General features: G+C 39.2%; 6 protein-coding genes across 6 annotated transcripts; 5 read left to right on the top strand and 1 right to left on the bottom strand.

The window, feature by feature from the left end:
* Window positions 1-7235: 7235 nt before the first annotated feature.
* Window positions 7236-8183, top strand: LOC100625491 (olfactory receptor 5V1-like). Its single transcript, XM_084970527.1, has one exon. It carries the CDS (start codon window positions 7236-7238, stop codon window positions 8181-8183), a length of 948 nt encoding a protein of 315 aa, XP_084826653.1.
* Window positions 8184-16106: 7923 nt separating this feature from the next.
* LOC146401449 (olfactory receptor 12D3-like) lies at window positions 16107-17057 on the top strand. Its single transcript, XM_084970392.1, has one exon. The coding sequence runs from the start codon at window positions 16107-16109 to the stop codon at window positions 17055-17057; it is 951 nt and encodes a 316-aa protein (XP_084826518.1).
* A 3984-nt stretch (window positions 17058-21041) lies between these two features.
* LOC110258114 (olfactory receptor 12D3-like) lies at window positions 21042-26227 on the top strand. The gene has a single exon (XM_084970391.1). The coding sequence runs from the start codon at window positions 23922-23924 to the stop codon at window positions 24858-24860; it is 939 nt and encodes a 312-aa protein (XP_084826517.1). The 5' UTR covers window positions 21042-23921; the 3' UTR covers window positions 24861-26227.
* Window positions 26228-31287: 5060 nt separating this feature from the next.
* On the top strand, window positions 31288-32259 carry LOC110258642 (olfactory receptor 5V1-like). Its single transcript, XM_021081933.2, has one exon. It carries the CDS (start codon window positions 31303-31305, stop codon window positions 32257-32259), a length of 957 nt encoding a protein of 318 aa, XP_020937592.2. The 5' UTR covers window positions 31288-31302.
* A 10142-nt stretch (window positions 32260-42401) lies between these two features.
* Window positions 42402-43355, top strand: LOC110258934 (olfactory receptor 5V1-like). The gene is given in 1 exon segment (XM_021082219.2): window positions 42402-43355. A coding segment is annotated over 1 exon segment (954 nt).
* A 23610-nt stretch (window positions 43356-66965) lies between these two features.
* Window positions 66966-67956, bottom strand: LOC146401448 (olfactory receptor 14J1-like). Its single transcript, XM_084970526.1, has one exon. It carries the CDS (start codon window positions 67926-67928, stop codon window positions 66966-66968), a length of 963 nt encoding a protein of 320 aa, XP_084826652.1. The 5' UTR covers window positions 67929-67956.
* Between the last annotated feature and the right edge of the window lie 4133 nt (window positions 67957-72089).

Raw genomic sequence — 72089 nt, 5'->3', positions numbered from 1 at the left:
AAGTTTCTTTATTTACAGATGACATGACCTTATATATAGAAAACTCTAAAGACTCGATTAAAACCTGTTGAAACCAATAAACAAATTCAGGAAAGTTTCAGGATATAGTAGCAACCTATAAAAATCAGTTGCATTTATATATACTAATAACAAACTACCTGAAAAATAAATTAAGAAAACAATTCCCAGAGTTCCCATCATGGCTCAGTGGAAACGAATTTGATTAGCGTCCATGAGGATGTGCATTTGATCCCTGGCCTTGATTAGTGGGTTAAGGATCTGTTGTTGCCACGAGCTATGGTGAAGGTTGCAGCTGTGCCTCGGATCTGGCATGTTGCTGTGGCTCTGGCATAGGCTGTTAGCTACAGCTCTGATTCAGCCTCTGGCCTAGGAATCTCCATATGCCATGGGTGAGGCCCTCAAAAGACAAAAAAAAAAAAAAAAAAAAGAAAAAAAAAAAAAGAAAAGAAAGAAGGAAAACAATTCCCTTTTGCATAGCAAAATAAAGAATCAGTAAAATGAAAAGGGAACCTGAGGAATGGGAGGAAATATCTGCCAGCTGTAGGGTATAGACCCTGTCCTGAGTTGTTTCGTACCTAGTCCAAACAAGTGGTTGGGGTATGAGCTAATGGTCTCTGGAGTGTGAGACCCCATAAAAAAGCAGTTGCAGTATGTGCAGTGTGAATAGTGGGGTTCCATAGGCCAAGTGGCTGAGGTGAGAGTTTTTAGCCATGACTTGAAAATTGGGTCAAGACAGCACATATTCATTATAGCATTTGCTCTTTTCCTCTTTGTTTTTCTTGACCTCCTTTTCCACTCCACTGGAGCCCTAGTGCCGTCTTGGACCATGAAGATAAAGAACGTGCTGTGTGAATTTGTAGTTAATTACTGGAAAGAGCACCGATGCCCTACAACCTTGTGAAACAGAGAAGGTTGCTGAACTCAGCATAGACTGCTATCTCCAGAATCTCTTAAAAGAAAAATACACTTCTGTCTTACCTAAAATTACTTTTAATTCAGGTCTGTTACACTTGAAACAACCTGATATAGCCACCATTTTAACAGCAAATTGAATTAAGGGTAAGACACAAATATTGTACATTGAAAATTATGTTTTTCTTAGATAAATTTAAAGTTTCTAGCCTCTTCTTTAAATTAAATTTGTTGGTTTTGGTTCATTATTATTTGACAGTTAAAGATCAGAGAGTAAAAGCAGAGTAAATTCATTTCCAAGATAAGTGTGTCACTTAGAAGTCAGTTTTGTTGTCTATATGGCTTTTGTCTTAGCCTGCAAGTTTTAGTTATCTTTATTTCTCTTTTTCATATCCTGAATTTTGGCATTAAAAAAAATTTGGTTTTTGGCTCTTTGCTTTTATATTTCATGCTATGTAGTCTTCTTTAGTTCTGTCAATCAAACATTACTTTCATTCCAAATAATATGCATGTGTGGAGGATAATGTGAGAAAATGTGTGTGTGTGTGTATGTGTGTGTCTGGGTCACTTTGCTGCACAGCAGAAATTTACGACATTGTGATTCAACTTTTATAACAGAAAAAATAAAAATCTTTTTTTCTTTTTTTAAATTTTAAGTGATTTTTATTTTTTTTCCATCATAGCTGGTTTACAGTGTTCTGTCAGTTTTCTACTGTACAGCATGGTGACCCAGTCACACATACATATACCATTCTTTTTTCTCACATTATCATGCTCCATCATAATTCACTAGATATAGTTCCCAGTGCTATACAGCAAAAAATAAAAATCTTAAAAAAAAACAAATAACATGTATTTGTAAAAAGATTACTTAACTCTTGAGTACCAGTTTAATATTAAAATATTCTTTGGCAGTTCTGCTTGAAAAATAATTATTAATAGTAATAGCTTGCATTTGTTCAGCACTCTTTCTATGATAATCACTGTACTCATGTCTTGCATACTTTTTTTTTTTGCATTTTTGGACTGCAGGTGTGACATATGGAAGAATCTCTTAAAATAAAAATGCACTTCTGTCTTACCTAAAGTTATTAGGGGTTGAATCGGAGCTACAGCTGCTGGCCTATGTCTTAGCCACAGCAACAGCAGATCCAAGCCACATCTGCAAACTATACCACAACTCAGGACAACTCCGGATCTTTACTCCACTGAGCAGGGCCAGGGATCGAACCCGCATCCTTCTGGATACTAGTCAATTTCATTACCACTGACCCACAGCAGGAACTGGCATATGCTTTTTTATTTTTTTGTTTGTTTTTTTCTTTTTTGTTATTATTATTTTTTAAGTAGTTATTTCCCCAATACAATTTTTTTTCTTACTGTACAGCATGGTAACCCAGTTACACATACATGTACACATTCTATTTTTGCACATTATCATGCTCCATCATAAGTGACTAGACATAGTTCCCAGTGCTACACAGCAGGATCTCATTGCTAATCCATTCCAAAAGCAATAGGTTGCATCTATTAACCCCAAGCTCCCCCACCACCCCACTCCCTCCCCCCTGGCAACCACAAGTCTGTTCTCCAAGTCCATGATTTTCTTTTCTGAATGAAAGGTTCATTTTTTGCCATATATGAGATTCCAGATATAAGTGATAGCATATGGTATTTGTCTTTCTCTTTCTGACTTACTTCACTCAGGGTGAGAGTCTCTAGTTCCATCCATGTTGTTGCAAATGGCATTATGTCGTTCTTCTTTTATGGCTGAGTAGTATTCCATTGTATGTATATACCACGTCTTCCTAATCTAATCGTCTGTCAATGGATATTTGGATTGTTTCCATGTCTTGGCTATTGTGAATAGTGCTGCAATGAACATGCAGGTGCATATGTCTCTTTTAAGGAAAATTTTGTCCGGGTATATGCCCAAGAGTGGGATTGCTGGGTCATATGGTAGTTCTATGTATAGTTTTCTAAGGTACCTCCATAGTGGTTGTCCATAGTGGTTTTACCAGCTTACATTCCCACCAACAGTGCAGGAGGGTTCCCTTTTCTCCACACTCCCTTCAGCATTTGTTATTTGTGGACTTATTAATGATGGCCATTCTGACAGGTGTGAGGTGGTATCTCATGGTAGTTGTGATTTGCATTTCTTTAATTTAATCTCAGTCCTCTGATAAAACCTCAAAGCTTGACTCATTTAAAATTCTTTTCGTAGCCAAAATAAACTTTTTCTTTGGGCGTCTTTTTTAGTCAATGTCTTTACTGTTCTTCGAACTTCTTCACCCAAGATTTAACCTTCAGTTCTTTTAAATTTTTCTTTTGCCTATGGCTAAAAAATAAATATGACCCCAAAACTTATCTATTTTTTTTCTTCACAATGATTTTGATTTTTATCCTTTCCTTTTCAATATCATCCCTTCTCTCCCATTAAGTTTCCTAGCTTCATGACAATATCTTTATTTATTTTTAATTATAGTTGATTTTCAATGCTGTGCCAGTTTCTGCTGTACAGCAAAGTGACCAGTCATGCATATATATATATTCTTTTGCTCATATTATCTTCCATCATGGTCTATTCCAAGAGATTGGATATAGTTCCTTGTGCAATATAGTAGCTCATTGCTTATACATTCTAAATGTAATAGTTTGCATCTACTAACCTCTGATGCCCATTGCTTAGAAAATAAACCATAACCTAACCTTAAATCTTATCATCCATGATCTGTATTCATGCAAAGATTAATGAGTATTTACCAGCTAAAGTGAGGATGATATTTCTAATTTGGAGATGAGATACCTGAGTGAGAGTGAAGAGTCCTGGACTTTCATTCCTTGTGACCCTGGAAATGTTCAAAACTTAGGGGGACCTCAGTTTGTTTTCATTGGCAGTTGGATGGTGGTACCAAATTAACATGAATGGAACTGGAATGTCTGAAGACTTAAAGGTCTCTCAAGTCAGTCTCCTTTTGCGGAGAGATTTTATGAAGACTTTTCTATTTTAACAGAAAAGTTTTCCAGAGACTTTTCTGTTTTAACTCCTGAAAGGAGCACGTTCTGCTTCTCTAACTCTCAGAACATTGGCACTCCATTAGGGATGCCTGGGCTCTCATTAAGTATTCCTAATGGTGTAGAAACTCCAGGGGAAATGACTCTGCCATTCGGAGTCCATAAAAGCAGCTCACTGCAGGCTCTGGGAATTTGAATTTCAGCATGTTCTCTTTGCTACCACAGGCAAGTATTTCCTTCTTTCCTTCCTTCCTTCCTTCCTTCCTTCTTTCTTTTTCTTTCTTTCTTTCTTTCTTTCTTTCTTTCTTTCTTTCTTTCTTTCTTTCTTTCTTTCTTTCTTTCTTTCTTTCTTTCTTTCTTTCTTTCTTTCCTTCCTTCTTTCCTTTTTTTTGTTTTCTTCTTCCCATTCTTTCCTTCTTCTGAAGTTCCCCTACTTATTTTAGCTGGTCTCTTAAATTTATGGTTTTCTTAACCGTACTCTTTGGAAAATAGTAGGGAAGTAGTTGGGAAGAAAGGAAGTCAAAGATCTCATGGAGCTCTATTTAAGGGAGGCAATCAACATGTCCATCCTGCCTCTGGGTGTGTGTGGGGAGGCAGCCTAAATATATGTCAACTGTGTAGCTTCCTACCTCATGTAATTTTTTAGCTATAAGAAAGGTGTTTGGCTTTCCCAAGTGTTTGATTCACTTGTTCTCCCAATAATTTGAATTCTTTTAATGAGACAATCCTTTAGTCCATGACAGTGAAAAGATAAAAATCCTACTAGATGATAAAACATATCAGCATGATTTGGTATAAATGCCTGTTGTCAAATCCATATTATGTGAGAAATAGAAATGAGATGGATTTGTTTAGTCCAGAGTCAAAGTTTCATGTAGTAAAATCTTTCATGTAGAAGAGAGAGCAAACTTTACCTGTTATTTTTGGAGGCTAAATATGTCAAATAACAATGATTATGTCTACCATTTCCTGTTATTTTATGACTACAAGCTATATTAAATACCAAAGGCTTTACTTCATTTAGTGCTCACAATTTTCAAATGAGAAAGATATTTTTATTTTCACTTAGGGAGGAAGAGTTTTATATCTTGTTGGTGGTCACACAGCTAGTAAGTGGGTGGAAAAGCTGAATTTTTTAGTATTCATGCAGCTAGTAGGTGAACTTAACCATCCTCCCAGTTATAAAAATTACAGCACATTATGACCAAGCATTTTTCTAATGCTTGGATTTGTTTAAAGATGGAACAGTCTCTCTTTACAGCTTTTGATATCTCCCATCAACACAGTGTTTGATCTTTAGCTGGATTATCACCTAGCAAACAACTGTACAGGGTATTTCAGTGGCTAGACTGGATGACTTTTAAAGGATTCTTCCAACTTGGAGCTACAGATGCCCCATTCTGTACATTCCATAACAGATGGTTGAAGATATATTGTTGAATTTTATGCACCAAGCACCATGCCCTAGACTCAGTAATGCTTACTGATTATATTAACAGCTATGGTTAGCATGGATTTAGTTAGACTTCCGTGTGGGAGAGAGAGCTGGATGATGGTAGTACAGCAGATGAAAGCTTAGAGAACAGGATTTCTCAAGATTTCGCCTTCTTTATGATTTTTCAGTTGACATGTATGATGTTTTCAGTTCTAGAGAATTCTTTGATTAATGGAAGCACTCTATTGTAGAGTTTTTCCTTTGCTTATTCACTTAAACACTATGAAAATACCCATTCAGGGTCAAATAACACTGAACAAACCGCTCTTCAAAATGGAAATTTTCCAAAGTGAGAGTTTCTTATTTGTATATGGGACAAAGCAGTCAGATGATGCACAAGAAAGTTTTTTGTGTAAATGCATTCAGATTAAATCCCTCATTTTAATATTGATAGAAATTCTTAAAGCCAGTTTATATTTTTCCTTAGCTCTAGGCCTGAAATTTCGGGCTTACTATTTTCTTGTCTTCCATTCAATTCTCCACTGAGATGGAATTCAGCCAAGTGCTGCCCCCAGTAGACTAACTCATGAGGGATTTTCTTCATGGAAAGCATATTTTTTTCATGACACTCAAATGATTCATGGCTTCCAGGAAGTTAAGTAGAAATAAAATGATTTATATTGATTAAATGGATTTTTAACTATCCCACAATTTAAAAAAATAAGACTCTCAGTCTTAATTTCTATTCTTTACCTGGCCCATAGTATAAATTTCTATTTATCTAGTACTTTGTGGTGGAAGGGGGGTTGCTTTGTTTTGCTTTGAGTCAAAGATAGCATCACATAGTTTTATAAATACTGTTCTGGGTAGCCACTACGCTTTGATCAGAAGTGACATTCACGATGAAACTTACTTTCCATTCTAGATATTGGGAAGAATACAGGCTGCAGAAGGCTGTTTGAGGCTAAAATGAGACAAAGTATTTGACATGTTTTACTCACCAAACCTGGGACATAAACAATGTCCCTTTTTCTATTCTTAGGTTTTCTCTTCACTGGGGAGTGGTTTCAACAACCAGTACAAGTGATAGCATTCTCATCTTCAAGTCTTAAAGCCATGGTTTATAAGAGTCTGTTCCAGGACTTGCTAGCTAGTCTCAGCTATTATTTATTTTATGGATTTTATCAAAGTACATGGTATCATATTCTGGTACCATATCGTTTTGTGAATTTTCTGTTCCACTTTCATTATCTTAAAATTAACATATTAAAACTATAAAAAGCAGTCCCCAAGAGTGCAAGGAAGACTAGGAGACGTCACAAGGAGAGATTCAAATAGCCCCACAAGTCTTAAACAAGTTGTCTGATGAATTTGTCACCAACCATCTCCAAGACACAACAAGGTGTGAGAGAAGGGCTTGCCACTATCCATCTACATAAATAGCCCTTAGACTGGAGTTCCCTGGTGGCCTAGCTGGTTAAGAATTCAATTGAACTGTGGCACGAGTTCAATCCCTGGCTCAGGAAGTTCTGTATGCCATGGGCGTGACAAAAGAAAAAATAGCCCTTAGACTGCATATAAACTTAAAATATTTCATGTAAAGGTGCTGCCAATGTTCTGTAAGAGATGTAGCCTATAGGAAATATTTAAATGTGTGGGTTTTCAAAATGTGATGATGGTAACACACCACTGTGATGTCATGGATTCTAAATGCCCTAGTGTTTTTCCTCATGTGGATAATGGCTCTTTTCTCTATAAACCTATATTTTCTTGTTTTATAGATGATTGCTATTGTCACACGTGAATACTGCCATTTGTACTGCTTTTTTCTCAGTTCCCAAGAAAAAACATCATGGAAAGAGAAAACAAAACTCTGTCTGAATTTATCATTTTAGGATTCTCTGACTTAAATGATTTGCAGTTTTTACTCTTTACCATATTTCTTATGATCTATCTCTGTACCTTGGGAGGAAATACCTTTATTATTTTGGTAACATTGGCTGATATACGACTAAATACCCCCATGTATTTTTTTCTGAGGAATTTGGCCTTTCTTGACATCTGTTATACCACCACCAACGTCCCGCAGATGATGGCGCATCTCCTATCAGAGAAGAAAAGCATTTCCTATGGGGGCTGTGTGACTCAACTTTTTGCATTCCTTTTCTTTGTGGGAGTAGAGTGTCTTTTGCTGGCAGCAATGGCATATGATCGTTACATTGCGATCTGTAAGCCCTTAAGGTATTCAGTTATTATGAACAAGGCTCTGTATAGCCAGTTAGCAGCCTCATGCTGGGTTAGTGGTTTCCTCAATTCAGCAGTGCACACAGTACTGACCTTCCACCTGCCCTTCTGTGGCAACAACCAGATTAATTATTTCTTCTGTGACATCCCCCCGTTGTTGATTTTGTCTTGTGGGGACACTTCTGTCAATGAGTTGGTGTTACTCTTCATCGGGGTCTTCATTGGATGGGCTCCTTTTCTGGGTATCATCCTTTCCTACCTCTATATTATCTCTACCATCTTGAGGATCCGCTCCTCAGAGGGGAGACAAAAGGCCTTTTCCACCTGTGCCTCCCACCTGGTCATTGTCCTTCTCTATTATGGCAGTTCCATCTTCACATACGTACGGCCCATCTCATCTTACTCACTGACGAAAGACCGGCTGATCTCAGTACTGTACAGTGTTGTCACCCCCATGCTAAACCCCATAATTTACACTTTGAGGAATAAGGACATCAGAAAGGCTCTGAGAGCTGTGGTAGTAAAAGTTGTGGTCTTCAAATGCCATTTTCCTTGAAGTATAGTGTTCATTTTTCTATGATAAATATTAGAAAATTACCTGTCTTGCTGATGCAATCTGGTTTTGTTTCATCATTGTTGTTTTGCCAGCATTAACAGTTTCAATGATAAATGGGCAAAATGTTAACAGTAGATTAATCTGGGAAAACGGTTATTGGATTTTTGGGGAACTCGTTTTATTCCTGAAACACTTCTCTGTGTTCTGTATCTTTGAAATTATTTCTAAATAAAAAGTTAAAAAGTTAATTTGAAGCTTATGAGCATACATGAAAATACGATGTGCTTGTCTCTACATGGTGCATGTTTTTTTGGTTTGTTTTTTAACATCCATGTCAAATATATTCTTCAGTTACTCTGCTGTTCTTTAATTTTGCTTTGTCATATGATAAACTATCTATTAACTTATGTTTCTGTTACTTTCAACGTTTGCCTAAAGGTTTTCCTCCCTTGTCACTTTCCTTCATACATTTACTGTCCTTTCAAAATCGTGAGACTGTTTCCCCCCACAGAATTCAGAAATCCTTCTCCTTGTTTTCAAACACTGACAGTATATATATTTTTTCTATTGAGACTGCCAGAATAATGTTTAGGTTAGTCTACCTTAATTTAGATTCCCTAAAATGATCAGTTCTTTTCCATTTTGGACAGAATTGTAACAAATATTTGAAAGTCCACATTATGCCTGAGGAATATGGACTTCCACAGAAATGACCAAAGGTAAAATGAGTTATCTCAGTGTCAGCTCTGAAGACATTTCAGATTTTTCCAGTAAATAAATGCATAGAACAAATTCAGATACGTTTTTGTCTGGAAAAGGCCATGTCATAATCTCTGCACTCTCTGTTGTGTTCCTCACTTCTTTACATATGTGGCAAAGATCCATCTTTGAGGAGTCTTCTGCTTAACTTTACTTCACAAGTCATGAAGCTTCCGTGCTTCTTAATTCACGCTTTTACAAAAACAGCCTTGAATACACAGTGAAATTCAGAGGGAGGAAAACATCTCAATTTTTCAAGAGATATAAAATATTCAGTTTGCATTCTATTCAAATTTAGAACAAGGAACACAAAGTGCATTTATAAAGAAAGATAAGTACATGGTATTTAATTCTATGCCCACTTTCAGGTTGAAAAAGTAGTGAAATTAATAAGACAAGGAGATTTTTTTGTGGCCCAGTGGTAACAAACCCAACTAGTATCCAGGAGGAAGCGGGTTCAATGCCTGGCCTTACTTAGCAGGTTAAGGATCTGATGTTGTGGTGAGCTGTGGTGCAGACTGAGGATGCGGCTCACATCCCATGTTGTTTGTAGCTGTGACTGTGGGCAGCAGCTCCAATTGGACCCCTAACCTGGGAACCTCTTATGCCAAGGGTGCTACCCTAAAAAGCAAATAAAAAGAAGACAAACAGGAATGGTAAAAGGTAAGAGGGAAAGAGTGTGAGGAGAGGAGAGAAAAAAGAAAGGAGAGGACAAGAGGGCAAGATAAATTCAAGACAGGAAAAAGGACCTGGCGGGAATAGTCCTATAGTTATCCAAAAAGAGAGATAAAGACAGAGGGGGAAAGGCTGACTGTATTGACACAGAAAACAGGAAATATATCATTTCTCTATGTTCAAAAAGGATATTTATTGTAGCAGCACAAATAATAACTTTAGATTCTTTGCAGTATTTCAACAGACCTCCTACATAAAAGGGTGTTTTACTTACTTCTGCCACAGGTCTCCATAAAACACTCAGTACTTCAATGTAAATTAAACAAATTTATTCCCACTGTTCATTCTCTCCTTCCCCCCCCTCAAATCCTTCCCTTTTCTTTATCTGTAAAACCCAGTTTATAATTCATCATTTTTAGTTTTCACTATATTGCTTTAAGTGATATCACCCCCTTTTTTTTTCCTGTATTTACTAGGTGTTAGGCTTTTCAAAGATAAGAGCTATAGGCCTTATCTTTCTTTCATATTCTCATCATTCCCTTTTTCTCATGACCAACAAAGGCTCTACTTCAAATTTATTATTAAAATAATTAATCTAGGAGTCCCTGCTGTGGCACGGTGGCTTAATGATCTGGCTTGTCTCTGTGGAGGCACCAGTTTGATCCCTGGCCTGGTACAGTGGGTTAAGGATCAGGTGGTGCTGCAGCTGGTGGCATAGGTCACAGCTCTGACTCAGATTCCATCTCTGGCTCAGGAACTTCCATATGCTTCGGGCGAGGCCAAAAAAGACAGAAAAAAAAAAAAGTAATCTAGTGGCTTCACTAGCACCCCAAAGAAAGGATAAAGTGACACTTACAGAAGAGAAATATGGGGAGAATAAGTCTTTGGAGAGAAAATCCCAAGACATTAATGCCCAAGATGCCACTGGGGAGGTTTATACAGCATTCAGTCTGTTCTCTGGCCTTAAGAGATGAATTCGCTGAGATTCAGTCTTACACCCAGGTATAAGCTGTTTGCAATAAAATGGGTGTAAGAAGTTTGAACAGCTAGAATTATCTCTCCATTCAAGGAGACAGTAAACACATCTGATCTCTGATTTTTGGATATCCTTTTTAAACCAAAAGTTTATTACAAACTATATAAAGACATGAGGGCAGGGCAAATTGGCTCAGAGTAAGAAAAAAGTGGGCTTAGATTAGACGAAGAATTTTCTAAAGAAAAGGGGATAAGACATCCCAGGCGGGGAACTTCTTTGAATCCAGGCTGTGAAAATGACCAAGTGCAACAGCGGGCAGGCGTGTTAACTAGTAAAGCTTTGAATTTCTTAATCTATTTGTGTGCACATTTTTGCTTTTTTTTTTTTTCTGGTTTTTGTTTGTTTGAATAGACTCTCATTGCAGTCAAGTATAGGTGTCTGTTTTAATTAATGTCTGAGTGCCTACGTCTGTTTTGTGGTGTGTGTGTGTGTAACAAAGAGATAGAGAAAATACAAAGAGAAGAAGAAAGTGAAGGAGAGAGAAAAAACTAGGTGAGTAATCGTTTAATGTATATCAAAATTGGTCATCATAAAAAGGCAAGCTCTAGTTCTAGTGTTTAACAGTATGTTAGTTTGCACCTAGCGTTGCATAATTACATAACTCTGCAGTAGTAGTATTTTTAGTGGAAGAGGGACGATGCTATTATCCAGGAAAAAATAATTTTCAAAACTGTACTGTGAAGTATTTACTTATGTAAATCCCCAAACCCTGATGTGTGCATTGGTCACAATGTCCTTCAACTAATGATTCTTGAGATTAATCCTCTTCCCTCCGTTATCAATAATTCCATTTAGAATATTTCTTCTATATCCGTATTCATGGAATGCAGCTCCTAGACTCTTTTTTTTTGTCTTCTTCCTAGACTTTTTTTTTTGTCTTTTTAGGACCATACCCTTGGCATATGGATGTTCCCAGGTTAGGGGTTGAATAGGAGCTATAGCTGCCGGCCTACATCACAGCCACAGCAGCTCAGGATCTGAGCTGTGTCTGTGACCTACACCACAGCTCACAGCAATGCTGGATCCTTAACCCACTGAGCAAAGCTAGGTATCGAACCCATGTACTCATGGATACTAGTTGGGTTCGTTAACTGTTGAGCCAAGATGGGAACTCCTAGACTTTTGTATTCTTTCACTGATTCTATAATTACTTAAATTTTAAGTACTCTTTATTGATGGTAATTGTAAGAATCACTGGTATCTCTGAAAGCAGTCTATGACAAAAATTAATTGCTAAAGCAACTGGCCCTTTATGGCTAAAAACTGTCTATTTAATCACAAATGTTCATTGCTTCCTTTTGCTGTTGCCATGTCCTCTGGTAAAGTGGAGGAGTGTTTTGTGAATTTAGCATCACATTCAGGGGAATGTTGTGGATAGTTTGTGGGTTAGAGTGCTTAAAAAAAAGATGAGTCTAACCTCTTGAGGGTAGTTTTTGTAGTTGACAAACATTGAACAGGTAATCATTATTCATTAGTTAATTCATTAAAAATAACATAAAAAATATTCCAGATGCCATTTTAGCGCTGGGTTGCAGTAGTGAACAAAATAGACAATGGGTTTTGGTTTTTGTTTGTTTGTTTATTTATTTATTTATTTTTGAGACTGCATTTAAGTAAAAAAAAAAAAAAGATGACATGTATAACAAGGAGTCCCTTCGTGGTTCAGTGGTTTAAGAACCCAACTAGGATACACCAGGATGCAGGTTCAATCCCTGGCCTCACTCAGTGGGTTAAGGATCCAGCGTTGCTGTGAAGTGTGGTGTAGGTCACAGAGGAGGCTTGGATCCCGCATTGCTGTGGCTGTGGTGTAGGCTGGCAGCTGCAGCTCCAATTCAACCCCTTGCCTGCGAACCTCCATATGCCGCTAGTATGGCCCTAAAAAAAAGGCAAAAAAAAAAAAAATGTGTAACAAAATCCAATATACCAGATTGTGTCGTTGATAACAACATAGCAAGAAAGGATAGCACAGGATGCCTTTTTTGTTTTTTGGTTGTTTTTTTTTTTTTTTTTTTTTGTAATTTAACATAAGGCAATCAAATAAATCCACACTGTGGGAGTAGCTTTAGGGTAAAGATCTGGAAGAGATGCGGGAATCAGTCATGTAATTTATCAAGTGTAAGACTGCTTCATATAAGTGGCAAGATGGTGCACAGACCTTGAGATGAGAGTGTAATTAGTATATTCTAGGAATAGCAGAGATCAGTGTGGCTGAGTAATCAAGGCGTAGAGTGGAAGTGGAAGCCTAAAGCATTAGGCTTGTATTTAACAGAATAATCCTGGATGCTGTCTTGAGAATAGTGTGGAAATAAGATCATTCCAATAATCCAAATGAGGAATGATGGTGGTTTGCACAAACAGAATCACATAGGAATTAGTAAGAAAGGGATTTGGGGAGTTCCCATCGTGGTGCAGTGGTTAACGAATCTACTAGGAACCATGAGGTTGTGGGTTCGGTCCCCGCCCTTGCTCAGTGTGTTAAGGATCCGGCGTTGCCGTGAGCTGTGGTGTAGGTTGCAGACGCGGCTCAGATCTTGTGTTGCTGTGGCTCTGGTAGGCCGGCGGCTGCAGCTCCGATTAGACTCCTAGCCTGGGAACCTCCATATGCCACAGGAGCGGCCCAAGAAATAGCAAAAAGACAAAAAAAAAAAAAAAAAAAAAGAAGAAAGGGATTTTGCACCTATATGCCTGAAACAGATTAGTGTGCAACTTTCCTTTCTGTGAAGTCCTGTTGCAGGTGTTGATATCAAGATTGTGCTAACCTTATAAAGGAAGTTGAGAAATATTCTCTTTTTCTTTGTTTAGAAGAATTTGTGTAAGTTACTGTTAGTTCTTTCTTAACTAATTGATAGACTTCACCGGTGAAATCTGGATTTGGTGTTTCCTTTTGGGGATGATTTTAAATAGCAGCTCTAATTTCTTATATAGCTATCAAACTATTCAAATTTTCTTTCCTTTACTGTCAGTTTTAGAAATTTATTTTGGTTTGAAGTAACTGGTAAATTTCATCTAAATTGTTAAATTAATTGGCATAAAGTTGTTCATAATAACCTTCTATCATTTTTAACATTGGTAACATCTATAGTGATAAGACCTTTCAAATTGATAATTTGAGTTCTCTCTCTCCTTAACAGTCTTGCTGGAGTGTATCAGTTTCACCAATATTTTCAAATAACTGAGTTTTGATGTTATTGATTTTTATTTATTGCACTTTCATTTTCTATTTTTCTTTCTTTTGGCCACACCCTCGCATGAAGAAATTCCTGGGCCAAGGATTGAACCCATGCCATGGCACTGAGGGGAGCTGCTGCAGTGACAAAGCTGAATGCTTAACCCACTGTGCCACCAGAGAACTTCCTGGATTTCTCCTTTTATACATGAATTATTTAGATGTGTCTTGCTTCATTTCAAGCATTTAGTGTGTTTCTGGATGTCTTTTTCTTATTGTTTTCTAATTTTACCATAGTCAAATAATATTTTTTGAATAACTCAGGCTTTTGAAATGTTTGCATCTTTCTAAAATTTTTTTGAAGTTTTTTAAAAAAGACAACCTATACTTGATTTTGTAAATGTTCAATGTGTACTTAAAAATAGGAATTCTTTTCTTTTTTCCCATTGACGCATTCTATTCTACATAGTCCTAACATCCACCAATCGTAATCATTATTGCCTCGTAGAGTCATTTTTCACCTTTTTAAAGCATTTTTCCTTGCACATACACAGACACATCCATTCTGGTGGTCTTTGTTTCTTTCTGCAGTTCCATTCTTCTGCTCAGAATCTTTTCCTACTGACTAAAGAACTTCCTTTAGTGTATATTTTTATGTAGTGATAAATTATCTCAATTTGTATGTTCTCTTTTTGTGGGTGTGACTTCTTATTGGATTAAGTGTTTATATATGTAAATCAAATTTGTAAGTTCATATTTTAAAATTCTTAGTAACCTTTTTTGGCTTTTTCTTCTATTAGGCATAGAGAGATGTGTTAAAAATTGCTACTGCGATTGTGGATTTGAATATTTCTTCGTTATTGTTATCAACTCTTGAAGCCATTTTATTGGGAGCTTACATTGGACCATGATATTCTGGACCAATCATTAGCACAGGAATCTTAGCGTGTTCGGGGGCAGGGGGGGGCGGTTATTAGGTAGTTTTTTCAGTTCCTCTGTTCAAGGGCTCCCTCTTCTGTTACTAAGGCGGTGATTATTTTCTTTTACAAATAGCTGGGCTTTGTTCTTCCTACATTTATTATACCTTTTTCTTTCTGTTTTCCTCAATGCTTATGCCTTGTTTTGTTCTAATTCCTCTCTTCCCTCCCCCATGTAGAAGTTTCCATAAAATGTGGGACACTGTTTTCTGGGACTGAAAATTGGGGGAGGTGTTTAAAAAATTCTTCTCCTGTTAGGACTTTTCACCATGTCAAGTTTTTCACAACTATACACACAGCTCCACCACTATGCTGCAATATTGTGACTACTGATCTTAATTACATTGTTTTTACTCCCTCTACTTACACAATATTTGGAGTTTCTGGGTTTTTATGTTTCTTAGTTTTACTGAAGGTTTAGGTTTTTAGGAGGGATATGTTAATTACCTAAGGTTTTAATACCTCTTAGGAGAAAAGAAGAAATCCTCACTAGGCTACATCTATGTTACTGCCAGAAGCTAGAATCATAAGCTGAACGATGAGTAATCTCTTCATGTTTTATTTATTTATTTATTTTTGTCTTTTTGCCTTTTCTAGGGCCGCTCCCGTGGCATATGAAGGTTCCCAGGCTAGGGGTCTAATTAGAGCTGTAGCTGCCGGCCTACACCATAGCCACGCCAGATCTAAGCCGCGTCTGCAACCTACACCACAGCTCATGGCAACACCGGATCCTTAACCCACTGAGCAAGGCCAGGGACTGAACCCTCAACGTCATGGTTCCTAGTCAGATTCGTTAACCACTGAGCCACAATGGGAACTCCTCTTCATGTGTTTTAAATTTGTCTGACCTCTAATTCCTGTAAGTAAGTAATCATCTCCTAAGTAAGATTATAATCATGCTTTAAATGTATACTTTTAAAAAGTGTCCTTTATTGGAGTTCCCTTGTGGTGCAGTGGGTTAAAAAATCCAGCATTGTCACTGCAGTAGCTTGGGTTGGCCCAGGAACTTCTGAATGCTGTGGGTTCAGCCAAAAAACGTGTCCCTTATCTATATCTGATTTGTTCATAATATGCTGCTTTTATTAGTCTAATGTCTTTTGACTGCTTCAGAATTTATTTGATACTGTCTTAGTTTTCATTAATTTTCTGGCAAGTAAATTTAGCTTTACCACTCCTAAATATTCTTCACATTGTAGCTAACTTTTAGACTCTTCCAAATAGCAAACTTGCTTTACTTACCCCCCACAGTGTAAAATTAAAAATTCAAAAAAATTAACTCCTCGTTATTGTTGTATTTGCTCCCCAAAGCAATGGAGAATGTCACCACAGGGAATGAGTTTCTTCTACTTGGCCTGACTGGTGTTCAGATGCTGCGGCCTTTCTTCTTTGTGATTTTCTTGATGGTTTACTTGATAAACTTGGTTGGAAATGGAGCTATATTAGTGATTGCTATTTTGGAACCTAAACTTCATTCTCCTATGTATTTTTTCCTGGGAAACCTTTCCTGTCTGGATATATGCTACTCTTCAGTGACACTGCCCAAAGTCCTTGTAAACCTCCTCTCCACTCACAGGGCCATATCCTTCCTAGGCTGTATCACTCAGCTCCACTTTTTCCACTTTCTGGGCAGCACAGAGGCCATCTTACTGGCCATCATGGCTTTTGATCGTTTTGTGGCCATCTGCAACCCGCTTCGCTACACTGTCATCATGAACCCCCAAATGTGTATTCTCTTGGCAGTGGTGGCCTGGATCACCAGCTTCTTTTATGCACTGATGCATTCTCTCATGACTGCACGCCTGAACTTTTGCCACTCGCACAAACTCAATCACTTCTTCTGCGATGTCAAGCCGCTTTTGGAACTGGCCTGTAATAACACACTGCTCAATCAAAGGCTTCTTTCTGTTGTCACAGGCAGCATATCTATGGGAGCTTTCTTCCTGACTCTTCTCTCCTACTTCTATATTATCTGCTCCCTTCTGTTCAAGAACAAGTCCTGCAGAATCCTCCACAAAGCTTTGTCCACTTGTGCCTCCCATTTCATGGTCGTTTGTCTTTTCTATGGACCCGTAGGCTTCACATACACTCGTCCTGCCTCAGCCACCTCCATGAGTCAGGACCGCATGGTGGCCATCATATACAGTGCAGTCACTCCAGTGCTGAATCCACTGATTTACACTCTTAGGAATAAAGAAGTGATGTTGGCGCTGAAGAAAACCTTTGGGAGCAAGTTGTTTGAATACTGCCAGCAGCACCACTGAGATTAAGAGACTTAAATCTGATTTCCATCAAGATTTTTATCTCTTCACTGTAATAAAAGATTTACTTGATTTCTACTTTTCCTTCAGGAATTTGCAGCACCTATAAATACAGTCTGCACTCAATTGTGCATAATGATTATGTGTTCAGTTTTTATTCATCTAGTCATTTATCGAAGACATAGTCATTGAACATATGTCATGCAGCACAGTAGGTGCAAGAAACACAGGAGTGAGCAAAAAAAAATTCATGATCTCAAGTTCCCTGGTGGTAAGCAGATTAAGGAGCTGGCATTGTCACTGCTGTGGCTTGGGTCACTACTGTAGTATGGGTTTGATCCCTCATCTGGGAACTTCCGCACGCTGGCCTGGGAACTTCCACATGCTGCAGGCATGGCCAAAAAAAGAGAAGAAAAGAAATTTCACAATTTCCTAAAAGTTAAAGTTTAGTGTGATAGGGGACACACAATAAACAAGTTCATAAGTACATTTGTAAGGTTAATTAAGTGCTCTGACGAATAAAAGGAGATCAGAAGGATAGGTAGGGATGAGGGCAGGCACCCACGCTGTAATAAATACCTTATCTGTTCTTTGCCCTGGGTTTGGGGAGTCAAGATTCTAAAATTCTTGGCACTTCCAAAGCTATAGAAGTGTATTTGTTATTCATGAACCACTTGGATTACATCTGAGTTTATGCTCATAAGGTGACTCGTGGTGGGCTCCAGGGTAGCTTCAGGATGGGGCTGGTCATGTTAGAAAAGACCAACCGTATGATCAGAGGTTTGGGATTGCGTTTTGGAGATATCAGCCTGACTCCCAGAGAGAAGGAAGGCTGGGCATTGGATGATACCCCCCAACACTGGTGAAGATGATCTGTCTACTCAGTCTATAGATTCTAATGCTGTCTTTCAGAAACACCCTCACAGACACACCCAGAGAGAAAATTTTATCATCTATCTGAGCATTCCTTGTCCCAGGCAAGCTGATTTAAAATGAACCATCACAGAGTTGCTGTTGTGGCTCAGCAGGTTAAGAACCCAACTAGTATCCATGAGGATGCAGGTTTGATCCCTGTCCTTGCTCAGTGGGTTAAGGATCCAGCATTGCCGTGAGCTATGGTGTAGGTTGCAGACATGGCTCAGATCTCATGTTGCTGTGGCTGTGGCATAGGGCAGCAACTGTAGCTCCGATTCAACCCCTAGCCTGGGAACTTCCACCTGCCCCAGGCATGGCCCTAAAAAAGCAAAAAAAAAAAAAAAAAAAAAAAAAAATTCTGAGACTGATAGTACATGTCTCAGTTGCATCTAGATGCAGGACAATAGGAAGCCAGACTCTCAGGCAGCATCTTTTAATGTCTGCCTATAGACTTCCTCAGGGGAAGTCTGTGAGATAGATGTTTCAGTCTGCTCCTCTTTCACTAAGCCCTGGAGTGGTAGACAGTTAAGAACAGTTTCTTTGCTTGTAACTGTCTGGTAAGACCCTGGCACAAGGCCCTCGGGCCATTAGTGTGTCCTCTGGGGGTCAGCAACAAAAGCCAGGGCACCAGCAGGGTACATGCATTTCTTTCTTAGAAACCAGAGATTTAGGGGAGGGCAGACGTGTAGCATGAAGCTTACATCTGTTGGCCTCCCTGAGCTCTGCAGAGGATTGCAATTGGCCCCTAGGTGTGTGCTAAATTAGAAGCCTGCTTCTCAGGCTGTAGCCTTTAAGAAAAGCAACTAAGGCCCTTTTCTCAGAAAGACTGGTATTTCTGTTTGATGTGTCTGTGCTCTGCCATGGGGGCTAGCCAATTAAGACTGTTTCTTACAGTCTTATGGGACCTATAAATATGAGCCCTGCAGGTCACCAGAGCATGACAATGAAGGAATGTTCCCTGGATGGTGGGATATGCTGGCGAACTGAATGAAGTGGAGAGAGAACCCAAAGATAGTGTCTGCCAGGCCCCCCATCTATGGAGAGTGTGGCATTTGGTCCCTAGATGTGTATTAAATTAGAAGACTGCCATTTAGGAGTTCTCTTGAGGTGCAGGGGATTGAGGATCTGGTGTTCTCACTCTGGCGGCTCAGAGTCACTGCTGTGGCGAGGGTATGATCCCTTGCCCAGGAAATTCCACATGCTGCAGGCATGGCCAAAAAAAAAAAAAAAGAAAAGGACTTCCCGTCAGTCAAACTTTTAAAATAAGCAAATATGCCTCTTTTAGGTAAAGACTGGACATGTAGAGTTCCTGTTGTGTCTCAGTGGGTTAAGAACCTGACATAGCCTCTGCGAGGCTTTGGGTTCAATCCCTGGCCTTACTCAGGGGATTAAGAACTTCCATATGTTGCAGGTGCAGCCCTAAAAAACAAAAACAAAAAACAAAACAAAAAAACAACTGGAGACATTTCAGTCTGCTGTCTGTGCTGAGCCCTCTTTGGGGAGGGGTCAATAGCCACAGTGAGTTCATATGAGCCTTTTAAGAGAACTGACTCTTACTTCTTTATAGCCTTGTGGGTCTCATGGATGCAAGCCCTGTTGGTTTTCAAAGCTAAATGTTTGGGGGCCTGCTCCTCAAGGGGAACTCTTTAGAACTGGGTGCCAGATGTGGCATCCAAACTCTTCACTCCTCAGTGAGGGGCTGAGAGTGGTGAGTCCCCTCCTGCTTGTGAGTTGCCATCCTGAGGAGGTGGAGTGTCTGGCCAGACTGTGTCTCAGCCTCTCTACCTGATTCAATGTGGGATTGGCCTCATTCATCTGATGTGTAGGAGCTGTTCAGCTAGTTCCTGGGTTTCTTTTTCTTTTTCTTTTTCTTTTTCAAGAAGAGCAGATAATTATGAGGTGGGCTTCTTGCTTCTGACTGCTGTGTAGGACAGAAGAGGGGAGAAGAGGGGCCAGGAAAGGACTGTGGGAGTCGACAGGGTCCGTCTGATGTGTGGCACTGGCTTGGCATTGGGTCTCAAGGCATTCCTGAGGGAGGCTGAGCTGGGCAGAGGGTGGGCAGCTGCCATCAGCAATTGCAGGTCTTCAGGCCATGTGATGATCAAAGGGAGGCGAGTCCATCCTTAGAGGAGGTACCTGTGTGAGGCGAGCAGCTGGGGTTGGGGCACCTGGAGAGAGTGTGATGCCTTTGATGCCCAAGGAGCCTGGCTCCATTCATGGCCAGCTTTCTGCTGGGAAAATAATCTGGTTTTCATTTTTCTTTTTATGAAAGTATAGTTGATTTACAGTGTTGTGCCAATTTCTGCTGTACAGTGGAATACTACTTGGCCATAAAATAAGAATGAAATAACCTGGCTTTCTTTTAGAGGGAATTTTTCCCTCTGTAGCTATAGATTAGGTGTGTCCACGGCAGGAAGTGAGTTGAGGACCCTCCAACTTTGCCATCTTGAACCAGATCTTCCCCTATTTGTTTTTTGTTAATTTAGAATCAGCTTGTCAATATCCACGAGAGAAAACATATTTTGAATTTGATAAAAAGTAATCTTTTTGCAAGTGTCATCTGCAATAGAGCTGGAAAAATTCTAGATATGGGACTGAGGTTTCCAGACCATGATTCTTTTTTTCTTTTTACTTTTTAGGGCCACACCTGTGGCACATTTAAGTTTCCAGGCTAGGGGTGGAATCAGGGCTGCAGTTGCTGGCCTATGTAGCACCACAGCAAAGCGGGATCTGAGCCATGCCTGCAGATTACACCACAGCTCACAGCAACGCTGGATCCCCAACCCATTGAGCGAGGCCAGGAATCAAACCCATATCCCCAAGGATATTAGTCAGATTCGTTTCCTCTGTGCCAAAACAGGAACTCCACAGACCATGATTCTCAACATCGCAAGCTTTCTGCTTCTTGCAAAAGGGCTTCATAACCCTTATTCAGAATTCTTTTTAGCCATGATTATCTGTGTGTGTAATCAGTCAGTAAGATTGCTTTCATCATTGTCATCTGTTTACAGATGAGGAAAATTGGGGCCCAGAAAGGATAAGTAACATAACCAAAGTCACACTGCTAGCAGAGCCGGGATTCAAACTCCAGGGGATCTTACTCCAGAGTCTGTGAGTTTCATTGTTTGCATCTATAAACGAATAATTATAAAGAACTTTTTGGCTAAGGCAGATTTTAAGAAAACTCTCTGTCAATTTTTCCTCCATTCACAGCCAGGATCTATTTTGAGTCCAAGAAGATAATGCATCTTTCATTTTTGGTAGATATAAAGCTCCTATTTTATGGTGGTTTTCTTTTTGTATGACATTTCTCAAGTTAAATAATTTACCTTCTTTTGCCAAAATGTTTCAGTTTAAACTTTATCATTTTTTAATTCTTCTTTAAATGATATTTATTTTTTCCATTATCTCTGGTCTACAGTGTTCTGTCAGTTTTCTACAGTACAGCAAAGAGACCCAGTCACACATAACTATATACATGCTTTTTCTCACATTATTCTACATCATGCTCCGTTAGAAGTGACTGAATATAGTTCCTAGTGCTATACAGCAGGATTTCATTGTTTATCCTTAATATATATTTCTCTAGATAATGACATCTATTGTATTCACACACTGTTAAGAGTTTCCACTGGTAGAGTTTCCAACTGTATCTTTTTAAAATTACTATACTTATTATTTTCTTCAGTCTTTTAGTGAAAAACTGGCTCTGAATACTACTTTTCTCCCTCGTTGAAGGTAAAAAAAAAGTTCTCAAAAGGACACCAATTGATCAGATGATTAATTACTAAAAGAGACAAATAGAGAGAATAACCTTTTGAGACGAGATCCCAAGACATCTATGCTGAGAACATCTCCAGGGAGAGTCAGAGGGGATTCATCTTGTTTATTTGTGGTGGGAATGGGGGTGAAGGCCAAGTGTTCTGTGGTTCCTTCCTACACTTAGGTGTACGATGTTTGTCATATAAGACTCTGAGCAGCTAAAAGCTTTCTGTTCATTTTATTCAAATCCTCACAGCTCTGATTTTTGGATTTCCTCATGCACCAAAACCATGTATTTATTCCGGGTAGGTACACAAAGGAGTGAAGGATAGGATGAATGGGCACAGACAGTAGGTAGAACAGATGACTTTCCATTCGATGGAGAAGCATTCTTGTTGTTGTTGTTTTGTTTTTTTGTTTTGTTTTTTTACAGAAGGGGATTGAGTCCATTGGAAGGGCTGAGTGAGAGTAACTGGGGAATCTGAATTTAAGCTGTGGAAATGACAGGATCTGGGGGCAGTGGACTTCTGGCCCAAGTTCTTAGCTGGAAAGCTCTGATTTAATCTGTTGAGTCATGGAACTTTTGTTTAAAGTCGATATGAACGCATGTATGCATTTTTACATGTATCCTTTGGAGTGTTTTTTGTTTGTTTGTTTGATTGCAAGTGACCAAATGCCCTATGTAAAGAGTTGCCTTGTTTCTTTTACTGCTTCTTCTGCAATGAAAATTATTTAACTAGTCCAATATGGTCATTGAGTTTGTTTGCCATCTCTGGTATGGCAATGCTTCAATAAATACCATGGCAAATCCATGATTTTTGACATTTGCCAACACATCTGAATGGCAGTCTAGGAAGTAGAATGGCTAACATAGAGTCTTTGAGATGTTTGTAATTGAGAGTCAGTGCTACATGTCTGTTAGAGGTTAAATCAACCGACACCCCCGTCTGTGTGTGTTTTTGCATCTTCGATAGATACATTGTCTTAAATGTTTTGATCTTTGTCAGAATAACAGATTGTATTTTACTTTGAATTTGGATTTCTGTTTTGGATATTAGTGTATTTTTCTCAATAAAAATTATGTTACAGTTTTTGTTGCTTCAGGTGGGAATGTTGCACGGCAGTTTTTCTGTTTCACTCCAAATATTTTTTCAAGTGAGCTATAGCCGCTTGAGAAATCATGAGAAATCAGGATTTTCTATTTTTCTGTTTTTTTTTTTTTAATTCTGCTTTCATGTGGATGCAGACTTTTTTCCTATTTATTGTTTGTCTATGAATAAGTTGCATTTGGGGGGCACCTTATTAGTAGGATGTTTATATGGGAAGGGGATAGGACGTTTTTCCCCAGATTTTTGGCTCATTGGTCCCCTCCTCTGTTGCAACAGTTTTACTCTCTCTCAGTGTGAGGCACTCTCTTTCTAGGACTGATTATTTTCTCCTGTTTCCAAAATTCTCTTGTTACTGAAACTTCTTAGCATTGGGGGTGGGGGTGGGGGTGGGGTGGGGGTTTTCGTTCTGCATAAATAGCCCTGCTGCTGTGGTGCCCTCTTGTGACTGCAGACACCAATTCTGCTGATTAGTGTTCCCTCTGCCTACACATTATAGGAAGTTTGTGGATTTTAAGAAATGTCTTCTAGTTTCCTGGAGAAGTTCAGGCTGTAGGGAAGGTACTCTGTTTTTTGGTTGTTTTTTTGTTTTTGGTTTTTGGTTTGTTTTTTTTTTTAGAGGCGATTTAGGACTATTGCTGAGCTTCTACCCGTACCCAGAAAGGGGAACATTGCCTATCACATCCATTTATAAATGTTTAAATGTTTACAAATACATCTGACACGACTCTTCTTAGCTACATTAGTTTTAGTGCTACGATGGGGCTAAAATGGAGTCCTGTTCTCTTACTGTATTCACTGCCTATCTGCTTTCTTCTATGTGATCTGCTTTATAGGTTTAACTCAGCATTCTATGTATGCTTCTTAGTTCTATGCAGCGTATAGATCACAGGGTCTCTGAACTGATCCCATATTCTGGTTCCTAAATGACGTTGCAAGTGAATTTAACTCGAGCATTTCCAACCCCTTTGCTCAGCATGGATCACCCTCCTGTATTTCCTGGTGAGGAACTTGCTGCATTTAGCCTGTACAGTCTACTGGAACAGGTTTACTAATCGTCACCGTCGTTAGCCTTCTCAAAGCAATGGAGAATGTCACCACAGTGGATGAGTTTCTTCTGCTGGAACTGACTTCCAATCAGGAGCTGCAACCGATCATCTTCATGACCCTCTTGGTTGTGTACATTATAGATCTGTTTGGAAATGGGTCCATATTAGTGGTCGTCACCTCAGAGCCAAGACTCTACTCTCCCATGTATTTTTTCCTGGGAAATCTTTCTTGTCTGGATATCTGCTATTCTTCAGTGACACTGCCCAGGCTAATGGCAAACCTCTTCTCCACTCACAAGGCCATATCCTTCCTAGGCTGCATCAGTCAGCTCCACTTCTTCCACTTTCTGGGCTGCACTGAGGCCCTTTTGCTGGCCGTGATGGGCTTTGACCGATTCGTGGCCATCTGCTACCCGCTTCGCTACACTGTGATCATGAACCTCCGGGTGTGTATTCTCTTGGCAGCTGTGGCCTGGATCACCAGCTTCTTTTATGCTCTGATGCATTCCGTCATGACCGCACGCCTGAACTTTTGCCACTCTCTGAAACTCAGCTACTTCTTCTGTGATGTGAAGCCCCTCTTAGAGTTGGCCTGTGGTGACATTCGGCTCAATCGATGGCTCATTTTTATTGTCACGGGCAGCTTATCTATGGCAGCGTGTTTTCTCACTCTCCTCTCCTACTTCTACATCATCACCTTTCTTCTCCTCAAGCACCGGTCCTGCCACATGCTCCACAAGGCTCTGTCCACTTGTGCCTCCCATTTCATGGTGGTGTCTCTCTTCTATGGAACTGTGGGGCTCACATACATCCCCCCTGCCTCTGCCACCTCTGTGATTCAAGAGAAGTACGTGGCTGTCATACACACCACTGTGACTTCGGTGCTGAATCCACTGATATACACCCTTAGGAATAAGGAAGTGAAGTTGGCTCTGAGGAGAGTCTTTGGGAGGAAATGGAAGCTGTCTTTCTAAAGAAAATCACTGGCAACACCAGAGGAAATGAGAACTGTGTGCTCTCTTGATGACATTTATTTTCTCATCTAGACTAACTTGGATCCATTTCTTGAATTCTGTTTTCATTTCAGAAATTTGTGCCATGTGTAGGCGTGGTCTTCACACACACGATTCCAATTATCCTTTAGTCATTCACGCAGAGTATTTTTTCAACAGGGAATGTTCACTTTGCAGTGGAAACGATCCCTACGTTTATGACATGAGGACATGGATCTTTTTTCAGCTGAGAAGCTGGGCAAAGAAAAGCTGAAGAAGTAACTGCGTGTCTCTTTCCGAAAGTAAAATGCATGGAGTAAAAGGCAGAATCAGCATGCCCTGGTGGGCACTCTTTTGCAGGGTTGGGTCAATGAAAGCCTGTTTCATAAACACCACTTGACAGAACGTGGAAGGAAATAGTGGAGTGAGTCATGCTGGTATGTGATAGTTTATCTTGATGCAGAAATGACAGTGAATGGAGGAACAATGGTGTAGAGTGTTGGTCTTTTACGGGAGGAATACAGCGTGTCCCACGTGCCTGGAACTCAGTGGGTAGTGAAGAGAGGGGCAGGAGATGAGGGCAGAAAAGCGATGGTAGTCAGGTCTTGGCATCCAGTTGGTCAGCTGAAGGTTCTCCGCACTTACTCTGGGTAATGAGCCTGATAACGGGGCCCTTGAGCAAGGAAGTGACTTCCTACAACTTCTGTGGTGAAAGAATCACAGTGTTACTCTCTTGAGAACAGAGAATAGAGGAACCAAGATGGAATTAGTTAGGATCCCTTATCATCCTTTGGATGAGAATCGAGGGCAGCCTAGATCAGGGTAATGGTGGTGGCGACTGGAGGAGCATCGAGATTCTGGATGTATTTCGAACACTCAACTTTCAATATTTGCCGATAGCTTCGATGTGCAGTAGGAAGATGAGAGGTATCCCAGATGATGATTAATTTTCAATGTCTATGTTAGTGCCCAGAAATGCCTGAAGTACAGTGAGTTTAGGCGATGAACAGAGCAAGGTGTGAAGTAGGTTTTGATTTGCTTTTCTCATAATAGAAATGTTTTGACTTGAGTTCTCCTTCCTACTAATTAATCCTCTTTATGCAAAGTACAGTGTATTTTGAAAACTTAATCTTAAAGACAAAGATAAATGCCATATGATATTATTTATGTGTGGAATCTGAACTATGACACAAGTGGACTATGAAGGAAAAGAATAGGAAAAAGCACACACACACACACACACACACACATATATATATGTATAACTGAATCACTTTGTTGTAGAGCAGAAATTAACACAACTTTGTAAATCAACTATACGTCAATAAAGTTAATTAAAAAGATAAAAATCTGAAGTTGCCTTGTGGCTCAGTGAGTTAAGGATCTGGTGTTGTCACTGCTGTGGCTCTGGTTACTCTAGTGGTGCAGGTTCAATCCTGGCCCAGAACTTCTGCATGCTATAGACATGTCTACAACAAGATAAAAAATAAAAAATAAGTAAAAACATAATCTTAAGATCAGAATGAAAGTTTTACTATCAAAGACAACTTCATATATGACAATTTTTTCTCTCTAGGAATTATTTAATTCAATTTTTCTGGTAATAAAAGCAGTAAGAAATGGAACATAGGTTCAGTGTTAGAGCATTTATACATTGCTAAGAGGAATTAGGTATGTATTTAAACAACCAAATAATGCAGAATATGGCAGCTGAAGAAGACATTCTAAAGGGAATTGGCTTACTGGTACTGCTGTGGTGTGGGTTTGATCCCTGGTCCAGGAACCTTTGCATGCCTGGGATGCGGCGAAGGCAGGGTGTGGGGCAAGTTTAACTGTAGGTAAAAGCTAGGATGAGTAGAAAGTATATGTGTAATAAAGTAGAAGCCATATTTTATTTGATATATGATAAAGTTACCACAAAGTTGTAACAGTTTGTGTGTTGGTTCATAAGATATTAGTGATGTAAAAATAATCATTAATGTTAGGATAAGTGAAAAATTCTCAAAAATTTTCTTTTGATTTCTTTTCCAAAGATGCCAATACAGGTATACCTCAGAGATATTGTGGGCTTGTTTTCAGACCACTGCCATAAATTGGATAGAACAAAAAAGTGAGTCACAAGAATACTTGGTTTTCCAGCGCATAGAAAAGATGTTTATACTCTACTTAATCTCTTAAGTGTACAATAGCACTGTGTCTAAAAAACAATGTATACACCTTAATTAAACATATTTTCTTGCTGAAAAATGCAAACCATCACCTGAGCCTTCAGTGAGTTGTAGTAGTAGCATCAAAGATCACTGATCACAGATCACCATAACCAGTATCATAATACTGAAAAAGTTTGAGGTTTTGGGAGACTACCAAAATGTGACATGAGATTCAAAGTGGCCAAAAGCTGTTAGGAAATTGGCGCTGATAGGCTTGCTCGATGCAGGACTGCCACAGAGCTTCAATGTGTAAAAATCACAGTATCTGTGGAGGGCAGTAAAGTGAAACATCATAAATCAAGGTATGCCTTACCCCAAGGAGAAAAAGGGTGAAAAGTGCTGGACTCTCCATTCTATACTGCTCTCCTCTTCCAGACCTTGGTCCTACAAAAATCCTCACTGCCTTGTTAGCTCTCTGATGCCTTCAAAAAGATTTTTCCAGAGTTACCATCGTGGTGCAGTGGTTAACGAATCCGACTAGGAACCATGAGGTTGCAGGGTTCGATCCCTGCCCTTGCTCAGTGGGTTGACAATCTGGTGTTGCCGTGATCTGTGGTGTAGGTTGCAGACGCAGCTCGGATCCTGCGTTGCTGTGGCTCAGGCGTAGGCTGGCAGCTACAGCTCCAATTCAACCCCTAGTCTGGGAACCTCCATATGCCTCAGAAGTGGCCCAAGAAATGGCAAAAAGACAAAAAAAAAAAGATTTTTCCTTTTCTGATTTACCTCTGACCCTTTGACCCAGACTTAAAGGGCCCACCTGGAAAAGTTCCCCTATTTTATGGTCAACTGATTTGAGGATCTCATTACATCTGCAATACATATATATACACACACACATCTGTATAATATAATAATATAGTTATGGGAGTGATATCTCATTATGTTCATATATTCTGCCAAAACTCAAAAGGAGATTATACACAAGTCAGGTTCATTAAGTGTTATTGTGGACTTTTGCCTGCCACACACACTCGTCTTTTTTTTTTTTTTTTTTTTTTAAGTCAGACATGACTTTACTAGCTTCACAAGCAGCATTCACAATGGGAAGTCCCATCCATCTTATATACCAGTACAAAACAAAGCTGGCAATGTAGGGTTCTTAACCCACTGAACCATTGTGAACTCCAAATTTATAAGAGCTTTTTTTAAATTACTCAATGAATTTATCATATCTGTAGATGTGTAATGATCATCACAATCCAATTTCACAGGATTTCCATCCCCACACATACCCATCTTAAAAGTTGTTATGTGTCTCAAAGGAGACAAATAGTATAAAAGTACAGTTTTGGACCTACCTTGTGGTACACCTGGTTAAGGATCCAGCTTTGTCACTGCAGTGGTTTGGGTCTCTGCTATGGCACAGGTTCAGTCCCTGGCTCAGGATCTTCCACATGCAGTGGGTGCAGCCAATAAGGAAAAAAGTATATATTTAAAATTTAAATTTCTGTAATTATGTGTTGTTTAAATTTATGTAATTATATAATGAAATTCACATTAACATCATTTAAAATACAATGATAAAAATAAGAGCAATAATGATAACTTTCAGCTATATCCAATATTGAGGATCTAATTTTATGGCTTCTTTTTTGTCTTTGAATGTAGAATATCTTTTTTGGTAGGTTCCAGTCTTTTCTGTTGGTGGTGGTTTAGCAGTTAGTTGTGATTTTGACGTTTTCATGAGAGGGGGTGAGCTCACGTCCTTCTACTCCACCATCTTACCTGATTGCCTGCTTTTTAAAATCATTTTTACAGTTAACTGGGAAATCTTGTAACCCTATGCCAGCTATGTGTGAGTTAGCTCTTTTTTTGTTTCTTTTGTTATCTAGAAGTCTTACTTAACTGCAAATTCCATGTTTCTAAACTGCACCTAAGTACCAATTAGGACTACTTTATTTCTAGAGAAGCTATTTTAGCTTCTGTATTGAGGATCTAATATTATGGAGAATTACAATGGTGATACTATTGTGTGTGTGTGTGTGTGTGTGTGTGTAAAATGATAAGAGCAGTATTATTTTCTTAAAATTTGCCACCCCAGACCATTTTATCATACATCTTAATTAAGACCCAAAGTCCCCAAAGTCTTCATCATTGCTATTTGGAGAAAAGTAATTAGATTTTCACTACACAGTGTGTGCTTTATTAAAGAAATCATATAAATAGGAGGAAAGAAGAGAGCTCCTGTTGTTGGACATGCGAGTTGGAAGAGAGGAGAGGTTGTAGCCATTTCCTGCTACCCTTCGGGTGGTTCCAAACATAAGTGGCAGAGATGGTAGTCCTGCAGAGGAGAATGTCCTTCCTGTTCACATAAGAATATGAAGAGGCTATTCTCTCTTTGTAAGGGTAATATTTTTCTCCACAACAACCCCTGGTTGAACCATTACCACAGCAAATCAAACTAAACCAAACTGGGTAAGTGGGGCTAAAATAAATTATCTTGAAAAAACAAAGAGACTTCCCTGTGAGTCTTCTGCCCAGAGAAGTCAGCCTTGTGAGTTAATTGAAAGGAAACCCAGAAGTTTATCATTGAACACACATGTATTATGTGCCAGAGCCTGTGCTCAATGCTTAGAATGCAACATTAACACTCAGCACATTGCTTTGTAAAACTCAGTATATTCTACTAGGGCAGCAGGCAATACACAATAAGCATACCAAATAGATAAATTATATGGGCTCTCACAAGGTGCTATGTGTCTTGGGGCAATGGAAGATGCATGTGCAGGGGAAACAGAGTGTAGGAGAGCACAGAGAGGCTGGTTGAGGTGACACTCATTGATTTATACCATTTGAGATCAGACTAAAATGAAGTTAGGACTTTTGTCAGATGGACAGTCCTGGGGAAGAACCAAGGCAAAGGGGAACATCAGAGAGGCCAGCGTGAATTGACTGAAGGAGTTAAGGGGCAAAAAGAGGAAATTAGGTTGGAGAAGTAAAAAGAAAAAGGTTTTACAGAGCTTGTAGCCTTTCATAAGAATTTGAATTTACAGTCTGAGCTGGAGTATAGTAGGAGGGTTATGAGTAGAGGCCTAATAGTGGAAAGTGACTTACATATAATTGGCTGCTATATTGAAAGTAGACCATAGGGAGTTCCCTTGTGGCTCAGCAGGTTAAGGACCTGACATTGTCACTCTTGCAGCTCCAGTTGCTGCAGTGGTGTAGGTTTAAGCCCTGGCCTGGGAACTTCCACACACTGTGGGTGTGGCCAAAAAGAAAAAAAATGTGTTAATTCAAAGTAGACCATAATTGAGCAATGTTAGAATATGAGATTCTGTGCATATGGGTCAACATTTCATAATTGACCCAACCACTTTGAATCAAGGGAATATTGAGGTAAAGACCTAATGAAGTAGGTTGAAGAGACACTGGAAAGAATAGGAATGGAGAATGTCAATTTTGACATTGTCTTTGAGAAGTTTTGATGTAAATATCAGAAAAATGGGATGACACTAGTGAAGAAAAATAGTGATAAAGGAAGACATTTTAAATGTTTTATAATAGGAGAAATAATAGCCTGTTCCTTTGCTAAAGAGAATGCTTCAGTAGAGAAAGAAAGAGAAGAATGAGGAGACAATGGCCTTGCTGGAGTCTGCCCTTGATTAAGTGAGTGAACTCTAGGATATGTCTGCTATGATTAATCATGAATTTCCTCTGTATTTTATGGAGCATCCCTCCAAATATACTATCAGTCTCTGGTACCACTATGTCCTTTTCTGTCCTCCTCATCCTCCATAATATATAAAATGTGACTAATTCTACATGAAATCTACAAATGTCAGCCTCCAAAAGTGTGCAGGTCACCATAGTTGATTGGCCCACTAATGACAACTGTCTCCAATAAGCCTCCAAATTACTGTAACTTAGGATGAAAAAGTAGATGAGGACATTCCTTCCTTTCATTAGGCTTTATGGTGCATGTGGCCATTCATGTTTTACTTAAATATTCAAAACTGCTTATGTGTCGATTTTAAAAGATTTGACTGACAGATGAAAGGCTGATAATGTTTCTACTTATGCTGAGTGATAATGCATAGAATTTATTTGTTGTGGGATTGTGCATTTTTACAGGTATATCTAATGGTTTTTGATTAGTTATATTACCTTTTCACCTGTGAAGTTTTTTATTTTCTTGTTTTGTAGCCTGTTTCTGGAGCAGTACAGATTACAGAAATCCTTTGTTCCCAATTGTGAAGGAAAACCGGAATTATATTATGGAAGGAGAAAACCAAACAGTTCTGTTTGAGTTTATCATCTTGGGATTCTCCAACTTAAAAGAGTTACAATTTTTACTTTTCACCATCTTCCTTGTAACTTATATCTGTACTTTGGGAGGAAATAGCTTCATAATTTTGGTAACCATGACTAATCTGCACCTGCACACGCCTATGTATTTTTTTCTGGAAAACTTAGCTTTTCTTGACATCTGCTACACCACCACCAATGTTCCCCAGATGATGGCGCATCTTCTGTCAGAGAAAAAAAGCATTTCCTATTTAGGTTGCATGGCACAACTTTTTGCATTTATTTTTTTTGTGGGATCAGAGTCCCTGCTCCTGGCAGCAATGGCATATGATCGCTACATTGCAATCTGTAAGCCCTTAAGGTATTCAGTTATTATGAACAAGGTTCTGTATAGCCAGTTAGCAGCCTCCTGCTGGTCTGGTGGTTTCCTCAATTCAGCGGTGCACACAGTACTGGCATTCCGCCTGCCCTTCTGTGGCAACAATCAGATTAATTATTTCTTCTGTGATATACCTCCTTTGTTGGTCTTGTCTTGCGGGGACACTTCTGTCAATGAAGTGGCACTACTATCCATTGGGGTGGTCATTGGTTGGACTCCTTTCCTGTGTATTGTCCTTTCCTACCTCTATATTATCTCCACCATCTTGAGGATCCGATCCTCCAAGGGGAGACAAAAGGCCTTTTCCACCTGTGCCTCCCACCTGACCATTGTCCTTCTCTATTATGGCAGCGCCATCTTCACATATGGACGACCCATCTCAACATATTCACTGGAAAAAGACAGGCTGATCTCAGTATTGTATAGTATTGTTACCCCCATGCTAAATCCTATAATCTACTCCTTGAGGAATAAAGATATTCAAGAGGCTATGCAAGTTATGGGGAGAAAGTGGAAGGCTTCAAGCTCCCTCTCTTTTGATGTGTAAGTTTTTCTTTTCTAAGAAGATGACATTACAAAACTGGCCATTTTACTTATAGAGCTGATTTTGGCTAATTACTCTCAAACAAAAGTAAAAGTCAATGCAAATTTTCACATCCAGCACTTTCAGAAACACTCTCGCTAAAAATACTATATGAAATATTTAAATTTTTTCAGAGAGATCAGTTAATGTAAAAGATAGTGAGGAATCACAAATCTAATATTGAACAGAGTTGAAAATACAAAGATGTGAAATTGGCATTAGCGACCCTCTCTTAGAGGACTTCTGATAATCTTGAAGAAGTGTTTGAGGTTCTGAATAGTGTTTTGACATCCTTGTAAGATTAGAGAGCTAAAAATGGAGTCTTGAGCTAGTTAATTGAAACAACTATTATCCTCTATTTTATCTGGTAAACTTATCAATAACTTACGTGCCTAGTGACTACCATATTGGACCATGCATCCATAGAACAGTTCTTTCCTTGCCATTAATAGACAGTGCTTCTCTGAAAGAAGAAGTATTAGATGGGCAGCTTTGCTTTAAGAGATATCACAACCAATTGCAAAATGAAAACAACAGTATGTTAATGGTTCAGTGATAAACTGATCATTGGAATAAACTAGAGAATCCAGAAAAAGTCCCCTGAATAAACATATTTATTTGATTACATGATAGAAGAGGCCAGAAGAGGCATGAAAGAAAAGTTGAATAAGGACAATGTTTTCAATAAAAAGGCAAAAGGGCATATGCTCCTAGCCTTAAATGTTATACAAAAATCAATTCTAGGGTACTGTATACCTTAGTGTGTAAAAGAACAATAAGACTTTTAGAAAGTGATAAAGGCTACCACCGTATCACACGTGGTCTTGTCAGACCCGATCTGGAGCAGAGACCTGATGCCACCCCCACCACTGCCTCTGCTTAGCACCTCTGGCAGGAAGGACAGTGGTCCCCAAGTCCAAAGGCAATGGGCTGGAGAACACGGCCTCTTGGATGGAGCCCACAGCTTTCGTTCAGCCTGGCCCTACGTGGCTAAGGCGCTTGCTCTGTGGTTGATGATCACGGTGGGTGGGGGTTGACCCAGGTTTGCAGGGAATAGTCACTGTGGACGACAAAATGAGATAAGTTGAATAAGTGACAAATAAAGGCAAAGTTTTAGAAGCCAGAAGGGAATTGAAAATTTAAAAATATTAATATATTCCTTTTCACCCTCACTAAAGTCACTCTTACTCAGGCATTGATTTTTTTTCTTTGAATTTTCTTGACTAATGGTATAGCCTCTTGCTGGCCTCCCCTCCCCTCCTTCACCCTACTTTACTAAATCCTGTACATTATGTCTGAATTAATTTCAAAACACATATTTGATAAAAATGAATGAAGCAGAGGGAGAGGAAAGGTGCTTTACATTGTTATTAACTGTATATTAGAAAGTAATAAATTTCTCTTGTCTCAGTCCCTTTTGCTATCAAGTGATCTGTGTATTAGCCCTCTTCGTGGACTTCTCTTTCTCCTCTCCATTGACAGTAAAGGCTGTCATAGTCCTCCATACTGTTGCTTATACCTGTAGCTCATTCAGTTTTCATTGCTGTATAGAATTTCATGGTATGAATATGCCCACAAATGCTTTATTCTTTCAATGAAATTAAACACCTAACAATTGCATGAAACTATTATTTTCACTATTTCTAGGTTAATTTTGGGGGAAAAAGCAGCTAGAATTGTTCAATCTGACATTAAGACTTATTTTAAGACCTATTGGAGTTCCTATTGTGGTTCAGAGGGTTAAGAACCCAACTTGTATCCATGAGAATGCAGGTTTGTTCCCTGGCTTTGCTGGCAGCTGCAGCTCTGATTTGACCCCTAGCCCAGGAACTTCCATATGCCGCAGGTGTGGCCTAAAAAAAAAAAAACCTATTATGACACCTACTAGTGGAAGGTCAAGTTCGTGGTCCAAAAGCAGACAAGATTATCATAGGATAGAGGTCTTAGAGACAGACCCAAATATTTGTATGGTAACCTAATATATAATATGTATGGCACTCCAATAAATGATGGAAATTTAGTAATAGTTTGGAGAAATCAGATCACTAAGTAAAGAAAAATAAATTAGATTTCTAACTTTCACTTTGTGAGAAATGAACTTTAAGTGGATTAAGGAGGAAAATTTGAAATTTAAAAACTGTAAAGTTGATATTAAAGTAAGAGAATAGGGAGTTCCCATCATGGCACAGTGGAAACAAATCCAACTAGGAACCATGAGGTTGGGGGTTTGATCCCTGGCCTTGCTCAGTGGGTTAAGGATCCAGCGTTGCCATGAAATGTGGTATAGGTCACAGACACGGCTTGGACCTGGCATTGCTGTAGCTGTGGTGTAGGCCATCAGCTGTAGCCCAATTAGACCCCTAGCCTGGGAACCTCCATATCAGCCCTAAAAAGCAAAAAAAAAAAAAAAAAAAAAAGTATGAGAATCTATTTGTGGTGAAAAACCTAAACCTCAAAATGCACAACCTATATAACCTGAGAAATTACGGATTTAATCATAAAAAATTTAAGGATTTCCTTTCAATGAATGACATCATAAAGTTAATCACAGATGTCAGATTACTAGAAGTTACTTGCGAAAACTAAAATTTGAAAGTGACTAATGATGTCTTACATAAATAAGGAACTCATAAAGAATAAGAAAAAAACAAGAAACTTAAGAATATGTGCGAAGAACAAACCTAGGCAGATTAGTAGAAGAGGAAACCCGAATGATTGACAAAAAAAAAATCCCCTCATAGAGGAGATGTTCAGAATTGCTAGTAATCTGAATTATGCAGATTTGAACAATAAGGAGCCACCACCTCATTCCCATATGCTGACAAAAATTACAAAGCTAGATAATGCCAAGCAATGTAAGAAACCCTCATGTACCACTGTGAATGGTACAGGTACAATTGGGCAAAATGAGAGAGTTTTGAAGATCAACTTTGTTAATTTAAAATTTATGGAAAATTAATTTTGCTTTGCCCCAACTTTAGTTTGTTTTTGGAGAAGTCCCCTCTGATTCTGAGGCACTTCCAGGCCAGTAGATAGTCATAAAAATATTAGCATTGTCTTTAGCTTCCTAGAGGGATGAACTTTCCAGTACATAATGTGGAATGAATGATGGATGATGGAATTACATTCCGAAATCATCATGGTGGCATTAGGAATTAAACTGTTTGAATACAACTTAAGATCATAACATGTGGGTAAGTAGGGAGAGTATGTTGGTGGTGATGAGAGATGTGGTCTTCAAACATTTTTTTGTTCCTGAATCAGTTTCATTAAAAACAACTGTTTAGAGAATTCCCTTTATGGCTCAGCAGTTAACAAACCCGACTAGGATCCATGAGGATGAGGGTTCGATCCCTGGCCTCTCTCAGTGGGTTAAGGATCCAGCATTGCCATGAGCTGTGGTGTAGGTCACAGATGTGGTTCAGATCCTGCGTTGCTGTGGCTGTGGTGTAGGCTGGCGGCTACAGTTCCGATTAGACCCCCAGACCTGAGAACTTCCATGTGCCGCAGGTGCAGCCCTAAAAAGGAAAAACAAAAAACAAAAAACCCAAAACCACTACCACCGACAAAAAACCCAACTTTTTAGTACCCACACATCAATACATTGCGTGTCTTACAGTTATGTTAAAATATTATGTCTAGGAATTCCCTGGTGGCTCAGGGAATTAAGGATCTGGCATAGTCACCTCTGTGGCTCAGGCTGCTGCTGTGGCATGGGTTTGATCCCTGGCCCAGAAATTTCCACATGTCACAGGTGTGGCCCCCAATAATATATTATGTCTCCATTTTGGTTGATACCTCAAAGGCTACCAGCAAATCTATCCAAAAGCAAAGTTCTAGGTCACTAAATAAATGCCTATGTAGAGAATTGATTCAGTGACTGAGGGGATTTCTTTGGTAAGAACTGGTGTGCTAGGTAAGCCTCACTCAACTCCAGAAGGAAATGAGGGTGCTTCCCCTTAACTTAAGCTGAGAGAGAGAGAAAAGAAAAAATAACAAGTTAAAGAGCCCTGGAATTTTAGAGTCCAAGGACTCATATACTCTGATGTGGCTGAGGAACAAGAAACTAGAAAACTGCTTTTCCTCTGATGATGGGGAAAGGATGCAAGATGTTGCTCTTGGTCAGCAGTGGGCTTACAGGTAGGAGTCCACCTGGGCCTACAGGTAGGAGTCCACCTGGAACCGTTTTGATTCCACAGGAGACTTCCAGAAGCAGAAGCTGTAATGGCAACAGAGCCACTGGAGGACAACCAGATGCTTAGGGACTGAGCCAGGACGCAGAAGGAGGCAGTCTCAGGACCTGTGCTCAGATGTCCCAGAGGTTTGTCTCCAAGGTCCTTAGAAGAGGCCACAAAATGTGGGGACCTTCTGCATCTAGGGAGCATTGTCCTTGCCCACTCTTGTCCCTTGCACTGGCCTTCAGGAACTGATGAGACTCCTGGCCTTCAGGGAGAAGACCCTGAATTCAGACACTCCATCAGCAGCCTCTCCAGGGTCAGTTAATAGCTGTCACTTCCCTGTGTTCATAAAAGCAGCCCTACATTAGGTTGTATGAGTCTGAATGATGATCTCTGCTCTTTGGGTATACTTTTGTTCATAGGTAAGTAGTATTTGTTAATTGCTTAGCTATAGCTCTACCTCTCTTAGAGATTACTTTTCTATGCCTTACTCTTTGGATGAGAGACCAAGTGAGTGGGACAGTGAGGTGTAATGACCTGGGAGGTTTCAAGGGAAGGGGTAATTGAATTGTCTGTCCTGTCCTGTGGGCGACAGGCTTAGTATGTGTGAACCAGGGAGCTTCCGTAATTTCGGGTATTTCAGTATCACTCAGAATGGCCCTCTGCTGGCTTACTGATTCTTTATTATTAAATAAAGAACAGGGAGTTCCCGTTGTGGCTCAGCAGGTTATGAACCCGACTAGTATCCATGAGGATGTCAGTTTGATCCCTGGACTCACTCAGTGAGTTAAGGATCTGGTGTTGCCATGAGCTGTGGTGTAGGTTGCAGATGAATTGCTGTGACTGTGGTGTAGGCTGGCAGCTGCAGCTCTGATTTGACCTCTAGCCTGGGAATTTCCATATGCCGCCAGTGCGGCCCTAAAAAGCAAAAAAAAAAAAAAAAAAGGTATGGTAAAGGTGACTTATAAGTCAAATTGTGTTTTATTTATCATTTTATTTCTAGCACAATCCCCCATGCCTGGCAAAGATAATGTTTTCAAAATATATTTGTCAAATATAGTGAGCAGCATGGATTAGCCTGGTGAATTTGTCTAATTCCTCCTCAAAAGTAGGAAGGAGAGGTTTTTAAAAAAATAGAGATAGAGATTAGTGGTGATAGAAAATACGGATTACAGAGCAGGATCTCTGCTGACAGAATGAAATTCGCACTAGATAACTCTTTGGTTCTGATAATGTGAAATATTACATTACAGGAATTTAACCCTTTATCCAACTTATTTGCTCCTTCTACTGAAAATATCCACAGTAGATCACAGAAGGAAAAGACACCAATTAAAACAAAAACACAAATAAACATCCTTTCAAATTTAGAATTCAAATATATATTTGTGTACCAGTCAGGGCAATCTATGAAGTATATGATTTTCATTCATATATAATATTCACCTTTATTTTTAGAAAGTCATGTTTAATTTATCTCTTTAGCTTCTGTACTTTGCATCAAACTACGAAATCACTTTTTCTCCATGACTTATAACTTGAACATTTTAAACTAAGGGATTCCTGTATTATCACTTTAATTTTATTTGGCATTTTTATTAATTGACCTAAACCAAACCCTAGAGCAGTATCCTCTAATAACACAAACATGAACATTTAATCTATAGCAAGGCCAGAAAATAAACAATTGTACTGGGAAGCAATCGTCCAAAAAATATTCAATTAAAAATCAGATGTTTCATAAGATTTAGATTTAACTATCTAATTTAACTAACAATTAAATTAGATTTAACATTTAACTAAAAAAGAAAGAGAAAAAAAAGAAGTCAAAAATACAAGCTATCAGAGTTTGAAATTAATTTAAATAATCCAACTGTGTGAATTTAAGTTGTACTAAAAGTATTTTTAAAGTGCTTTCTATTGTCATCAATTAAGTTCAACTTTTAGCCACTCAACTGAAACTGTCTTAGTTTGGAAGAGATAAAACTTGACTCTTTTTTTTTCACCTGATGGCTTTATAACTGTGGTTCCCAATGTTTATTTTGTTGAGACTCAGTGTTTTTGTCTGGAAAATGGGAATGATAGCATTACTTATCTCAGAGGCTTTATGTAAAGAGTAAATTAGATGCTGGGTAGAAAGTGCTTAGAGATTTTGAGTGCCCTTCTGTATACAGAACTTAACAAAAATTTGTCCACACAGACACTGAATACTACATTAGCCAAATGGCTCTTGAATTTTCCAGACTGATGACTAGCACCAGCGAATGAATCTAATGATGAGTCTTTTTAAAAGTTTATTAAGGGAGTTCCCGTCATGGCGCAGTGGTTAACGAATCCGACTAGGAACCATGAGGTTGAGGGTTTGATCCCTGCCCTTGCTCAGTGGGTTAACAATCCGGCGTTGCCGTGAGCTGTGTGTTGTAGGTCGCAGACCCTGTGGCTCTGGCGTAGGCTGGCAGCTACAGCTCCAATTAGACCCCTAGCCTGGGAACCTCCCATATGCCGCGGAAGCAGCCCAAGAAATGGAAAAAAGACAAAAAAAAAAAGTTTATTAAAACACAGGAAAATTAATCCCAAATTCAGGAAATTTAATTTAACATGCTTATTATTGAAATCTGCATAACAAAAATAAATAAGCATAACTATCCATTAATAAGGATGAATATATAAAATGTTTGCTGCATTCATATGAAGACTTGTAGAAATTCAAACATGTTTCAGGAGAATATCTATTGCTGTGAGAAATTATCATAATATGTTGCTTAAGGAAAAAGTAGATTAAAACACATACTTTCTGATGCCCATTTTGAATATTTTATGCATGGAAAATTGATTAGCAGAACATATGCCAAACCATTAGTAGAGGTTTTCTCAAATGGAGCTATTAAGGATTTTAATTATTTTATTTTTCTCTAGTTTATAAATATTCTAAAACAAAGATATTAATTTTAATCAGAAAATATAGAAGACATCTTTATGTCTTCTGTTAGAAATTTTTCTATTAAAATTTTAATAGGAAAAATAGAAGAAAATGTCAGAAAACCCTATCTAAAGGTTAAACATTGGGCATGTTCTGTATATATCTTTTAAAATAATTCTACGCTAAAGCACTCTACAGTATGAAAAAAATTCTCCTTGAATGATGATTTGTCTAGCAATTTAAGGACTGGAAAATTCACTAATAAAGAATAAACCAAGGAGTTCCTGTCATGGCACAGCAGAAATGAATCCAACTAGGAACTATGAGGTTGTGGGTTTGATCCCTGGCCTCACTCAGTGGGTTAAGGATCTGGCAGTTGCCGTGAGCTGTGGTGTAGGTCCCAGACCCAGACGTGGCTCAGATATGGCGTGGGCTCTGGCTGTGGCTCTGGTTGGACCCCTAGCCCAGGAACCTCCACATGCTGCAGATGTGCCCTAAAAAGACAAAAGACAAAAAAAAAAAAAAAAAAAAAAAAAAAGAATAAACCAGGAATTTAAATGCAAACTTCAACTTAGGTATTACTGTAGTCGAGATACCAGATAATGTTAAGCTTATGACACTCCTCTATGCTCTCAACTCTTTGGCATTTAACTTATTAAGAAAGTTTAGGGATGTCTTGGTGAAAACATTAATAAGATGTTGATAAATGTTACTGAAGTGAAATGACTAAGGGTTGTTGGACTGGGCACCAACATTGGTTCTTCTCAGTCTTCATGATTGAATAGAAAGATGGCAGGAAAGCCTGGAAATCTCAGAGTTCAGAGCAAGAAGATAGGTATCAGAGGAATATATAGCTAATACCTCATCATGCAAAGTGCAAAGCTGCCTTGTGTGAAACTGTTTCACAAAGCTGTAGGGAAGGGAGTTCCCATTGTGGCGCAGCAGAAATGAATCCAAATAGTATCCATGAGGATGTGGGTTCGATCCCTGGCCTTGCTCAGTGGGTTAAGGATCTGGTGTTGCTGTGAGCTGTGGTGTAGATCACAGACACATCTCGGATCCCACGTTTCTGTGGCTGTGGTGTAGGCCAGCAGCTGTAGCTCCAATTTGATCACTAGCCTGGGGAAGAGGAGAGAGGATAAAGTGTTGTATAGGATGGTGGAGGAAGGAGAGAGGAAGGAAGGAGGGAATGAAAGAGGGAATGAAGGAGGGAGGGAACGAGAGAATTCTGGAAAGTTTTCCAAAAACATGCTCCTGGAAAGGCATCTCTGAAAGCAAAACACATAGTTTTAAGTAAGATTGACAAGTAGAAGGAATACATGATGTCACTATCATTTCCTTGATTCACAGCTGAAATTGCTAAAGATCAGGAAACATTTTTCTGAGTTAGATGGGATCTTATTTGCAAAGCGGTCTTCTGCAAAAGAAGTGGCCTGGGAAATGAGACCTGCTTGCCATTCTAGGTACAAAAAAAAGCTGGAGACATGGATTCAGACATAACTAGGTTCTGTTCCTCTCTACTGCTTACTGTGTGATCTTAAATATACTGCTTAACCTCTCTGAACTTGAAAAACATCATCTGCAAAATGAGGATAAGACCATCGAGAAAAGGAAAGGTCAGAAAGTATGTCATGTATCTTACCGCAAAGTGTAACATCCAGAAAGCTAATATTTTCCCTTTAGTCTAAAAAATTCTCTGTACTTAGGAGAGGTCACAATAAGCCAGGATCCATTTCTAATACCTGATTTTTTTCTGGTCTCACAGATAGGAACCATATGGTATTTGCGCCAGGACACGAAAACCATTTCCTCATTTGATTGACCTGGCAAAAAGAGATAGAAAAGCCTTTCGGTGCCTCTTTATTGCTCATATGTCCTCTTCAACTTCTATAAAATAAAACAAATTAAATTTTATATCAGCATTCAAGCATGGAAAAAGGGAGCAGGAATGACTTTAAAGAACGAATCCCAGAGTTTCACCTACCAACTATTCTGCAGCACACATTCACAACATCACAAGAAGAAAATGCAGGTGGACCTGGACCCAGCCATTATTTTTTTACAATGATTTTTATTTTTTCCATTATGGCTGATTAACAGTGTTCTGTCAATTTTCTACCATACAGTAAGGTGACCCAGTTTCACATACATGTATACATTCTTTTTTGTCACATTATCATGCTCCATCATAAGTGACTAAATAGAGTTCCTAGTGCTATAAAACAGGATCTCATTGCTTATCCATTCCAAAGGCAATAGTTTGCATCAATTAAACCCAAATTCCCAATCCATCCCACTCCCTCCCCCTCCCCCTCTCCCTCGGCTACCACAAGCCTGGTGTCCATGTACATGATTTTCTTTTTTGTGGAAAGGTTCATTTTTGCTGTATATTAGATTATAGATATAAGTGATATCATTAGTATTTGTCTTTCTCTTTCTGACTTACTTCACTTAGTATGAGAGTCTCTAGTGCCATCTATGTTGATGCAAATGGCATTATGTTTTCCTTTTTATGGCTAGCAGTATCCCATTATGTATATATACCACATCTTAATCCAATCATCTGTCAATGGACATTTACATTGTTCCCATGTTGTGACTATTGTGAATAGTGCTGCAATGAACATGTGGTGCATGTGTCTTTTTTAAGGAAAGTTTTGTCTGGATATATGTCCAAGAGTGGGATTGCTGGACCCAGCCATTATTAAGGTGTATCATGCCCTTTTGCCCATTTCTTTCTAATGAAACACTGTCTGTGGTGTATAATTTTAGAGATTTTTATTTACAAGGGAATTCCTGAATGTGCTTACAACTGTGTTCTGTGTTAAGTTTGAGTTATGATTTGCAAAGGGTTGCTGCTTCTCAGGGTTGATATCTCATATAGAGGGCAATAATTTTATTTTTAACACTTTCATTTTCTTGTTTTGAAGACCATTGCTACTGTGCATGTGATTATTTTAATCTGTGCTTCTCTTTGCCCAATTCGCAAAAGAAAACCAGGTAATATCATGGATGGAAAGAATCAAACAGCTCTGTCTGAATTCATCATTTTGGGATTCTCCAATCTAAACGAACTGCAGTTTTTACTCTTCACCATCTTCTTCCTGACCTATATCTGTACTTTAGGAGGAAATACATTCATTATCTTGGTGACTGTGGTTGATCCACGTCTACATACACCCATGTACCATTTCCTAGGGAACCTGGCCTTTCTTGACATCTGCTATACCACCACCAACGTCCCCCAGATGATGGCGCATCTTCTGTCAGAGAAGAAGAGCATTTCTTATGGGGGATGCATGGCTCAACTTTTTGCATTTATTTTCTTTGTGGGATCAGAGTGTCTCCTCCTGGCAGCAATGGCATATGATCGCTACATTGCAATCTGTAAGCCCTTAAGGTATTCAGTTATCATGAACAAGGTTCTGTATAGCCAGTTAGCAGCCTCCTGCTGGTCTGGTGGTTTCCTCAATTCAGTGGTGCACACAGTACTGACATTCTGACTGCCCTTCTGTGGCAACAATCAGATTAATTATTTCTTCTGTGATATACCTCCTTTGTTGGTCTTGTCTTGCGGGGACACTTCTGTCAATGAATTGGCACTACTATCCATTGGGGTGGTCATTGGTTGGACTCCTTTCCTGTGTATTGTCCTTTCCTACCTCTATATTATCTCCACCATCTTGAGGATCCGCTCCTCAGAGGGGAGACAAAAGGCCTTTTCCACCTGTGCCTCCCACCTGACCATTGTCCTTCTCTATTACGGCAGCGCCATCTTCACATACGTACGGCCCATCTCATCTTACTCACTGGAGAAAGACAGACTCATCTCAGTATTGTATAGTGTTGTCACTCCCATGCTAAACCCTATAATTTACACACTGAGGAATAAAGACATCAAAGAAGCTATGAAAGCTGTGGGGAGAAAGTGGCAGCTACCACTTCTTTCTTTCGATGTGTAACCTTCACTTATCTGCTGTCAATTATTTTAACCATATATCAACTGTGGCTTTTTCACCAGCTAGCTGTTGTTAGTGACACTCAGTTGTGTGTGTGTGTGTGTGTGTGTGTCTTTTTTTGTGTATTTTTTTTTTTTTAGGGCTGCACCTGAGGCATATGTAGGTTCCCAGTCTAGGGATCAAATTGGAGCTGCAGCTGCTGACCTACACCACAGCCACAGCAACGCCAGATCCAAGCTGTGTTGTGACCTACAATGCAGCTCACGCCAACGCCAGATCCTTAACCCATTGAGTGAGGCCAGTGATCGAACCTGAGTCCTCATGGATACTAGTTGGGTTCATTAACCACTGAGCCATGAGGTGAACTTCCCAGTGACACTCAGTTTTTAAGTCAATTGCAATGTATGGACAGATAATGAAGAGTTGGCACACTCAACCCTAAGTGTACATATTCTGGAGCTTTTGTTAGTCCTGTGCAAAGCTGTTAATGTTACTCTTTTTAAATATGTCCTCTAGTCGATACTGTCCATTTCTGAATTCTTCATCCCAAAGATGGTGCCCCTTTTCCATGCAAAATTGGTTATAAAGTTTAAGTAATCTTCTCTATTCCCATTTGTTCATCACTTGATCAGATAATTTTAGTCTTCCTGTGTCAGCATTTGTTCCTCATCAAATATTGCAAAAATGGGAAACAGCCAACATTTAATCTTTGATCATATGCTCTTCAATCTCAATGTGGTCTGCCTCTTTCATCTGCCTTCCTTTCTTCTTTTCGTTCTTTCTGTTTCTTTCCTCTCTCTCTTCCCATTCCTTTCCTTACTTCCCTTCTTCTTTCCTTCCTTCCTTTCATTTCTTCTTATTATTTACCTCAATAAGCCTTTTTAAATCTTAAAACAATTATTATTTAAAAATTTTGGGGTCCCTGTCGTGGCTCAGCAGTAATGAACTTGACTAGGATCCATGAGGACGAAGTTTTGATCCCCGGCCTCGCTCCATGGATTAAGGATCTGGCATTGCTGTGAGCTGTGGTGTAGGTCAAGGACGTGGCTCTGACCTTGCATTGCTGTGGTTGTGGTATAGGCTGGCAGCTACAGCTCCAATTTGACCCCTAGCCTGGGAACTTCCCTATGTAGTGGGTGCAGCTCCTAAAAAGTCAAAAAAATTAAATTAAAAAAATAAATAAATGAAAATGTTATTGTGGTAAAAACACAACGTGAGATTTACCTTCTGGACAAAGAAGATGCAGTACATATACACAATGGAATATTACTCAGCCATTAAAAGGAACGAAATACCGGTATTTTTAGCAACATGGATGGAGCTGGAAATTATCATGCTAAGTGAAGTTAGTCAGACAATGAGACACCAACATCAAATGCTATCACTGACATGTGGAATCTGAAAAAAGGACACAATGAACTCCTTTGCAGAGCAGATACCGACTCACAGACTTTGAAAAACTTAATGGTTTCCAAAGGAGACAGCTCAGGGGGTAGGGGGAATGCACTGGGGTTGTGGGATGGAAATCCTATAAAATTGGATTGTGATGATCATTGTACAACTATAAATGTAATAGATTCATTGAGTAATAAAAATAAAATTAAATTAAAAAAGAGATTTACCTTCTTAACAAATTTTTAAGCACACAATAGTGTGGGGAGTTATTGTTCAAAGGATATGCAGTTTCGGTGATGCAAGGTAATATGTAGATCTGCTGTACAACATTGTGACTATAATTAACAATACTGTTATACTGATTAATTATAATCCTATGCCACGGCTCCTCATTTTGTAAATGTACAGCCTTTACTTCTATCCTTAATTCAGCCAAGTCTCATAAGCCCAAGTTTATTGTTTTAATTCAAACTCAATGCTCTTGTCAAAATCATTTTTCATTCTTTAAAAAAAAAAATCAATGCCACTACAAATCCCACATCTAGTTTCTATCTCATTATTTTTCTTCCCTTCCTGATGCTCTTCCGGTAATTAGTTCAGAGCTATGAACAAAAACAGCATTTCAGTAAAGCTGTGGCTGATGATTTTCAATGTACTAAAGAAATTAAGTAAAGTAATATTAAAAAGAAGAAAAATTAAATGCACATAATAAAACCTATGGAAGTAAATCCCAAAACAAATTTCCTGGCATAACACTGGAGAGGTTCACAAGCCATCTGAGATGTTTCTTCTCACAACAAAATAGGAAGGAGAGTAAGAACTGTGGAGAGTGAGAATGAAGAGAAAAGAGAGCCAATAATCAATGATATTATATACCTGAGCAAATGGGAGTGGCTACGACACGGTGCAAGGGCTTACCTCTGTGATAGGAAGGAAAGAGGAGAGGATAAGTACATCCGTGTATTTGGAGGCCAAAAAGTGTTGGAGTTCCTGATCGATGGTTTGTTTCACTTTGTAATGTAAGAAAAAATTATCTACTTAAAGTCTTTTTAAAACCTGTAATGTCACCATTAATTTTTAATTGGGATTTAGTATTTATGCCATAAAATATATAAAACACAATTGTACATTTAGAGAAGATTTGACTGATGCTATCGAATCACTCCAGAAAATTTCCTCCATGCCCTGTCCCAGTCAATTCTCCCACCCACTCCAGAAGTCACTCTTCAGATTTATATTGTCCTGTCTTAATTTGGTCTGTTCTAGAGTTTGATATAAATGAAATCATATGGTATGTGCTATTTTGTGCCTAGTTTATTTTGATTAACATAATACTTCTAAGATTCTTCCATGATTTTGAGCATATCAGTAGTTTGTTCTATTTTATTGCCAAGTGGTATTCCATTATATGAATTTACTGTGATTTATCTTTCAACAGTCAATAGATATTTGGGCTGTTTATAGTTTTGGCTATACAAATAAAATTTTTATGAAAATTAATGTAGGAATCCCTTGACAGATATGTGTCCATTTGTCTTGAATAAATTAGGTAGAGGTGAAATGGCTGAGTCATAAATAATATATTTAACTTTGCTAGAAAATGGCAATAAATATTCCAATGTAGTTGTTTCAATTTATTCTCTCACCAGCAGTATATGAGTTCTAGTCGCTCCATGTCTTTGCCAATGCACTTGATATTGTCAGTTATTTTTAAGCCACAAACATTAATTGGCTCATGTAACAGAAGTCCAGAGGAGAAGGGCTTCAAGTACAGTTTCATCAGGGCTGTGGCCTGATTTGTTTGTCCATCCATGGAGCTTCATTTTCAGGCTCCCTTCCAGCATCATTCAGGGTTACAGGCTCCTTCTATTTCCATGGATAATGTTGGAGCCCTCCCCCTCTCCATTCTAACAAACATTGTAAAAATGGTCTTGGGCTTTGTCTGACTTGATCTTATTGAGCCAGGTCTGGCTCTTGGAGTGTCTGGTTCTAAATGGCTGTTTAGGGAAACCAAGAAGCTGATGAGCATATCTAAGTGACATTTGGGCCTCAGGGCTCAGTGGAGTCTGGAGGAGTTTCTGCCTAGTCATTGAAGGAGGTAATTGAAATGAGGTGACCACTAGATGACTCTCAGGCTGGACCAGGGCAGTCAGAGGCTCCTTACCCCACTCCTTGGAACATCCATTCTGCCCACGGTTCTCACAGTGGGAGCCATATTTGAAGGCTGCAGCTCTGAGAGAGCAATGTATTGCTGAGAAATTGGGATGGCACACATGATCGAACCCAACTAAGGCCTCTGTATAAATTTAATTTTTTTTATTTTTAATTTTTTAATTATAGTTGATTTACAATGTTCTATCAATTTCTACTATATAGCAAAGTGACCCAGTAATCATTTAAGATTCTGGTGGGCAGGGACAGGGATCTTCTCATTTTCTGGGCTCCCAAGAGAAATTTTCTAAGTTCCTTGCTTACCTTTTTTTTTTTTTTTTGTCTTTTTAGGGCCTCACCCTCAGCATATGGAAGTTGTCAGGCTAGGGGTCGAATTGGAGCTGCAGCTGCTGACCTATGCCACAGCCATAGCAACGCAGGATCCCAGCCCCGTCTGTGACCTACACCACAGCTCATGGCAACCCTGGATCCTTACCCACTGAGCAATGCCAGGGATTGAACCCGTGTCCTCATGGATACTAATCGGGTTTATTACCTCTGAGCCCCCATGGGAACTCCATCCTTGCTTACTTCTTTACTACTGCCTACCATCTGGAATCGTCTGCCTCTTTCTTCCATCTCTCCCTGCCCTCCGCTTTAGATTTCACCCAAGGAAGTCCCAAGTTTGCAAACCACCACAGTGCTCTCTGCTCTCTGCTCTGCACAAGTGTCTGATTTTATAAAATAATACAGTTATCTTGGCAGCAGAACACTGGAGCTGGAACTCCCACGCCTGAGCTCTTCAGAGTTCAATATCATATATGGGTCTGTTTGAAGACCCATGAGAGGCCCAGCACTGAGATTTTGGAGGTTATGCTGTACGTCATGGCAAACGCATTTAAACGTGGCTACATCCACCATTCAATATAAGCAAAAGCTGGGAATATTATCTATAAGAAAGCAGCAGTTGGAAGTTCCTTGTGGCACAGGGTTAAGGATCTGGTGTTGCCGCAGCTATAGCGCAGGCTGCCACTGCAGGATAGGTTCGACCCAGCAGGCACCCAAAGTGCTCTTATATGCCTCAGTTAACTTTGTAGCTGCTTTATCTGTGTCTTTTCTTCCAGCATGAATAATGGCAAGGCTGCTGTTCTGCTTTATCAGTTCAAACTCATTTTCACTATTTCTCTCAAAAGTTTTTACTTTTTTGGTTCTGTGATCTATTCATCTACCAATACCACACTGTCAGGTTTATTATAGATCTAGGGTAAGACTTGAAGTAAAGTTATTTAAATACTCAGATGGGTCCTTTTCCAAAATATTTTCAATTATTCTATCTTTGCATTTACAAATAAATTTTAGAATCAACCTCAGTTTCCACTGGAAAGACTGCTGGGTTTTCATACGGATGGCGCTGAAAGTATAGATCAATATGGGGAGAATTTGCATAGATCAATGTTTCCCAATCTTTTAAAATTATCATCCCTCTAAGGAGCTTTTTGACACTTTTTAAAAAAATCATCCTATCCCTACAAAATTTTAATACCCCAGACATCCAATATATACACTTTGGACTACGGCCTTTGGAGGAATGTGAATCATTGTACTATCTAAGATTTTTTGTACCCTGAAAACCAATTTGCACCCTCTTTGGAGCAATATCATCCTGTTGAGGTTTACTTGGTGTAGATTTATATGTTCTATCTCTCCCTTTATCTGTTTTTAAAAATTTCTCTCAGCAATGTTTTGTAGTTTTCAGAGTAAAGCTCCTTCATAGTTTTTGGTGAATATTTTATGGCTTGTTTTTATGCTCTTGCACACGGTATGGTACTCTTTTAAAATTTGATTTCCCAAGTGTTTTTTGCTACTGTGTAGAAATACAGGAGTTCCTGTCATGGCCTAGTGGTTAACGAACCTGACTAGTATCCATGAAGTTGTGGGTTCAATTGCTGGCCTTGCTGGGTGGGTTAAGGATCTGGCGTTGCTGTGAGCTGTGGTGTAGGTCTCAGATGAGGCTCAGATCTGGCGTTACTGTGGCTGTGGAGTAAGCCAGCAGCTGCAGCTCCAATTTGACCCCTACGTGGGAACCTCTATATGCCCCGGGTGCAGCCCTAAAAAGGCAAAAGAGAAGAAGGAAGGAAGGAAGGAAGGAAGGAAGGAAGGAAGGAAGGAAGGAAGGAAGGAAAGAAAGAAAAAGAAAGGAAGAAAGAAAGACAAACGATTTTGTGTGATAATCTTATATACTGCAAAATCTTGTTAATGTTTCTTACTAGTGCCTTTCAAGCAGGTTTTTTTTGTTTTTGTTTTAGATTCTAAAGATATTTTTTATAGAAACATTATATTTGTCAGAATAAAGAGAGTTTTACCCTTGCCTTTCCAGTCTTTTTGTCTCTCTTTTTTACTTGCTTTTTTGCACTAAGACCTTCAGTAAAATGTTGAATGTGAATGATAAAAGCTGAATATTCTTTCTTAATGTTTCCAGTTTGTATCTTCCCTCTGATTTTCTTTGTCAGTATTGCTAAAAGCTTATTATTTTTTCCAAATAATTAATTTTTATCTATATTGGTTTTTTATTTTCAGTTTCCTTGATTACTGTCCTTTATTCTCATTTAACTACATAATTTGGGTTCCTTTCCTATTCTTTTTCTATCTTATTAAGGTTGAAATTGAATTTATCAGTATGAGAACTTTCTTATATTCTAATTGGAACATTGAGTCACTACTTTAGCTACATTTCATGTGTCTTAATATGTTATATTTTGATTCCATTTAAATATGTATTAATTTCCTTTGAGACTTTGTCTTTGATCAGTGCAGTTCTATAAACTTAGGAGGAGAAAGATAATCTACTATCATTACATAGATATTATTATTTCTGTTACTCTATCTTCATTCCTGATTTTACAGTTTCCCCTGTTACTATTTCCCTTCTTTCTGAAGAATTTCATTTAGCAATTTAAAAAAAAATTGAGGTAACATTGAATTATAACATTATAGAAATTTCATGTATGTGACATGATATTTCAACTGCTGTGTACACTGCAGCGTTCTCACCACCAGTCCACCCCCACACTCTTGACCCCTTTAGCCATGTTGACCTCCTTCCACCTCCCTTTCCCTTTGGTCATTGTGACTCTGTTCTCTCTATTTATGTGTTTGGTTTTATTTGGTTTGGTTATTTATTATGCATTTATGTATGTGTCTGTGTTGGTATTTACATATTTATTTTTATATTCTGCATATGAATTGTTTAGCAAAATTCTTCTGGTTGCCACTTCTCTTAGTTTTTCCTCACCGGAGAATATTTATTTCTTTATTTATTTTTAATTTATTTTTTATTGTTATTTCCCCAACACACTTTTTTTTCCCCACTGTACAGCTTGGGGACCCAGTTACCCATACATGTACACATAATTTTTTCTCCCATTGTCGTGCTGCATTGTAAGTATCTAGACATAGTTCTCAGTGCTGCGCAGCAGGATCTCATTGTAAATCCACCCTTGACCCCAAGCTCCCAATCCCTTCCACTCCCTCCCACTTCCCTCGGCAACCACAAGTCTATTCTCCAAGTCTGTGATTTTCTTTTCTGTGGAAAGGTTCATTTGTGCTGTATATTAGATACTAGATATGAGTGATATCATATGAATATTTATTTATTTATTGCCTTTTAGGGACGCACCTGAGGCATATGGAGGTTCCCAGGCTAGGGGTCCAATCAGAGTTACAGCTGCCGGCCTACTCCACAGCCACAGCAATGGGGGATCCAAGCCTCGTCTGCAACCTACACCACAGCTCACAGCAATACCGGATCCCCAACCCACTGAGCAAGACCTGGGATCGAACCTACAACCTCATGGATACTGGTCAGATTCATTTCCACTGTACCATGAAGGGAACTCTGAGAATATTTTTATCTTACATCATTCCTGAAGGATATTTTCACTGGACATTGATTTTTTTCAGCACTATGCAGATGCTGTTTCACTTTCTTCTGGCCTCCATAATTCTAATGAGTAACCAGCCAGCTATTCAAATCACTGGTCTATTGTTAATATATTGTTTTTGTTTGGCCGGTTTTCAAAATTTTCTCTTTAGTTTTCATTATTTTACTTATATGGTTGTAGATATTTGGGGGGTTGTTAATCTTTGGGGTTCTCTCTCAGCTCCTTGAACCTGCAGACATAATTTTTACCATACTTGGGAAGTTTCTCATCATTATTTCTTCCATTTTTTAATATTACACATTTTCTGTTTTCCTATGGGGACTCTCCTGACAGAAATCTTAGGCTTTTGTTATTATCTTATAGAGTCCCAAGGTTCTGTTTTTTTTTTTTTTTTTTTTTCCAATAATTTTTTTCTCTGTTTCTTAGATTGGAAATATTTTGCTAACCTACATTCAAATTTATGCTCTTTGCTTTGCTGTCTCCATTCTGCTACTGAGTCCATCTAATAGTTTTTCTTGGGGGGGAGGTGAGCTCACTGCATGTGGAAGTTCCTGGGCTAGGGATGGAACCTGCACCACAGCAGTGACCCAAGCCGCTGCAGTGATAACACTGGATCCTTAACCTGCCATGCCACAAGAGAACTCCCATCCATATTTTGATGATTGTATTTCAGCTCTAAAATTCTCATTTGCTTTTTGGGTTGTTTTTGTTTTTGTTGTTTTTGCTTTTTAGGACCACACTCATGGCATATGAAAGTTCTCATGCTAGGGGTCAAACTGGAGCTGTAGCTGCTGGTTTACACTACAGCCACAGCGTCATGGGATCTGAGCTGCACCTGTGACCTACACCACAGCTCATGGCAACACCAGATCCCCAACCCACTGAGCAAGGCCAGGGATCGAACCTGCATCCTCACGGATACTATTTGGATTCGTTTCTGCTGTGCCACAACAGGAACTTCTGCTTTTTCTTTGTAATTCTATTTCTTTGCTAAGACTTTCTACATTTTATGAGTATTTTGAATTGCTTGTTCAAGTTTGTTTTTATAAATGCTTTAAATTCTTTTGCCAGATAATCCAACATCGTGTTTTCTCAGTGTTGGCTTGTTTATTTTTTCTTATAAGTTTGAAAATTTTGTTATTCTTTGCACACTCAGTATTTTTGGATTGCATCATAATTGTTTTTAATGTTACAGTATGAGACTCTGGGTCTTGTTTAGATCCTATGGAGTCATTGCCTTTGTTTTGGTCAGCAATTAACTTGAGTTTGAGCATCAGGTTCCAACCTACCTCTTGTGGATTGCAGCTGCAATGTTAGTTCAAGTTTCAAAGCTTTTTGCAGTTCTTGAGATCTGTCTCACTGATTATCCTGTTCAGTAGTCAGTTTGGAACCTGGAAGTTCAGTTTTTGAAGTTTTTGCTATGCTGCTTAATATTGAATTCACACATATGAAACTTGCTCTCTCACTCTTATCTCCCTAGTAGTACCTGGTTTTATGGTCCTCTATCTAGAACCTAGAGCTCTGTCGCAAGACATGTTTCTACAATATTTTCTTAGCCTCTTTGCTGAAAACTCCATCTTGTCTTGCTTTACTTTACCCCATCTTCCTGCTTTAAAAACAGTCGCAGTGCTGGTGAATGACTTAAGCTTAAGCACAAAGACCTAAAGGCATAAGTTATTCATAGGGTGGGCTGAATGAGGACATAATGCTTTGGTCTAGGCATGCAGGACCTGTGCAGATTGGCACGCGGTTTGCACAGCATGATATGTCCTCTTAAGAATAAGAGAAAGAGGAGCCTCATGGCCCCAAGGGGTTTATGAGGGGTCCTTAGCAGGATATGCATTAGCAAGGAGAACTGAGGTGCAAATCTAGGCATGCTGTCTGCAGAAGCACAGTGGTGATTCTCTAGATGCTATGCATAGATAGCTGACGCCAAGCTTCCTCAAATGCTAATGATTGTTAAATGCCTAAAGGTCAGAATAAAAGCTTAATCACCAACAAGGCTATGTGATTTTTAAAATAACTTTAAAAACCCTATATCCTGCACCTACAACCCCCTCCTCACTTGAGTAATCCTCCAGAGCACAATAAAAGCAGTGTGGTTTCTTGAGGCAGTGCTCTTGGTCCCTGAGACCTTGAGTCCCCCGGTTCCCACCTTTACTTAAGATAAATATCTCTGTGTCTTGTTTTATGTTAACGATTTTCCTTAAGTTTCACAGTACCCGTTCTTCAGCCCCATCCTCTGAGCTGGTCTCAGCAGAGCTCTAGCTACCCTGCTCTGCCATGCACTTTCTTAATTGCCCTCAGTCTATAGAGAAGAAGCAGGCAGACGAAAGAGAAAAATCAGTGGGGTTGGTTTTTTTTCATGAAACTGCAGATCCTCAGAATGGAGAGTTGGGTTCCCTTCCAGGAGAGGAAGGTTCTATTCCCACTGCTGTGGACATGAGCTAGATATGAAATAAAAGAGAAAAGAGAAAAAAAAATAGCCAGAATTGATCTGTAACATCAGCTCTTATGTGGGTCTTTAGCCAGAGAGCCTTAAGCCTTGAACAGCAGCACCAGCTCTCCCTGGATCCCCAGCCTGCCAACCCACCTGCAGGTTTTGGACTTACCAGCTTCCATAATCACATAAACCCAATTTCTTAAGTAAATCTCTCAATAGATACACATCCTTTTAGTTCTGTTCTCTAGAGAATCTAGACTAATACAGACTTTGGTATTCCTCATTCCAAGCAATAGGAATTCATTTTCATGCTCCTTGAGCCAGAGACTCTCAGAGGGCTTTTCCCAGAGCTCACTGTGACTGTGGTATGAAGTTAGCCGTGTTACTTTTGTGCTTCTGATTGTGTTAAGCTTGGGCTGGGGTACTGTGGAGGGGAAAAGTGGTAAATATTGCCAGTTTGGTGACAGTATGAATTCTAGTATTCTTCCCCAATCCACCTGCTAATATTTACTTTTTCAGAGCTCGAATAGCTTCTCCTTGCATTCTGTTCATGTTTTATAGCTGCATTTAGTAGAAGAGATAAAGTGAGTGTGTTTACACCATCATCCAGGAAACTAGAATCTGTATTTTGAAATTTGATTGACATTCAGTTAAACAAAATAGTCAAGGCTTATTTCCTCCAGATTGTTAGTTTTCCATATTGTTTTCACCTCTGTCAGTATAGGAGGGAGTTGGAACTATAACAGCGACTGTTGGTGGGTGTAGAAATAGCTGTGAGGTGGTGGAAGCACCACCAGCTTGCAATCAGTAGTCTTGAGTTTGAAGCTGGACATTACTGTTAAATACCAGTGCAATCTGAGTTAAGGCTATTATTCCTTAATTTCAATTTTCTTTTCTGTAAAATGAACATGAGTTTTAAAAACATGAATGCATAATTTTTAAAAACACAAATGTAATTTTTGAAATAAGTAACTGTAGAAAATGACCCATTGTTATTTGGGTGGCAGAATATGAGAGATAACATCTCTTGCATGCTTATTGTGTGTGATACTGTTTAATGCGATTAGTATACATTAACCTGTTTGATATTCATTACAGTCTCATGAGAGAGGTACTATTATTATCTTTTTTACAGATAAACAGCTGACCCACAACATTGCTAACTAGCTTTCCTAAGGTCGCATGTTTACCAACGGGTGGGTTATTGTTCACACTCAGGTACTCTGATTCTAAAAGCTATGTTCTTAACTGCTGTATATACTACATTGAGAATGAGCAGCATGTTTTATTATTTTCATGGAATCGTTAAAAAGAATGAGGACTGAATCAGTCTATTTGGAATATACCATTCGATTATTCCAGCTCATTTCACTACAAAACAAAAGAGAATCTTAAATTTTGGAGTTTGGATTCCTTCTTCTAATATAGTGAATAGGTCACTAGAATAACTTTAGACGCCCCTACAGTACTTCTTTTCTCTCTGAGACTCTAGATCGTGACAGTCACTAATCTGTACTAAATATATGTGCTCTCCACCTTGTACTAAGAAACAATCCATTCATTTCACATGGAGCAGCAGCTGCTTAAAGCAGTTAAAAACTGTCTCCTTGGTAATCGGCTGTTGTCATGCGGGGTTTTGTTCTATCAAGGTCACCAGGGGCCTCATTAGAAAACTTCAGATAATTATATTATTAAAATGTTATGAATGTTTTCACAAAGTCAGTAGGAACATAATTGTTTTAAGTGCCTCAAAACTATTTTCCCCAAAGAGCAAGATGATTTATTGGGGTGAGAAAACCAAATACTTTCAAGGTTGTCTCCAGAGGGCCCAGCTTTGTTAGGCAATCCCTGCTGCTTCCAGCTCAATTTTGCCTCCTGGTTTTAGCAATTTCACAGTTTGACTTCTGCAGGAGGCCTCTGGGAGCAGGTTGCTCAACAAAGAACATTAAAATACACTTCAAAGTTTAATCCCTTACCAGGGAAAAAGGTGGGCAACTGCAAACAACACACCACTCAACTGCAAAGTAAAGTCATTACTATTGAAAAAGGAAGACATTTGAGGAAAGGCCTCAAGGGTGTTTTATTTTCTCCAAGAGCCACTAACTTCAGAATGAATGGGAAATGGACCTTGTTAATATCAACCCTTCATAGATTCATGCAGGCATTCATTCACTTATTTACTCATTTCATTCAATTATTTTGATAACCTAGATCATTGTTTCAGTGCCTTTCTATATTCAAAGTTCTCATTAAACCAAACAGTAATAATTCAGGTAACATATAAATGTGGATGGAAAGTTTTTTCCACTTGATATTTAATTGTAGCATTTTAAATAATTTTGTTTAATTTTGCAATGTTTTCTATAGTTTACTGCTCTTCATGAATCAGTGTATAGATTTTTCACATCTGGACACAATTTACTGTTGAGATTACAGTCTTAGGCCTGATGTTTGTTATCAGATTGTCTACAAATTATTTTTGTTAGGGGCCACATGGGGGCTCATTGTTGCAATGGCTCTTCATGCTGACCCAGGAGAGGGACCGCCTTGCTCAGGCGACATCCTGTTTTCGCCGCTCCTGTCGACTTTCCCAAGACTGCGAGACCCTTCCCCCCTTCACCATGGGACACTACACACCTCCAGCTTTCTCAGGATTAGGAGACCACCCTACCGTGAGACACCTCTGACTTTCTCATGACTAGGTGACCACCAGAGTTCAGGTGCAGGCGAAAGATCGACTGAACTCCCTCTGCCTCAGGGAATCCCATTTCCCACCCGCGGGGTATAAGAAGGGCATGGGGGGGGGCAGGCTGGCTCTTCTCAAGGGTCGGTCACCCTCTCCCCTTCCACTCTAGTAAATTTTCTTCTCTTTGCCTAAACACCCAGCTTGTTCTCTTTTTCTCCGCGCTCGCCTTACAATTTTTATCTAGCTTTGAAAGCTGTATGTGTATTATAAATACATAAGGCTATGTACAGATTACAAACATACACACAATTAAATACATGTAATAAAATTGCATACTTGGAGTATTTCATTAGATTATACCAGCTTGTGAAACATGTATTATCACACTTAAGCATTTACAAAAAGTGGATTCTAAGCTAAGGAAGAATAACTTTAGGTAAAAACAGTCATAATAATTCTGTGAGAAATCATCTCTTACCTCTATAGCTGCATCTTTTCATTCTGAACTCATAATTAAGTTGCCTTGTTCTAGAACTTCTGCTCTGATTACATTAGAAATAAATTAACCAACACTATTCTCTTCCCCCAGGTCCTCTGGTTTTTTTGGTGTGTATTAAATCAACAATAGTGTTTATTTGGATGAAATGGATGGATGTGGTAAAGGGATAAGAGGAATATATTTCATCATATCTTTCATGTGTTTTATTTTCTAAATATGTGAAAGTATCAAAGTATCATCTATTCAATGATACTAAACTACATCCATAATTTTTTTTTGCTTTTTAGGGCCACACCTGGAGCATATGGAGGTTCCCAGGCTAGGGGTCTAGTCGGAGCTGTAGCTGCCGGCCTACACCACAGCCACAGCAACACGGGATCCAAGCCACATCTGTGACCTACACCACAGCTCACAGCAACGCCGTATCCTTAACCCACCGAGCAAGGCCAGGGATCGAACCCACAACCTCATGGTTCCTAGTCTGATTCGTTTACTCTGTACCACAATGGAGACTCCTTACAGCCATTATTAAATAAGTGATTGCATGGAAGAAAGAAGTATATTATGCAAGGGCATTCTCATGTTATTAATTGGCACAGGACATATTTTTTTATCCCTTTCAGAATGGCAGAGAGCACATTTTAAGATGGTGTTAACATCATCTCATTTAATTCAAATGGAAATTATCTGCTTTCCTTTTTTTTTGTCTTTTCCAGGGCCAAACATGTGGCATATGGAGTTCCCGGGCTAGGGGTTGAATTGAAGCTGTAGCTGCCGGACTACACCACAGCCACAGCAACACGGGATCCAAGCCACGTCTGCGACCTACACCACAGCTCATGGCAACACCAGATCCTTAACCCACTGAGCAAGGCCAGGGATCGAACCCGAAACCTCATGGTTTTTAGTCAGATTCATTAACCACTGAGCCACGAAGGGAACTCCTGCTTTCTTAATTTTAATTTGATTTAGTTTAAGAATGGTTAGGTGGTATCTATAATCTGGAGGGAGAATACCAAGTGGAGGACGTAAAACAACCATGTCTTCAAGATCCCACCCAGGCTCCAGACATGATTTCAGCTGATGCAACAAATAGGAAACAGACTCCAGCACAGATGAAGGCCCCAGGACCAAGATCTTTTATGGAGCTGTTGAACCTCAAAATAAACAGAGCCAAAAGGATTGTTAAAATTCACACTTAATGACCTAAATCCTCCTTCCCTGGTTCCCAAGCCCCCTTCCCCCTTCTCCATGAGACTTCGTGACTTAGCATATGAAACCCTAACTATAAAAAAGCCCTTGCTGCAGTAGCAGGAGGCCTGAGTTCTCTCTGCTCAGTGCTTCAGGCCGCTCTGTTGGTCAGCAAACCTGTTTGCCATCTCAGTGCTCCAGTCTTTGTCTCCTTCAACTTCGCCATCCTAACAAGAATCATAAATCAAATTCTTAATGTCTAACTGACCACTGTCTTTCCCCGCTAGTCTCTTGGTGTATACTTTAAGATATAAACAAATTTAAAATTAACCTGAACAAACAAAACAGTAAATATCTTACTGATTTTTATTAATATATTTGAGTAAGTGTGATAGGGATGGAGAAGACACAGGTTGTTGTAGAAGTCCCAGTACAGGATCATGGATAGAGAGGGAAATCTAGGGGACTTTGGGGAGATCACTGTAAGGTAGTAAGTTGCTCCAGAAAAGCCAGCAGAACAAGGCAGGCTTGCTTGACTAGTGGAGGTACAAGAATTGCCTCGGATCATTGGGTCAGGGATGGGATGAGGCCTGCATTCAGATTCAGACCAAGGGCAGGAGTTTGAGGACCACCCTTTTGCTGATTTGAATACACACCTTACTGGACACCAAGGAGGAGAACCACTACTTCCAGAAAAGAAGAAGTGGTCTTTTTTGACCCCCCACTCCCCTTGAATGATAGAACTGTAGCCCAGCGGATCCTCAGGTCAGAGCGTCCGTGCCTGCCTGCTTGGATCTCTCATAAGTGTCCTATCCTAATAAATCTATTTCTTGCCTATCAATTTGTCTCTCGCTGAATTCCTTCTGCACGGAGACATGAAGAACCTGAACCTCAGTGAGTCCAGACACAGGGTGAATGATTCTAATTTAAAACTGTGGGTTTAAGTCCCAATCTGGGTTTTAGGCTGGGTTCGAGTCCTGGCACCTGGGTTCAAGTCCCAATCTGGTTCGGGCCATTAATACTGTCAGTTTCAAGTTTATATATATATGTGTATATGTATATGTGTAAAAATATATATATTATATTTGAGTATATGTATTACACACACACACACACACACACACACACACACACACAGTGATAATGACTAAGAGTTAAATTCTGCTTAATGGCTGACTGGGAAACTTTTTTTCTGTCTTTTTAGGGTCGCGCCTGTGGCGTATGGAAGTTCCCAGGCTATGGGTTGAAATGGAACTGTAGCTGCTGGCCTAGGCCACAGCCATATCAACTGGAGATCCGAGCCTGCATGTTCGACCTACACCACAGCTCACAGCAATGCCGGACCCTTAACCCACTGAGAAAGGCCAGGGATTGAACCTGCATCCTCATGGATGCTCACCAGATTCGTTACTGCTGAGCCACAACAGGAAATCCCGGAAACTATTTTTTTTACTTAAAGCAAAAACTGCTTTTTTCTTTGCAACCCATTCCCATGATTGTCTCATTCTAGCTTCACCCAGGTCCAACTGCAAATTCATATCAGATGAAAATATGTATCAGGTGAAAACATGGGATCATGAATACAGCGAGCATGATTCTGGAGCCACGTAACCTCTGCACTTTCAAACAATGTGATAGAGTAAGGCATTGCAATTTTTAGTTTGAAAATATGATTAAATGAAATTTGAGAGAAGATATTCAAAACACCAGGTCATGTAACCATAATGTTTCTGTCTTGCCTGTTCAAAGGTTGTCTCTTGTAGAAAACCTCAGATTAAACCTCATTTTGGAATACTTATATTACTATGCAACACAAGTTCTAGTGATCTAACTTTAATTTCATCCTGCCGGGTATTCATCCTTTAGTACTTCTCGGGTGAAAATTATTTTTATGATTATGTCAAATATACCTTAGGGGAAAATGATTCCATTTTCTCTGTTAAATTCAGGAAGCACCTAATATGTTCTCCTTTTTCATTTAGCTAAATGATTTCCAAAGGGATATTTTTAATAAGCAGTAGTACTGCAGTGCCTGGCAACCATGACTTGGGATGTAAATAGTTAATACACTGCTTTCCAAAAGTCTATTATGTAAATCCAAGTGAGATTACATGCTCCTCTTACTTGCCAGAGTCATTCTGAAATTTGTCATATCCTTCCAGGTGCTCTCCACGTGTAAAAAGTTTTTATTGTTGTATATTCAGCCCAAAAGATGAGTACATCTTTGAAAAAACAAATTCTTTTCTCTAGGACCAAAATGTATATTTCAGGATGATGAACAAGTGTTTTCATTTATGAACATTCTATACAAAGATGAAAACAGGCATGACATTTTTTTTCACTTCCAATTCTCCCACCTTTTTTTTTTTTTCCAGTCTATTTGTCTTTTTAGGGCAGCACATGTGGCACATGGAGGTTCCCAGGCTAGGGGCTGAATTGGAGCTGTAGCTGCTGGCCACGGCCACAGCAACGCAGGATCAAAGCTGTGCCTGCAACTTACACCACAGCTCCACATGGTTGCCAGGCAACACAGTACTACTGCTTATTAAAAACAGCCCTTTGGAAATCATTACGGCAACTCTGGATCCTTAACCCACTGAGCAAGGCCAGGGATCAAATACGCATCCTCATGGATACTAGTTAGGCTGGTCAACCACTGAGCCAAGACGGGAACTTCTATCCCACCTTTCTTATTTGTCACTGTCAGTTTTACTCTGAATTGAAATGCTTCCTTTTGAATCATTTCAAGGGTAAAGCCTCATTTTGGAAGTGGCATCCTTTAAAATAATGGCTTTAAAACACTGTCTTTTGAAAACCTTGTTGCTGTTTGACCTGTTGGGATTGACAGATGATATCTGCTTCTGGGATAATTCACAAATTTACAACTCTTGGCTTGATCAGACCACAGTGGTGACCAATAGTCTTAATATTCCCTCAGCTTGACTGGAGTTTAGACAGGTTTCTTCCTGACTCTAGCACCTGACTTTCTTTATCATTTCCACATTAGAAAGGAGTTCCCATCGTGGCTCAGTGGTTAATGAACCCAACTAGTATCCATGAGGACGTGGGTTCGATCCCTGGCCTCTATCAGTGGGTTAAGGATCAGGCATTGCCGTGAGATGTGGTGTAGGTGGAAGACACGGCTCAGATCTGGTGTTGCTATGGCTGTGGCATAGGCCAACAGCTGTAGCTCCAATTTGACCCCTAGCCTGGGAACCTCCATATGCCGCAGGTGCGGCCCTAAAAAGACCAAAAAAAAAAAAAAAAAAGAAGAAGAAAGAAAATTTGTAACTCTAAAGTCTTTTTAGGGCCACACCCACAGCATATGGAGGTTCTCAGGCTAGGGGTCCAATCAGAGCTGTAGCCATTGGCCTATACCACAGTCACAGCAATGCCAGATCTGAGCCACATCTGTGAATACACCACAGCTCACAGCAACGCTGGATCCTTAACCCAGTGAGTGAGGCCAGGGATCAAACCTGTGTCCTCATGGATGCTAGTCAGATTCGTTTCTGTTGGACCACGACAGGAACTCCTCTCTCCCCTTTAAGTCATAAATATATTTTACAAGTTCCTTCCAGTTTTATGACCTAGGAATGTCTTTCTCAACCAGCAAGTCACTCCTTTGAAATGTAATCCTCCAAGAAGATACCTTTGCTCTCATCTGGTCTCTGTGGGAGGGGGAGTCTAACCTCCACAGTTGCTTTGCTCCAAGTTCTAAAACTGCCTCCTGTCAAGAAGATACAAAGAGATTACTTTTGTTTTGGGTAGAACCAACTAGCAAACACAGCTGGCCTTCAGTCCCTCTGCCTCAGCTCTCTAAAACTCTCCAACCCTTTTTTTCAGCAAAGCTGAGCTTAGACTGAGTTCTGTCTTTTCTCCTCTATTGCAGCAGCCTTGAATAGTGTCTTCCATCCCTTTTCCTTTGTCCAGAGCAATTTATCCTTGACAGTGATACTCATTGGGTGACTAACCCCCATCTTTGCATCTCCTGTCTGCAGAATTTTCTGTCTGCCATATCTCTTTCAAGCTTACTTGTTCAGTGATTTATCTTCACACCCTGTCATGAGGCCAGAATGGTCCATCTCCAGATTTTCCTTTCAATTGCAGGCACCATGGTGGGCCAGTTAGCAATCAACTCAAGACCAGTGTCGTTTGTTGTTTAAAGGTAGCTCAGGCAACTAAACCCCAGAGGTCCCTGGCTTCTCCCTGAATGGACATGACAAGTTCTTCTCTCAATAATACCCTCAATTTATCCAACCTTTCCCTCTTTAGATTATTCCAGAAAGGGGACATCAGAAAAATGTGGATAATCATGCTGCTATCTTTACTCATCTCATTTCCTTTTTTAGTTAGTTATATCTTGGACTAGAAAGTGAGGAGGACATTTCTCTTTTTCTGTTACATTTCTGAACTCAGCTAAGCCTTAATATGTGCAGTAATCTCTCTGGGCATGAGGAGAACCTCATCTGTTGACTACTACCAGCTTGATTGTTGATTTTCCAAAAGGGAGATAAGACAATAATCAAGTCAATAGACTGATTTAAAAGACTGTCATGTTGGAGTTCCCATCATGGCTCAGAGGAAATGAATCTGACTCGGAACCATGAGGTTGAGGGTTTGATCCCTGGCCTTGCTCAGTGGGTTAAGGATCTGGCTGGCATTGCCATGAGCTGTGGTGTAGGTCGCAGACATGACTCCCATCTGGCGTTGCTGTGGCTGTGGCACAGGCTCGCAGCTATAGCACCTATTAGGCCCCTAGCCTGTGAACCTCCATATGCAGCAGGTGTGGCCCTAAAATGACAAAAGACACACACACACACACACACACAAAGACTGTCGTCTTGCTTCATGATTCAGTTTTTTATCCTTTTTTCTCTATTAAATGTTCTGTTATCACAACAACTATATGGATGTATAGAAAGATTATGAGCAAAGAGAGCTCCTATTTATTAAGAACTTACTAAATATAAAATACTATTCCAAGTGTCTTACGTGTGTTTACATACAGCAAGCTCCACAATACTATAAATTACTATTACTAACCCTATTTTACAGGTAAAAAGACTAAGGCAGAGAGATTAAAAAACCATTAATAGTCATATAACCAGAAAGTAGGGAAGCCTTGGCAATCTCAGTCAAGTCTTTTAACGTCTATAATACTCCCAAGGAAAAATAATTTATTCTTAGGTAAAAAAGAGTAAAACACATTAAAACTTTAAAAATATCACCTCACACAGACACACACTTTGTTTGTAGCAGAGAAGTCCAGATCTACCTTGCTAGTGGAAAGTAGAGTTAACAATTGCAAAATTTTTTAATGCACCTGAGTTTGAGATACTCTTAGTCCACATTGGTCTTATTCTGTATCAACCAGGAGAAGGCCTGGCATAAGACAGATCCTGAACAAATGGCTTTAAATGAATCCTTGAATAATCTTCTGTGTAAAAATTACATGTCTGTGAAGCTCCCTGGTGGCTCAGCGGGTTAAAGACCCCTGTTGGCACTGTGGCTCAGGTCCCAGCTGTGGTGTGGGTTTGATCCCTGGAACTTCCACATGTGGAACATGCAACAACAACAACAAAAAAAAGAATTATATGTTTGAATGATGGATTATTCTGTTTATGAATTTAAAAATAAATAACTCATCTGATTATGTACTTTCATGTTATAATGGAATTGATATAGAAAACACAAAATTTAGAATTATTAGAAATTAATAGTGGCTAAATTTAAATTTAAAATATAAGAATTAGTGTGGTATTCCTTCTTAACAGTTGCAGTTCTCAAATTTCTTAGTTGCAACACATAGAGCCAATCCTAGCTGTATTTAGCTACACCACAGGTTCTCTTGGAAGGCATGATAGTAAAGTTTGGAAAATATGAGCCCAGGGCAGTGAAACTGACCTAGCACAGAGCGCACTGCTGACAGTGCTAGACACAGACTCTGCATTTCCTCCTGTGGGAGTGGGGGAGTAGATTCCAGACTCCACTACTTCTGCTCCCCAAAGCTGAACGCCTCTACCACCAGCTGCGTTAGAAATGGATACCACTTGGTTCCTGCCTCTCATATTGCTTTTCTTTAAGTCAAAGTCTCAGGCTGGAAAATCTAATCTCAGAACCCAAGGTCCCATGCCTGCATTCTAGCCGTAAGGGATACCAGGAAAGGGGGTTTTACTCTGTCTTGGGAGATAGTAGTAGGAGTAGTGCGGGAATTCCTACCCTCTATAACATTGTTCAAAGATGCTCAGTATGTGCAATGCATGTTTAACGAATAGAAAGTGAGTCAGGTTTATAGTAATCACACACACATGAAATCATAAAGTCTATTGAAAATGTGAGCTACTTTTGTAAAGGAGAATTAGCAAAATGTGATTTAGCATAAACAACAAAATTTTTAGTATTTCTTGGTAAAAAGACACTATGTAACAGAGCACATTTTTGAAGTTAATTGATCAATTTTGAAGGATTGAATGCTCTCAAGAACAAACACGGTATTTATTGAAATAAATGAAACGGTTCAAAATAAGAATACAAGGCAATAAAAATATTATATAGATCAAAGAATGGTTCTTTACCTGTCGCTACAGTAGACAATACCATATTACTTAATTAGCTTAAATATATAAAAATACAGATTAATAAAAAACCTGAAGGCATAGAAATAGAGATGAAAATTGACATGGTTTCTCTTTGTAATTCAGCAGGCCCATTACATAATAGGTCAATAGGGGAGTTCCCGTCGTGGCGCAGTGGTTAACGAATCCGACTAGGAACCATGAGGTTGCGGGTTCGGTCCCTGGCCTTGCTCAGTGGGTTAACGATCCGGCGTTGCCGTGAGCTGTGGTGTAGGTTGCAGACGCGGTTCGGATCCCGCGTTGCTGTGGCTCTGGCGTAGGCTGGTGGCTACAGCTCCGATTCAACCCCTAGCCTGGGAACCTCCATATGCCGCGGGAGCGGCCCAAGAAATAGCAACAACAACAAAAGACAAAAAGACAAAAGACAAAAAAAAAAAAAAAAAAAAAAAAAAACATAATAGGTCAATAAAATAAATATTTCATACATTGTGTTAACGTATTTAATTGATGTGCAACTTAGGAAAAAATATAATTTACCCATTATTGCAGATGGATTGAACAGTCTAATAACTGATGAGGAAAAAAGATCTGATTACTAGTCATTTAAGACTATTGCTTGGTGGAGTTCCCACCGTGGCACACTGGGTTAAGAATCTGACTAGAGCAGCTCAGTGGAGGTGCAGGTTGCATTCTCCACCCAGCTCAGTCGATTAAAGGATCCCGTGTTGCCGCAGTTGTGACATAGGTTGCAGCTGTGGCTCAGATTCAGTCCCTGGCCAGGATTCAATATCTGGCCCAGGAACTTCCATATGCCATGGGTATGGCCATAAAATTTAAACAACAAAAAAGACTATCCCTTAGTAATTTATACCTGTTAAGCTTTGTGGCTACAACCTTTGAAAACTCATATTCGGAGTTCCCGTCGTGGTGCAGTGGTTAACGAATCCGACTAGGAACCATGAGGTTGCGGGTTCGGTCCCTGCCCTTGCTCAGTGGGTTAACGATCCGGCATTGCCCGTGAGCTGCGGTGTAGGTCGCAGACGTGGCTCGAATCCTGTGTTGCTGTGGCTCTGGTGTAGGCCGGAGGCTACAGCTCCGATTCGACCCCTAGCCTGGGAACCTCCATATGCGGTGGGAGCAGCCCAAGAAATAGCAACAACAACAACAACAGCATAAGACAAAAAAAAAAAAAAAAAAAAAAAAACAACTCATATTCAACTCATTTGATATAAGATTGTGTAGAAAAAAAATACTTTGAAAAAGCAGAATCAGAAGTTCCTGTGGTGGCACAGTGAAAACAAATCCCACTAGGAACCACGAGGTTGCAAGTTCGATCCCTGGCCTCACTCAGTGGGTTAAGGATCTGGCATTGCCGTGAGCTGTGGTGTAGGTTGCAGATGCAGCTTGGATCCCAAGTTGCTGTGGCTGTGGTGTAGGCCAGCAGCTGTAGCTCCATTTCGACCCCTAGCCTGGGAACCTTCACATGCCTCAGGTGCCTCCCTAAAAAGCAAAAAAAAAAAAAAAAATAGAATCAAAGAGGGACTGAGAAAATGGCTTTACCACTATAAAACATAGATTTCTAGTATTTATAAATCTTTTCACATAATGAATGAAGAATAAAAATTTTTAAATTAAAATAGATAATATGAAAAATAAATAAAAATTGTAAACATCTTTAACCTCTTAATCTACCACATTAAAAATAATTAAAGGTAAAATATTGTAGCTATAAAAATTAAAAATGAAAAATCCCCATAATAGCCAATGCTGTGTGTATTTTATGTACTTTTGCGTTGCAAGCATTTGTTATGGTTTTAACCACCTAACAGAATCTCTATAAATATTTGTTGAATGAATTCATAAATCATGAGAGACATGGAATTGACATGGCTACATGTTGCTAATAGCCACGTAAAGTGATTTAATATTTTTGGAAATAATATAGTCATATATTCAAAACAGCTTAACATGTATACAGTTTGACTCAGCAACCCCATTCCATGGAATTTTGAAGAGCAGAAATTCAATTTTTAGCATAACTTATAAAATAAAATTGGAAATAACATAGGTTACTTGTTATACAAAATAGGTGAATGCGTTAAATGTATTATATGAATTCCACTGAATATTGTGCATTCAATGAAAGAAGAAAATTATAAAAAATTGTAATAGTAAAACTATGTAGGTTTATGTAATAATTGTATATAAGTTTGCACCAATATGCAAAATTGGCATTTATAAAGACAAAAATTAAAATAGACATTTGAAATTAAATGATTGGTTAATGGAGTTGTGGATAAATTGTCACTTTTTACTACCATTATTGTCATATTGTGTATGCAGAGCTTTTCAAAAAGTGTGCTATTTGTGTTGGGTATATCTGTGTATGTGTATGTACCTGTGTGTCTTTGCGTATTGGAAGGAAAAGGAAAGTAGTGGGCCTATATGAAAAGAAAAATGAAAAGATTATATGTAATTTTCTTTTAATTTGAAAGAATAACAAAAAATTGGTTTCAACGACTAATAAAATGAAGATATCAGATGAAGAGTTTCTGTAGTGATGATACTTACAGTGCATGATTTATCAATAGAAAAAAAGTGTTACTTTTCCTTAACATTACTGAACATATATTACAAATATATATTTCATATATATATATATATATATATATATGTATAATGAATTCCAATTATTAAAAAGGTTCCTTGGGTGTAATATTGGCCATCCATCAACAATAGGACAAAAATGTCTTTTTCTTGGTGAATTCACCATCCAACAGTAATTTTCTTAAAGCTTCCCTCATGGTCTTATTCCTCAAGCTGTAGATAATAGGATTCAGTGTTGGGGGCACTACTGTATAAAAGAGAGATATCATAATATCAAAAGCAGTTGGAGAATCTGAAGTTGATTTTAGAAACTCAAAGATGCCTATGGAGAGAAAAAATGACACAACAAAGAGGTGGGGCAGGCAGGTGGAGAAGGCTTTGGAGCGGCCCTCGGCAGAGGGAATTCTTAGAACTGTGGAAAAGATGTGGATGTAGGAGTGGGCAATGGAGATGAAGCAGATGAATGCCAGCACCGTCATGAAGGCCGCCACTCCAATCACTCCCAGGTAATCATTGGAGCAGGAGAGCTTCAGCAACTGGGGGATATCACAGAAGAACTGATGGATGACTTTGGCCCTACAGAAGGTGATGGAGAACGTGGCAGCTGTGTACAGGATCCCAGAGGTGCCTCCACTCAGCCAGACAGCTATCACAGCCCACTCGCAGGCTCTGGGATCCATGATGGCCTCGTAGTGCAGTGGGAGGCAGATGGCTGCATAGCGGTCATAAGACATCACTGTGAGAATGGCCACCTCAGCCCAGGCCAAAGACGTGAAGAAGAAGACCTGCAGCATGCACTGACCGTGGCTGATACAGCCATTGCCTGTCAGTGAAGTGTCAATGGACTGCGGGACCGTGACAGAAATGAAGGCGAGGTCCAGGAAGGAAAGATGCTTCAAGAAGTAATACATTGGGGATTGGAGATGTTGGTCCAGCGTTGTGACGGCAATAATGATGACGTTACCTGCTAAGGCTGACAGGTACATCAGCAAGAAAAGCAATGCAGGTAAGATCTGCAGCTCACGAGTGTTGGAAAATCCCATGAGGAGGAATCCGCACGTTGTGGTTACATTTGCCATAACCATGTTGAAGATACAAATTGGGTTGGCAACTGGAAGATAAAGAGGATAGGGGACATGCAGTAGAGAAATGTTAAAATAAATTATTCATTTATTCATCGTTGCTTCTTTCCACAATTTATTTTTAAGCACCTGTTATTCATCAGTTGTGCCCTAGATGGTGGGAATCCAAAGACGAATATATGTATGTTTCTTGTGTTCATAGCACTTTCAGAAACACTAGTAAACCAGTAGTTACAGCTAGGTGCAAAGTGTGGTTACATCACTGGTCCTGTCATAGAAAAACAGATGCATTTGCACCACTAAAAAACGCTATTCCATTTCCACAAGTGAAACCAATTGCTTTGCTTTAAGTCAAGAACAGAAAGTCAGGGGCGTTCCTGCTGTGGTGTAGTGGGTTAAGGATCCAGCCTTGCCAAAGCTGGATGTAGGTCACAAATGCAGCTTAGATTTGATCCCTGGCCTGGGTACTTCCGTTAAAAAAAAAAAAAAAAAAGAAAGAAAGAAAGAAAGAAAAAAAGCAAAAACTCAGTGATCAGCTCTTGGTTAGAGGTTTCTTAAAACTGGATGGATTTTATTTGTGTATAGTACATTGTTGTATTTTAGAAGATTGAGTGGCCTTTTGGAGGAAATATGGTTAGATGGGTGATACCTAAGGTTCTTTCCTAACCAACAATTCCGTTATAGGGAAAGCCCCTGTAATTATGGAGCCAAGGGCCAAATTATGTAGCGTTATTGCCTTTCCTGTTAAGATTTTATTCTCATTGAAATCAAGGGCAAAAAAATTTATGAAGGGGATACTTCTATTTCACTCAAACATACTGTTTACTATGATTTTATAGAGCTTCTCCAAATATGTAACAAATTTCTCTTTGAAATATTTTAAATCATTAAATGTTTATTCACCTTTTACTACATACAAAGGCACTTGTAAAGAAGAGGAGTCAGTGTGATTGCTCTGAGGTGGTTTTAAATGTGGAAGGAAAACATTCCAATAGCCAATCTAAACTTCAGAAAGGGAATCTGAAGAGGTATAAAATGACCTACAATTCAGAGAAGAGAGAAGTCAAGTTTGAGTTCATCATCCCATCCCGTGTTTGGGGCTTTGCGGGGTGGAAATAAATAAAAGTTCTCTCTTTGTTAAAATGTACATCAGTATATGAGGGTTGATGGGTCACTTAGGAGTGTCTCATATTCCTGCATTTTTTTCCTTCCTCTGTGAGTTCTGGACAACAACTGGGAAAAAACTGCCGAGTGAGACCGTCTCTTTGGGCTTTATTCTAAACCATGTGAAATTTCACCAGAGTTTTTGTGGCTCTCATTAACTCAGGTTCTTAGAAATGATATCTGGAAGAATCTTAAATCTTTAGATCAACGCCCCCTCCCCACCTCTCAGTCTGAGAGGCTTTTGTTAGGCCGTTCAATGGCCTCCCTCATTCTCTTTATTTTTTTCTCTTCTCTAATGTCCATCTCCTGTTCATGGTTCAGGGTTATTCTATCTCCCTCTTGCCCCTTCCATGAAGAATAATCTTGACATTTGCCTCCTCGCCCTTCTACATTGTACTGTCTGGCAGGGGTCAGTAGTTTTAGGTTTATAATAAAAATCCATATTAAATTTAAAATTTTTAAATTTTGTTTTGTCTACCAAATTTAAAAGCCCCCTTTCTCTTTCTCTGTGAATGTGAATCTTGAGGTTAATCTACCTAGAATATCCCCAACTTAATACATTTTTATTAAGGCCTTGCACTGCTAATAAAAAAATAGGAAGTTAATAAAAATTAAGGATATGCTTTCAACATAATTTCAATGTAATTTCTCCCTTTCTGTGTTTTGTTTTTTGTCCCCCTTTTCCTTAAACTGATAAAATAATAAACCACATTATTGTTCACAATTAATTTTGATTTTGGTACATTAAATGTTTTACGGTGACAAAATTATACCAGTAAATTTTTTTTAGGGCCGCACTTACAGTATATGGAAGTTTCAGGCTAGAGGTCGAACCGTAGCTAACAATGCTGGCCAGAGCCAAGCCACAGCAACGCAGGATCTGAGCAGCGTCTCTCACTGCAACACCGGATTCCCCACCACTGAGCAAGGCCAGGGATTGAACCTACATCCGCATTGATACTAGTCGGGTTTGTTACTGCTGCACCACCATGGGAATTCCCATACACCAGTAATTATTAACAGGGAAATTTAAAAACAACAATTTTGAGGATTTTCATGAGATAGACACCATGATAGAGTTTGTCATAAAATATGCCTCATTTAATCCACACAATTTGGTGGATTTTTTAAAAATCTGCTGTGGACTAAGGTTTTTTTTTTTGGCTGTGCCTATGGCATGTGAAAGTTCCCAGGCCAGGGACAGAACCCACACTGCAGCAGCAGCAATGCCAGATCCTTAACCTGCTGTGCCACCAGAAAACTCCAGGCCTAAGCTTTTTTTTTTTTTAAATTTTTTTTTTTAATTTTGCCTTTTAGGGCAGGCCTAAGCATTTTAATATCTATTTTTAAAAGAAAAAAAAAAAAGGTTCAGAAAAATGCTTAAGTAACAGAATTGGGTCTGAATACCAAAATTTTCCTTTGCAATTCATACCATAGCCTTACATCTGAATCTATAAGTATTTATGAAAGACATGAGAAAACACTGGGAGGAAAAAGCCAAAATTATACTGAAGGTTTATCTCTGCAAGGCCTTGTCTTTCACAGTGACATTGGAGACTCTCTGAAGAACCATGTTGCAGTATAGTTACTTTACTGAATATTTACATAAACACATAAAACATTAACCCTTCCTGTGGAATTCCCGTCATGGCTCAGTGGTTAACAAATCCGACTAGGAACCGTGACGTTGCGGGTTCGATCCTTGGCCTTGCTCAGTGGGTTAAGGATACGGCGTTGCCGTGAGATGTGGTGTAGGTTGCAGATGCGGCTCAGATCCCGAGTTGCTGTGGCTCTGGCATAGTCCGGTGGCTACAGCTCCGATTAGACCCCTAGCCTGGGAACCTCCATATGCTGTGGGAGCGGCCCTAGACAAGCCAAAACCCAAAAATAAAAAAAAAAATTTAAAAAAATTAGTACCCTTCTCAATTTACTGGTTTTCCTTAAATTACTCATTTTGTAATATATTAACAGGAATTAAATACATGGTCTTTGTCAATCTGTTTATTTTCCTCATTGAATGAATAGTCTTGCTTTTTCAAACTCAATTTGAAGAACATAACGTTCTGTCAGTTTACATAAGATTTTCTTGTTCCTCATTCAAGATTGGAAAACTTACCACAGCTGCTCTGGTGTGTGTGTAGTTGTCAAAACTGATCATGAAATTCTCACCTTTCTCATCTATAATGACATCTTTTTAAACATGTTGTTTCCCGTGAGAACCCAGAGTTTTTTTGTTTTTTTTTTTCGGTGGTGGTGGTGAGTGTTGTTTTGTTTTTGCCTCTTTGATAATGGAAGCCTGAACTGAATGGCAAAAATATTTCATTTTCTCTGTCTCTCTGTCACCTGCAACTTGGAGCCTTTGAAGTTTTCACACAGAGGGGAAGTGGTTCAGTAAACTCTGAGTTTTTGTGTCCCTCGCTCAGTGGTTCTCCAACTTTAGCATAGCTACCCAAGCCCCACACTCAGTAACTCGGATTCAGGAGGGCTGAGGTGACATCCTGAATTCGAATGCCTAACCAGCTCTCAGATGATGCTGCTGATCTGAGTGCCACATTTGGAGAACCACTGTGAGAGCTAAATCCTGTATTCCAGAAAGGCAAACAAGATTTTAAACATTAAAAGAAATGAATCTTTTAATGTCAGGTGTCTTCAAAAACTAGAAGTCGAGTTGACGGTTATTTTTGTGTTATAAATTGAGATCTCTGCATTGCATCTCAGATTTGAAACAGCTGTTTTGGTCATCCATTATGACCTTTAAAACATAAAACTATCTTCTAAAAGATCCTAGGAGTTCTCTTGTGGTGCAGCAGGTTAAGGATCTGGTGTTGTCATTGCTCAGGTCACTGCTGTGGTGTGGGTTCCATCCCTGGCCTGGAACTTCCATATGCCTCAGGCATAGCCAAAAAAAAAAAAAAAAAAAAAAAAATCCTAAAACAAATTTAGCAACAGTAACAGAATTTAATAAAGAGGGTCAGACCACTAGAATTTATTATTTAAACC

Source organism: Sus scrofa, chromosome 7 (assembly GCF_054392235.1).
Source record: "Sus scrofa isolate SSC_HxYL_T2T_F1_AM1 chromosome 7, Sscrofa_HxYL_maternal_Yorkshire_Landrace_v2.0, whole genome shotgun sequence".
Lineage (NCBI taxonomy): Eukaryota > Metazoa > Chordata > Mammalia > Artiodactyla > Suidae > Sus > Sus scrofa.
The sequence above is the reverse complement of the archived record's forward strand: the minus strand, read 5'-3'. Positions and strand labels throughout refer to the sequence as shown.

Excerpts from the sequence above, each read along its gene's own strand:
- LOC100625491 (XM_084970527.1), top strand. The coding sequence starts at position 7,236 with ATGGAAAGAGAAAACAAAACTCTGTCTGAATTTATCATTTTAGGATTC.
- LOC110258114 (XM_084970391.1), top strand. The coding sequence starts at position 23,922 with ATGGAGAATGTCACCACAGTGGATGAGTTTCTTCTGCTGGAACTGACT.
- LOC110258642 (XM_021081933.2), top strand. The coding sequence starts at position 31,303 with ATGGAAGGAGAAAACCAAACAGTTCTGTTTGAGTTTATCATCTTGGGA.
- LOC146401448 (XM_084970526.1), bottom strand. The coding sequence starts at position 67,928 with ATGGTTATGGCAAATGTAACCACAACGTGCGGATTCCTCCTCATGGGA.
- LOC146401449 (XM_084970392.1), top strand. The coding sequence starts at position 16,107 with ATGGAGAATGTCACCACAGGGAATGAGTTTCTTCTACTTGGCCTGACT.